General features: G+C 32.8%; 1 pseudogene; it reads right to left on the bottom strand.

Annotated features, from left to right (window-relative positions):
- Positions 1-13,616: 13,616 nt before the first annotated feature.
- On the bottom strand, positions 13,617-43,087 carry LOC100931869 (annotated as a pseudogene).
- Positions 43,088-72,089: the final 29,002 nt, after the last annotated feature.

Raw genomic sequence — 72,089 nt, 5'->3', positions numbered from 1 at the left:
ATGATGCACTATGTTAATGACTGATTTATATCAGTGAGATGAAAAGACAAGAAAAGCTATCACTCCAAATTGCAAGCATGAGAACACTAAAGGACAAACTTGAAGGCTCTAGTTATACTTTAAACCTGACTATCATCCTCTGTAGTAGTCATCTGGCAATGTCTCCACTTGTCAGTTTCAAGTACATAAACTATTCTGAAGTTTCCATGCAATAATCATTTCTAAAATGCTTCAAAAGTTTACATGTAGCACTTTTAGATTCTGAGCTTCTTTAGCCTAAACCTCATATGCACTCCAATTTGAGTTCCCACAGCAAGGCTATAATATAGTTCCTTTTGGGGCTTGGGGAGTAGCCCAAAAGTATTAGAGATATCATTTTAATGCTGTTAACACATAATGCCTGACTAGTATACTTCCATTATTTAATATAAATTAATATTAATTTGTCAGCCAAGTCCATTCAGCTTTTAGAAAAGGGTATTTTACATAAGTGGAAAAGAATAACTGGTACAAAACATTACTCCAAAAATTTCTGACATATTATTTTAGAAGTACACAAAAAGTGAGCTCTCATTTTGAAATTATGTATGACAGAAAACCAGCAGCTACTTCCTGTTCTCTTTTGTCTGTCTATCTATCTAATCTTTCTATCTGTCTATCTGTATATCTATCTATCTATACCTATATATGTGATAGGCAAATAAAAAATAAAAAATTCTCTGGATACTTCAAAACTCTCATAGTATATACTATATTCAGAGATAGGGCAGATGAGCTTTGAGTCCAAAGTACTTTCTCTCCCATATGTCAGATGTTTTTTCCTCAAATTTTTTGGATAGATTGTTCTTTCCTGGCTCTCTGCTTTTATACTAATTAAATTCATGGTTTTATACATGCTCCAGAAGCTATAACCACTTGCCTTAACTTAGAAACTGTTACACTTGTCGATGTATCAGGACTTTTTCATCACTAAACAACTGAAATACGTCCTTATTTGATAAACATTTTAAGACTAAGTTAAGTGGAGTAATTTCAACCCTATTTTTACATAAACACAATTTATTTTTGGTATAATGGAGACAATATTGTTTTAGAAGTTATTGAATCTGGATTCAAATTCTACATTTTATACTTGTTACATGTATGAACTTACAAAAATACTTAATATCCCTGGTTAGACATCAATTTCTTCATCTTAAAAAAAAAAAAGATTAGATTAGATGGCCACTGTGATTACACATACATAAACACATGCATATATGTGTACATACACTCTATACATACATATTTGTATATTGATCGATATGTGTGTGTATATATATATATATATATGTATATATATATATATATATATATATATATATAGGTAGAGGGGTATACACATATACATACATATGTGTGTGTGTGTGTGTGTATATATATATATGTATATATTTATATATACATATATATATATATATATCACGAAGTCTAAACAAAAAATAGTATCATAAGATTGGGTGTGTATGTCTGTGTGGTGTGTGTTCGTGATAAAGCTCATTCTTCATCCCCATTTCATTTGTCCCACGTGACAAAGAAGCCACAGAACATAGAATTAAGGGATTTCAGAATGTCTTATATCAAGGATGAAAAATTGTTTGTTTGTTTCTTTTCTCTGTGTGGTCTTTACTAACATTGAAAAACTGGGGCAGTTTATTTAGCACATTTTATATGAAAGTTTATATTGTTAAATTTCCAAAGATTCTTAAAATAAGGAAAAAGCCTTTTAAACCCAATAAAAGTGTATTATCTTTGACAAGTTCAGGATCATTTAAAATATGCTTTTAACATAATATTGATAAATGGGTCAGTGAGTAAATGAATGAATGGAGCCTGTATGCTTTCTAGAAATCTAGCATTTTTTAAAGGTCCACCTTTTTAAATAATGATTTTAAGACTAGTAGTAAAGAGGTAGTATGTGACTTTACTTGAATCTTGGGAAGATAATTTCCTTCATCACTCCAATGATCCTTCATAGCAACCAATTCTTTTCTGTTAAATACAATGAAACCAGGAATGGGCCTCTTCAAGCCAAAGCACACAAAAGAGACTATTAACCAATGCTGTAGAATATCACTCAATTCAATAGGAAAGTGACAATCTGTTGGAATAAATGACGAAGCAACTGAGAAAGAATCAGAATGATTTTTTTCCCTCTTGGTAAGGTTTGACAATCATTTGTGATTTTCATTCTGCCTCAACATTTTTAGATCTAACATATGACATGGAAAAAGCTATAATGACAGCTACCCACACATGAACACACAGATGCATAGCAAAATTACTTGTAATTACTGAGAAATATTAGAAATTACAGAAGAAAAATCTGATCTTATCAGGTTTTCCTACCTACCTTCTTCTTTAGGTTTTTTTGGTGATTGTTTTGTTTTTCCCCTAAAAAACACAACTAAGACATCAGATAGATTTGGAAAGACTTATAAAGTTTCCAAGCTTACCTAATATGAACTTCCAACTTTTTGAAATTCCCTCAAACCTAGCAATTACTGTGTCACCCACTGTAACAAGATAATATAGCTCAAGAAGGTTTATTGATTCACTACTGGCTGTCAAAAAGTTCATTAATCATTTTATATAACTCTTGTGTTTACTTCTATTCTTTCAATCCACTTTGGGCAACCCCTGATGCTATGTGGTCATATAGAGCAGTCTTGTACGTTGTTTTCCTGGACTGAGAACTTGAATCAATTTCCTATTACTAGAAATCATAATCTCTTAAAAATCTTCACCCCAAATCCTTTACTATTCCACTATCAAAAATATAAAGCCCCAATTCTTTTCAATCACACCAAGGAATAAAAGAATATAGTCTACTCAATTCATGCTGATATTGGAAAAGCAAATATTAAGCAATAAAGTTAGAAAGCCCAAGCCAATTTTGTAACACAACCTCTTAAAAGAATTGGTAGATTTTCAATTAGAAAGGATCTGTTTTCCTTATTTAGAGTTGAGGAGACTGAGATCCAAGGACATTTAATGATTTGCTCAAGTTCACATAGGTCATAAGTGGTACTTCTAAGATTTGAATGTAGGACTTCTGCCTTTAAATGTAGCACTCCTTCTAGGCAACAAAACACAAAATAAACAAATAAGAAATTAGTTCTTTGGAATAACAAGCATTAGGATAGCAAGAAAACATCAATTAAAAAACAGCATAAAACACATTAAACCAAATCATATGTCAAAGCTTCTCCCCCTATCTCTGAATATAATATACTTTGTGAGTTTTGATATAGCAGAAAGCTATACTATTTTAGCCTGTCGAAATTTATCAGCTTTCAAAAAAGAAAAAAAAAAGGTTGATGTCACCCAAACTGTCAAGGGTTTTACTACACTTCTAGTCACCCAGGCCCAAAACACTAGGTGTCATCCTTGACTCCTCACTTATACACATCACATATATGTAATCTATTGACAAATCTTGTCCTGTCTATCTCTACAACAAATCCATATATGGCTCTTTCCCCATACTCATAGAACTGCCACTACTCTGGTTTAAGATCTCATCACCTCATACCTATTGCAATAAGTTTCTAGTCATTTTCCCTGACTCAAATTTCTCCTCATTCAAGTCCATCTCTGCTCATTTGCCAAAGTAATCAACACTTTCTTATTAAGCCTCATTTAGAACACAGGTAGAATCATGTAATTCCCTAATAAATTTACTCGGGTGACTCCCTATTACCTGTAAGATCAAATATAAAACAGTCTATTTGGGTTTTTCTTTCTTTAAATAATATTTTATTTTTCTTCAATTGCATATTCTTTTTTAAAAATATCTTGCGTTTTAAGTTTTGAATTTCAAATTCTATTTCTCCCTCTCCCCCACTTTCTGATATGATAAGCAATCTGATATAGATTACAACATGTGCAATATTATAAAACACTTCCACATTATCCATTTTGTATAAGAAGATGAAACAAAAAAGAAAGAAAGTAAAAAATAGTATGCTTTGTGGAGTAGTCAAAATTTCTCTGGACACATAATGCATTTTTTATCATGTATCTTTAGGATTGTTGTATTTCTGAGAATACCTAAAATCATTTACAATTCTTCATCATAAGATGCTGTTGTTGCTGTATACAATGCTCTTTTTGTTCTGCTTACTTCATTTTTTATTAATTCATGTAAGTGTTTCCAGGATTTTTCTTAAATCATTCTTCTAGTCATTTCTTGTAGCACAATAATATCATATCAAAGTTATACACCACAACTTGTTCAACCATTCCCCAACTGATAGGGTATTTAGATATTTTTTAATCATTAAAGCTTTTAGTTTCAAAACACATGCATAATTTCCAACAGTTATCCTTGCAAAATCTTGTGTTCCAATTATTTTTCCCTCTTTTCCCCAAACCCTTCCCCTAGAAAGCAAATAATCCAATATATGTTAAACATGCAATTCTTCTATACATATTTCCACAATTATCATACTGCAAAAGAAAAATAAAATCAAAAAGGGAAAAATTAGAAAGAAAACAAAATGCAAACAATAACAAAAAGTGAAAGTACTCAGTCACCACAATCCTCTCTTTTGATGAAGATCGCTCATATAAGTCTCTCCGGGCCTCTCTGATTGTGTGTGTGTGTGTGTGTGTGTGTGTGTGTGTGTGTAGGCAAGTTGGGTTAAGTGATTTGCCCAGGCTCACACAGCTAGGAAGTGTTAAGTGTCTGAGACCAGGTTTGAACTCAGGTCCTCCTGACTTCAGAGCTGGTGCTCCACCCACTGCACCACCTAGCTTCCCCCGATGATAATTTTTTATACAACAATAATATTCCATAACATTCATGACTTATTCAGACATTCTCCGACTAATGGGGATCCTTTGAGCTTCCAGTTCCTTTCCATTACAAAAAGGGCTACTACAAACATTTTTGCACATATGGGTACTTTTCCATTTTTAATGATTTCTTTGGGATATAAACTCTGTACAGATACCACTGGATCAAAGAGTATGCACAGTGTGATAGCCCTTTAGACATAGTTCCAAATTGTTCTCCAGAATTGTTAGCTCTCTTCACAACTCAACCAACAAAGTATTAGTATGCCAGTTTTCCCATTCCACCTACAACATTTATTATTATTTTTCCTGTCATCTTAGTAAATCTAAAAGATATGAAGTGGTCCCTCAGAGTTGTTTTAATATGTATTTCTCTGATCAATAGTGATTTAGAGCATTTTTTCACATGACTAGAAATAGTTTTAATTTTTTGATCTGAAAATTGTATGTTCATATTCTTTCATGATTTAGAGATTGGAGAATGACTTGTATTCTTGTAAATTTGAGTCTCTATATTTTTTTTAGAAATGATGCCTTTAACCCTTGTATCTGAAGATTTTTTCCAGTTTATAACTTCTCTTATAATCTTGTCTGAATTGGTTGGTTGGTTTGCATAAAGACTTTTATTTTTAATTATTAAAGCTTTTTATTTTCAAAACATTTTCATAAATAGTTTTCAATATTTATCTTGAAAAAACCTTGTATTCCAAATTTTTTCTCCCTCTCTTTATCTTGTCTTATTTTGATCCTCCCTCAATCTTGTCTGCATTGGTTTTGTTTATACAAAAAATTTTAACTCAACATAATCAAAATTATTCATTCTGCCTTCCATAATGTACTCAGTATGTATCCCTCTGCTTTGTGTGTTTTTTTAAATAAAATATTGTAAGATTCTGGTTTTTAATCCAATCTGTTATCTGTTTCCATTTTATGGGAGTTCATCCCATTCACATTCACAGTTAAAATTACAAACTCTTATGGTATATGAATGTTATAGAATATTATTGTTCTGTAAGAAATGATGAGCAGAGTGACTTCAGAGAGGCCTGAAGAGACTTACATGAACTGATGCTAAGGGAAGTGAATAAAAAACAAAAGAACACTGTACACAGCAACAAAATAATATGATGATCAATTCTGATAGACCTGGCTTTTTTCATCAGTGAAGTGATTCAGGTTAGTTTCAATGGTCTGTTAATGAAGAAACCCATCTGCCCCCAGAGAGAGGACTGTGGTAATTGAATGTGGATCACAACATAATATTTTCAGTTTTTGTTGTTGTTTGCTTGTATAATAGTTTCTTCCTCATTTTTTTTCCTTTTTGATCTGATTTTTCTTGAGCAACATGATAATTGTGGAAATATGTATATAAGAATTACAAACATTTAAACATATATTGGATTACTTGCCATCTAGGGGAAGGGGTGGTAAGAAGGGATGGGAAAAATTGGAACAAAAAGTTTTGCAAGGATAAATATTGAAAATTATCTATGCATATGTCTTGAAAATAAAAAGCTTTAATAAAAAATAAAATTAATTACTAACTCTGTATTTCCTGCCATCTTATTTTCCCCAAGTTATACTTTTCTCTTTCCTTTCACCCTTTTCCTCATCCCCAGTATTTTGCTTCTGACCTCCCTCAAATAGCCCTCCCTTTACAACTCTTTCCCCTTTCTACTTCTGTTCTGCCTTCTATTAGCCTCCCCCTTTCCTTTTCCCTTTTCTCTCCTACTTCCCTACAAGGTGAGACAGGTTTCTCTGTGAAGCTAAATATGGCTGATATTCTCTCTTTAAGTCAAATCTGATGAAAGTAAGATTCATATAATGCTCATCATCTTCCCTTCTTTCCCTCAATTAGGCCAATTCTAATAGGTCTTTTTTGCCTCTTTATGAGATGTAATGAGAGCTCATTTTACCTCCCCTTTCCTCTTCTTTCAATACAATCCCTTTATCACCACTACTTTCTTTTTTATATCATCACAATAAAATCAAATTATATCAACAGCCACTGAGTATTCCATAACAAAGAAACAGTTCTCAAGAGTTAAACACATCATCTTCCCATATAGGAATATAAACTTTTTAACTTTTAAAAGAGACAGTTTTTTTTTTTCTTTACTTTTTGCCTTTTTATGCTTTTCTTGAATTCTGTATTTGAAGATGAAATTTTCTGTTCAGCCCTTATCTTTTCATCAGAAATGAATGAAATTAACCAGTTTTATTGAATGACCATCTTTCCTCATGAAAGAATATGCTTAATTTTGCTTTATAGTTGATTCTTGGTTGTAATTCAAGTTCCTTTGCCTTTCAGGAATATCATATTCCAGGCCCTCCAATCCTTTAAAGTGGAAGCTATTAGGTCCTGGATAATCCTGATTGTGGCTCCTTCATATTTAAATTATTTCTGATTTCTTGCAATATTTTCTCCTTGATCTGATAATTCTGAAATTTAGCTACTATATTCTTTGGAGTTTTCATTTTGAAGTCTTTTTCAGGAGGTTATTAATAGATTCTTTCAATAGCTATTTTACTCTCTGGTTCTAGGCTATCATAGAAGTTTTCCTTGATAAATTGCTGCAAAATTTTGTGTTTTTTCATTGTACTTTTCAGGTAGTGAAATAATTCTTAGATCATCTCTTCTGGGTCTATTTTCTGGGTCAGTAGTGTTTTAAAGGAGTTATTTTACATTTTGTTCTATTTTTTTCCTTTTTTTTTGTTTTATTTGATTGATTCTTAAAGTCTCATTGAGTCATTCACTTCCTTTTGTTAAATTCTAATTTTCTAGTCAATTATTTTCTTCAATTAGCTTCTTTATCTCCTTTTGCATTTGACCAACTGAACTTTTAAATAAGTTTTTTTGTTTATTGGATTTTTTTTCCATTTAACAAATTCTGTTTTTCAAAGGAGTTTTTATCTTTTTCTGTTTCATCCAATCTATGTTTAAGGAGTTATATGATTTTTCTATTTTGCTAAATCTATTTTTTACAAAGTTTTCTTCAGATAATTTCTGTTTCCTTTTGCAAACTTTTCTGAAAAATTCTCATTTCCTTTCCTCATTTTTCTCCTAACTGTCTTTTAAGATTTTTTTCTCATTCTTTCAAAGAGCCTTGTGAGATAGGGACCAGCTCATATTAACATTTGGGGCTTCATCTGCAAATGATTTGTCTTTAGTGCCTTCAGGGCTTGATGTAAAGGAATCTACAATCAGAGTTCTTTTTGCTTTTTTGCTCGTTTTTTAAAGGTTGAGGTCTTTAGAGCAAAGGGAATATTGTCCCAAGCATCTTCTAGAGGCAACAGTGGGTTTATGCTGCCCTGGGCCAGTACTGCTGACTTCCCTCCAGTGCTAGGCAGGATTAGCCAAATCCCACATTATTCGATGGTTCAGAGGTTCACTGTTTGCCTTTTGTATTTGTATTGGGTATCTCCCAGCTGTCTGCATCCATTAGCTTCTGAACAAGTACAGAGTAGCCAATCCTAATATATTTCTGCTAAGAACCTCGAGGTAGATTCCCGGTGAATGAATGCTATACCATCCTGGGTCCTTGGGGTAGGATACCTCCCCATCCCCACTCCACCCCAATCCCATTGAAACAGTTTTTTTTCTGTAGTTCTTCCTGAAAAATCTTCTGCTGAAAATTTATTACATCTTATTTTCCTATGTCATAAATTTTTGCTTCTGACCACCATCTCCTTCAAACTGCCCTCCCCATTTCTTATCTTTTTCCCCTTCTATTTCTGTTCTCCTTTCTATTACCTTTCTGGGGTTTTTTTCGCCTTTCTCCTCCTACTTCTCTATAGGGTGAGAAAAGTTTCTCTGTGAAGCTAAATTTGTCTGATATTCTCTCTTTGAGCCAAATTTGGTGATATTAAGATTCCTACAATGCTCATTCCCCTTCCTTCTTTCCCTGAACTATAATAAGTCTTTTTAGCCACTATATGTGATGTACTTTATCCCATTTTACCTCCCCTTCCCTCTTCTTCCAAAACAATCCCTTTTCCTAACATAGCTTCTTTTTCTATATCATCACAGTAAAGTCAAATTACACCATAACATCTAAGTATATTCCTCAACAAAGATACAGTTCTCAAGAGTTAAAATTTGTCATCTTCCCATATGGCAACATAAACGTTTTAACCTTTAAAAATTAATTATAGGGGTTTTTCTTCCCTTTTTACCTTTTTATGCTTCTCTTGAGTTTTGTATCCAAAAATCAAAATTTCTGTTCAATTCTAGTCTTTTCATCAAAAATAAATGAAAATTCTTTATTTCATTGAATACCAATCTTTCCTCCTGAAGGACAATGCTTAATTTTGCTGGATAGCTGATTCTTGGCTACAATGCAAGGTTTTGTTGACCAGAATATCATTTCCAGGCCCTTTGATCCTTTCGAGTGAAAGGTGCTAGATCCTGGGTAATCCTGATTTTGGTTACTCGATATTTGAATTGTTTATTTCTGACTGCTTGCAGTATTTTCTCCCTGATCAGATAATTCTGGAATTTAGCTATGATATTCCTTAGAATTTTTATTTTGGGATCTTTTTCAGGAGGTGATTGGTAAATGATTTCAATGACTATTTTACCCTCTGGTTCTAGGACATCAGGGCTGTTTTCCTTGATGATTTCTTGAAAGATGTTGTCTAGACTCTTTTTTTTCTTTGTGGTTTCCAATAATTATTCAACCCTCTCTCCTGGATCTATTTTACAAGTCAGTTATTTTTTTCAATGAATTATTTAATATTTTTTTCTATTTTTCATTTTTTGGGTTTTGTTTGACTGATTCTTGATATCTCATTGAGTCATTTGTTTCCATTTCTTCAATTCTAATTTTTAGTTAATTATTTTCTTCAATTAATTTTTTTAATCTCTTTTTTCATTTGACCAATTTAACTTTTAAGTGATTTGGTTTGTTAATTGGAATTTTTTCCATTTTAGATATTCTATTTTTCTAGGAGATGCTTTTCTTTTTCAATTTTACCAAAACTATTCTTTAAGGAGTGATTTTCTTAAGATAATTTTCTTGTTTCCTTTTCCAGCACTTTCATTTACTTTCCTTATTTGTCTTTTAACTCTCTTTTAGATCCTTTTTGAATTCTTTCAAGAGAGCCTTGTGAGATGGATTCCAATTAATATCACTCTTTGAGACTTCATCTTGAAATATTTTGAATTTAATGTCCCCAGGGTTTGAAGTCTGTTGTTCTCTGAATTCATAAAATCTTTATCTGGTCAGAGTTCTTTTTGCTTTTTTGTTCAAGATTAAGGTGCGCTCTTAGACAAAGGAGAGATTGTTGCAAGCTTCCATTATAAGTGATAGGGCTGCCCTGGTGATGGTGCTGCTGACTTTCTTCCTAATTACCATGACCATACAAAAAATAGGAATCAGTTTCATAGGAAATAGCTCCTTGATTCTGTCCTATTACTTCAGTCATGAAGGAAAATTAGCAGGTAACAACCAGCAATAATATTTTAAAACTTAATCATTTAAGTTTAAAAAAAGTCATTCAGGACAAATCTCTTCTTTTATTGCTTTCCTATAGAAGATTCCAAAAAGGTAAAAGGCCAAGGGCAAAAAGAACCATAACTATTAACAATAAAAATATCTATGCACAATTGTTTGAATGTCATAACCCTCAAAACCTGGTGAGCTCCTCAAGAGCAAGGACCATATTTTCACTATTGTAGCAGCATTGCTTTATTGAGAGTTCCAGGCCGATAGTAAATGCTTATCAGTTGCTTTTTGCCTAGCTGAATTCATAATAGATGATTAATAAATACATTTTTGATTTATTAACATCTCTAGGGCTCCACAATTATAATAATTAATATACCTTTGTGACTGAGTTGCCACATAAAACCCAAAATCTTCCTACGACAGGAAAGAAGGCAAAGCACATCTTTTCAAAAGAGAAAGGTTGCCCATGATGAATGGCAATATCATTAAAATCCTCAGCCTTTGATGGAATATAGTCAGGGAACTCTCTTGCCCTTAAGTCATTCTTCTTTCTCCTCTTTCCTTCCTGTTCTGTCTTACTTCTAAGAACAATTCTTTTTTTTTTTTTTTTTTTTTTATTTAATAGCCTTTAATTTACAGGATATATATACATGGGTAACTTTACAGCATTAACAATTGCCAAACCTCTTGCTCCAATTTTTCACCTCTTACCCCCCCCCACCCCCTCCCCTAAATGGCAGGATGACCAGTAGATGTTAAATATATTAAAATATAACTTAGATACACAATAAGTATACATGACCACAACATTATTTTGCTGTACAAAAAGAATCAGACTCTGAATTATTGTACAATTAGCTTGTGAAGGAAATCAAAGATGCAGGTGTGCATAAATATAGGGACTGGGAATTCAATGTAGTGGTTTTTAGTCATCTCCCAGAGTTCTTTTTCTGGGTATAGCTATTTCAGTTCATTACTGCTCCATTAGAAATGATTTGGTTGATCTCGTTGCTGAGGATGGCCTGATCCATCAGGACTGGTCATCATCTAGTATTGTTGTTGAAGTATATAATGATCTCCTGGTCCTGCTCATTTCACTTAGCATCAGTTCGTGTAAGTCTCTCCAGGCCTTTCTGAAATCATCCTGTTGGTCATTTCTTACAGAACAGTAATATTCCATAATTTTCATATACCACAATTTATTCAGCCATTCTCCAACTGATGGACATCCATTCAGTTTCCAGTTTCTAGCCACTACAAAAAGGGCTGCCACAAACATTCGTGCACATACAGGTCCCTTTCCCTTCTTTATAATCTCTTTGGGATATAATCCCAGTAGTAACACTGCTTGGATCAAAGGGTATGCACAGTTTGATAACTTTTTGAGCATAGTTCCAAACTACTCTCCAAAATGGTTGGATTTCGTTCACAACTCCACCAACAATGAATCAATGTCCCAGTTTTCCCACATCCCCTCCAACAATCATCATTATTTTTTCCTGTCATCTTAGCCAATCTGACAGGTGTGTAGTGGTATCTCTAAGAACAATTCTTATAATCCAAATTATATTTATGTGTCAAATGTTGCACTATTTCACAGAGATCAGGTCATATTACATATATTCTAGAGAACAAGAAAGTAAATTGTTTTAAAGTAAAAAAAAAATTGGAATCTGTGAAGGACTAGTTAATGAAGTTCAAAGGCAATAAAGTGGTACAATGATTAAATAACTGTACTTGGGATTAGGAAGAACTGAGTTCAAATCTCACACACTTATTATTGTGTCTCAATTTCATTGACTATAAAATGGGAATTAAAAATAGCACCTACTTCCCAGCGTTGTTGTGAAGGTAAAATGGGACAATTTTTGCAAAATGCTTAGCACAGCATCTGACAATGTGTGGTACGCATAGTAAATGCATAATAAATAATTGTTTTCTTTCTTATGTAATTGGGAGTTAGAGAAGTCTCAGAAGTTATTTAATAACTACTTTAAATTATAGAAAACATTGTAAAAAAAAAGAAGTTATGATTGAAAAAATGAAAAACCAAATAGTTATGAGTTCACTTTTGTTCTAGTTTCACTTATCTGTTCCAACTTTCCTTTATCTTTCTTAAAATGCAGCATAAGAAGGCTCTAACAAGCTCTGAACTCTTTCTTGCAAAGTCTTAACCAATGGGCTAAGTGTGTTATACCCAATGGGAAACACAGGAAGAACACTTTGAGGCTTTCTCTAGCTCCTTCTAAGCTCTTTCCTCCATATGAAATAATGCTTGAAACATGACACAATCCTCAAATAGATGTTTCATAAAGCATAACATTATACATTTTTTCTGGGTTTAAAAAAATCCAAATTCTTAAGATCATAATTCACAAAAAGACATAAAGATGGCATTTGTGGCTTTCCCAAGAAAATAAGCTTTATAAATTGAGCTGCACTTCAGAATTATTTATTTATATAGAGACTTTCTCTTGAAAATAAATCATGGATCTCAAAGGAAACTGCAAAACTGAGCTCTTCTCTGAGAAATGGCCATGTTTCTAAAAGTTATAGTTGAAAAGACCTTGAACAAAATATAGCCCAAGGGATCATTTCTGTTACTGGTACTATGGATAATACATAGTCAGTGTACTGGCCTGACACAAAGGATTAGAAATAAAGTATGACCTGCTTAAATCTGAACCTTTCTCAATCTATCTGTAGACACTATGACCTTGTTCATCTATAATTTAGAAAAATGTCCCCAAATTATTTTTGTGATATGTTTGACAGACCAAAAATAAGCAAAAGGGGAAGACTCTGTCCAAATACTTACAGAAATAGAATGAACTTTTAATAACAATATAAAATACTGTTTGTGTCTGTAATGCCCTCTTCTTCAGAATTTAAAGACATTGGCTCATAGAACATTGGGAAAGATGCTGCATTCAGACACTTGTCTTCTCACAGGGAAAAGGAAGGGAATAGTACCCACTACTTGTCAGGTATTGTGCTAAGCACTTTACAATTATCTTATTTAATCTCTCAGGTAGTCTGTGTTATATAACAACAACAAAAAAACAAAAAACCCTGAATGAAATTGAGAACTCATGGATCATCTAATGACCAGATGCTGAAATCCTTTGTTTTATATTTCAGGAATCCAAGAAATAAGGAGGTTAAATGATCTGTACAAGGTCACATAGTTAAGTGGTACAAAGAGGACTTGAAAACAGATCCTCTCAAGTCACATATGAAATTTCAGTAACCAAACTGGTTTGACTGGTATGAATTATTTTTTAATTTAAATTTTTATTTTTATGTAGGGAAAAATCAAACATACATTTAACTCAATTTGGTTGCAAGTTTCTTAATTTTTTTTTTTACCTTTTCCACCTTGGTAATAGGAGTCACTGATTTCAGACCCAGAGCATTGCCATCCCAATGATGACAGATCTCATTATATCTGTCATTGTAATTCATTTCAATGGCTTCTACCTAGTTGACTAGATTCCTTTATCTTCAGGGTGAACCTGTGTGAAGATAATGTTTGTAGAGGTCTTTCTGTGAACCAAAGTGACTGAGTCTGACTTTTCCTTTGATAATACAGTAAGTGACCCCCATTTTTTATAAGGCATGTAAAAAGATCACTATCTCAAAGGGGCCCATGTCATAATCCCTACCAACTGTGCTTTCTTGTTTCTCACTAGGATACCAGTGGTAACATCTGCTCTGAGTGCAGGTAATCTATTAGTGAGGATATCTCCCTTGATTGCAGATTTTTATTCAGCCCAAGACAGCAGCCTTTGTTTCTTTTCTTGCTTTATCTCAAGTCTATACTTTTGAATCCCTTTAAGCAATTGAGTAGTTGTCTAATAATCCAAAGCCTGGGTGAACTAATTAGCTAGCAGTACTTTCAAACATTTATTAAAAAAAAAAAAAAGATACACTTTTGACTTTACAATCTGATATATCTAGTCCATTTGAGAAACTGAGTAAGTTCCCTTGGGGGCTAGATGCCCAATTGGACCTAATTTGGACCAATGTCAAAGTTCTTGGGCTGATTCTCAAACAAAGGACTATTCACTTTCATGCCTCCTGATTCTTTATAATAGGAGAGGCCTGAGACACTTTCTTCCCTTTGGCCTGCTTCTCTTTTGATAGCTTTGCTGGCAAAACAAGAAAGGAAGAGACTTATCTTGAGTGACTTTTTAAAACTGAAATGATTAGTTTTTAAAATATTATTATTTGGTTATTACCTCCTAATTTTGCTTCATGACCTGAAGTAATAGGTAAGCATCAAGGAATTTCTTCCTAGGGAAGTGATTCTTATTTTCTGTGGTATCATGTTTTTCTTTAGCACCTGTAGCTTATAGATTCCTGCTAACAATAGTGGTTTATAGATTACATTCAAATTACAAAGATGCTAAATTTCAATTGAAAGTTAGTAAAAATGAAAATATATCTCTATATTCATATATGTGTGTTTATGTAGATGTATGTGTAAGATATACAACACACAAATATATATATATATATATATATATATGTACATATGTGTGTTTAAATATATGTGTGTGTGTTTGCCTGTTCAAATCCATGGTCTTTCTGAAATCTAATACAGACCCATGAACCTCAGATTAAAAAGTTCTATCATTATTTATTTAAAATCTTTTTGGATTACAAGTGAATGGTAAACAAAAATATTCAGATAGAATAGACCCTATTGCAATAGATTTCAGTTCAATATAATCACAAGTTGAAATGTGTTATGGGCCAGAACTCTGGATTTAAAACAAGGATTCTTACAAGGTGTTAACTCAGTAGAATTGGTAAAGACAATGGTAATCTAGTTTACCATGGTGATTAATAGTTCTCTAAATTCAGTATGATTCATTTAATTTACAACAAATAATGGTTTCCTAGTGATATAATGATTGGTTTATGCTCAGTGTAGAGCATATAAGCTGAGACAAACTCAGCCAGGAGGGGACTGAGAGCCAGATTCATTCAGAGACAGATTCATTCCATCATCCACCTTTGTGGTGGCTGGAGATTGAAGCATAAGTCCTTGGACTCAGAGAGATTCATTTATCCCATCTCATACCACCATGGTGGCAGGGCTCTTTTTTTTAGCTTCTCCGCTGAAATGAAGACTCCAGAAGGCCTCTACAAAAGCTAGCCTAGGTCCAGGCAAGGAAACTAGATTGTGAAGGAGCTAATAAAGTATTTGGACTTTAACACCTGGCTATTCTTGTGGTGATTATTGAACTGAAAGGAAGGCTGCTCCAAGATCTCCAGAAAATCAACAAGAACATTACAGAAATGACTTCTAGCTTATTCCCCTCTGCTGTGAACTTTTGAATCAGTGGTTAAGAGACAAGTTTCTGATTGCCATGGAATTCTTTAGTGGCTATTGGACACCATGTGGTCATTGAGACTATCAATCCAAGATACCCACTGTTCTTAATTAGCTTTAATTACCTTGGATCATTCAGTTCCTTCTGTCTCCTTGTATCTTGGGGGAATAAGGGCAAGCCACAATTAAGACTCTCCACAAACCCACAAACCACAACATTAGCACATGCATTATATACTTTCAATTAGTGAAAATTGTGATGTCAGTCATTTCCTATCAGTTTCTAACTGGCACATGAGATAATTTCTTTTCACTAGAATTTTTTTTAATATTCCACCTTCATTTTTAAAAGTGTTAAATGATCTCTCACTTCCTTCCAACATTGAGAAACCAAAAAAAAAAAAATTATTACCTCTACAAACATATAGAGATAAACACAGCATATTCTCTCACATTACCTATGTCAAATATATTTATACACATATATACACATACAAGTATATATTTACATATAAACCTATATAAATGCCTCATTCTACACTTTGAAGCAATCAACATTTTTTTAAATGGATAATATGTCTCACCATAATTCCCCTGAAATTGTGGTTTGCCATTGTTCCACTGGAATTCTTCAAATCGAAACTGAACAATCACTTGTTAGGAATGTTATGTGTAATGCTCAATGAGTAGATCTTCCACCTGAAAAGCCAGCATGTTTGTTTTTCTCATTGTACATAAAAGGAAACTGAAGCTGCAGAAACTGATGTTTATAGTGATTATTACATGACTTTTCCTCAATCATAAAGACAATGCTAGATTTGGGGATTCCTCACATTTTTATCTCAGACAGACAACTTCATATAATCAAAGATCTAGGAATGCAAGGGATCACAAGAAGCCAATTAATCCAATCTCTTTATTTTAGAGATAAAGAATCTTATGCCCAGGGAATTTAATGGCACCTCCAATGTCATATAGCTAATTAGAGTAAGATAGACTAAGGGCAAGTGAAGCCTCTTTTTTGTAATGTCTTATATGTTTTACAATTGCATACTTTTCCCCAACTTCTTTTTTTCTAGTGAGTTTAAATATGTGATCTTAGGATAGTTTATTGATCATCCAGAAGCATTCATGGAATTTGGTCTAGGGGTACAGAAGAAATCTTTTTTAAAAGAAGTCAAGATATATTGCTATCTTAACAAGTATACTCTGTTAAAGAATGTTGAGGTGTCCCTTAAACATTTTTTGCAGTTTACATATTTGGGAGTGAAGGTAAGGCTAATCAGTCTGCAGCATACTGAGAAAGTGCTTGTATATTTAGGACCCTTGTAGATAAGCAGACCCTTCCATCTTCATTGTCCCTCAGTTCACAACAAAAAAAAATGCTGCTTTTGCCATTGCCTTGTTCCTCCCTGAAGGGAGGATTTTGTCCTTTTCCCACATTTACTGTACCTTTCCCCTTCCCAGACTACTCCCTTTTAGGATATTTCTATTTTATCCACCTGCTTTTGTTTTATTATCATTGATAGCTGTATGGATTATGAACTCTTTGTTCTGGTTTTGGATTGCACATACATGATCATTTCTTGTAATAAGTCTAGTTGCAACACAATGTCTCATGGATTTGTGATATTGTTTTTAGTTAATTCCAATTGTAAGTGATTCTAGAAAACCTCAGTTTCATAATCATCAAGCTTTTTGAGTTTGCTGTAGTTGTTCTTGTGGCGTCCTCACACTGCAGGGGTGCTGGTCAGGAGAGTAAGACTCTAGTCATGATACTGTTCCTGTGGGTGCCTAAGGTAGTTTTATTGCAGTTCCAAAATTTCATTATTGAATTTCCATTTGGTCTTATATCTTTTGTTTGTGGTCCCTGAACCAAATAATATTTTCAGCACATTATTATCTGTAAAGAATATATTGTCTATTTCTTCTTTTTTGCATTTGTTTGCAAGATCTCTATGCTCTAGGATATGGTCACCTTTTATAAAAGTATATGGTGCTGAAATATTTCATTATTCTTGAGAAGATTCCATGAGTTTTTAATTCTAGTTTCTCAAGCAATTTATTCAGTTCTATATTTTCCCTTTTCAATCTGTCAGATTTATCTAAAATGTATACATGCATATTGAAATTTTTGATCACTTTTGTGTTTCTGTCTATGTCATCTTGAAACTCCCAAAGTATTTTCTTTTTTGGATTCTAAAGCATTTGGAGGATACAAGTTTATTATTTATATTGGCTTGTGGTTTATGGTTCCTTTCAGTGTAATATAATTTTTTTTTGTTTATGCTTTTCTAATTTTTTGAATATTTGTTTTTCCTCTGCCTAGATTGCAATTCCTCTTTGTTTTTAGTATTTATTTGATACATAGTTCTTTTTTCCCAACCCCTCAGTTTTATTTGTATGTCTTTATTTTTTATGCATTTCTTATAGGCAACACAATATAGGTTTTGTTTTCTTATCCAATCTATCCCTCTTTTTTTTCTTTTTATTGAATAACAATTCATTCACATATAAAGTTATGATAATTAGACTTATATTTTGTTCCATCTGTCTCTAATATTGGGTGCTATTTTTTATCCAAGTTTAATTTTCCCTCTTCTTAGGGAAACATAGTGTTATGTTACTTCAGTGACTTCACCTTAATATTTTTTATGTAATCCTATCTTTATCTTTCCCTTACCCTGATACATTAGTCATATTTATTATTCTTCCCCATTTTAGATTTTGTTCTTTTATTCTGTTTTCTCTTCTGTCTTTATCTAATTATATGTCCTTTTTAATTCTCAGTTTAATTTCCCCTTCCTATAATCACTTTCAACTAGTTGTGCTCATAAGTATTTTAAATCAATTTTTTGCACCCCTTTCCAAAAAGGATTTTTTCTATCTTTTTATTACCCTTTCTATCTACTATAGACTTTCATTCTTTGAGTAAGAATTTCTACAATGGTCTGTCTTCTCTTTACTCTTTATTACTTATGCAATTATTGTTTCCAAGATTCTAGACTCTCTTCTCTAGTCAATTGTTGCTGCTGTCTTTAGTACTCATCAGTCACATTGTAAGCAAAATTCTGCAGTTTCAAGCATGGATCTCTGTAGCAATGTAAAGACAAAATGGAGTTTGGGGTTAAGGGGTAGTTTTTGACATTAACATGTGTCTCATCCTCATTTTTGCTAGTGCAGTCTTGTTACTAGTAGTAAAAATGTTTTAAAAAGGGATACTGAATGATAAGTCCCAGAGATTGTTAGGTCTTGGGTTTTGAGGGGTTTTAAATCCTCTTTAGGATCTTGGGTGCTCTCAATCTTTAGGATCTTGGGTGCTCTCAATCATGAGAGAGATGTAGTTACTTTATTTTTGGTACATAACTGCTGTTTCAGAAAGATTTGAGAGGTCACTGGACTCCAAGAAATTGTGTAGTCCTCCATCATGTTGCTCACATGAGTCAGATAACTCACTTTTAAAAGTTTGAGGATTTTAGTAAGCTACAAGCTTAATGTGGTTCAGTAATATGGTATGTCCAAAAGAATTAATATCATCTTAAACTCTATTAATATTGTTATGCTATCTAAATGAATGGATTTAGAACATGTATGGGTTGTACCCAATTCAGGAAACTTTTTAGGAAAGATTTTGTCAAACTGGGATGTGTCCTGAAGAGGGCATAAAGGAAATGTAAGAGCTTCAAAATCACATATGCAGTGTCATAGATATAAATTCCAAAAATTCCATTCCCTCCTTTCCCAGAAAGACTGTCTCATAAACCCAAAATCCCCATGGAGTGCCCCTTCATAATCTCAGCACATGTCATCTCTGGCTTAACCTTTAGATGGAGCCAGAAAAGACACTAAAACTATTACATGTTAATGAGTTTCTCCTTACTAGAAATCTTCAAATAGAAATTGGATCACTACTTGTCTAGAATGTTGCTAAATGTATTTTTTCTTGATGATATTTGTACTAAATAAGCTCTGAGGTTCCACCCAACTGCAAGATTATGTGATTTCCTGATTGATATAATTTGCCAGAGGGCAGTTTTTTTTTTTTTTTTTTTTTTTTTTTTTTGTGAGAATGAGAAAGGTTAAGTATTCGGAATACTCCCCATCTTTATGTCACAGTAAGAAAATGATATTCAACTATAGGCTGTCATACTTCCACATCTTGTCCTAGTTCTCATATCAGTATTTGGATTGATATAAGAGAATAGATGAGTTCTAAATAAATGGAAAATGGAAGGAAACATGCTCTCTTTTTTTTTTTCACCAGAAAATGATGATTTGGATGATGAAAGACAAAAATAAAATCAAAGTTTCATAAAAGTTTGCATAATACAAGAAGAGGGACTAGGAAAAGACCAAAGATCATCTGTGTAATGATTTTGACAAGATTACAAGTGGCTAACTACATCCCAATGGAATAAACCTAAGAGTGGAGCAGAGATAGAAATAGTGCTGGTTTTGTAATGCTGGAAAAACTGAGCAAGATAGCAATTAGAGAACAATTTAATAATTTATTTAAAAGGGAGAGATTTACTGGGACCAAATGGATCCATGGTTGGTCCCAGGACTGAATGAGACTATTGTCTCAAAGAATCCAGCAGTGAATCTCAGATACAAGATTCTTTTATAGGATAACAAGAACAATGACATAATGGGGGACACACCTAGGATGACATAATGGGAGGTACTGGAGAGGCTCCTAGTATTCTAATGACATCTAAAGTGCATAAAGACCTTTATCCCATCAAACATTAAGAGGGAATGATTATAGCCTGAAGTCTAAGATATAAGACCTTTATCCTATCAAACATTAAGAGAGAATGATTATAACCTGAGGCAGAGTAACTGAATAGGACAATTAGGGAAACTGGGTCAGGACATTAAAAGAGAACTGTGACACAACAGTTTAATAGTTCTTCAATGATGTTGTGAAAGTCAAAGAACTCACATGAATGAAATCACTAGTTGTTAACTTTCTGAAGTATCCTTCTCTTTCCTAACACATCTGTCTTGGGTTTTTCTAACTGATCTTTGGAAGATATAGAGAAGATATGTTATGAGAGATATCAATAGTATATATCATTTCGCTTCCACTTCATAGTGTGCCCTTCCATTTTCATTTAATAGAATTGTGAAGACATTCTTGACATTTTTCTAAGCTAAGTGATTGAACTTGAGAAAGAAGTTAGAAGTGTTAATAGCTAGATGGTATAGTGAATAGAGCACTGGTCCTGAATTCAGGACAACCTGGGTTCAAAGTCAGCCTTGGACCCAACACTTCCTAGCTGTGTGCCCCTGGGTAAGTCACAACTCCAATTGACTCAAAATAATAATAAAATTAATAAATAGACTTAGAAATGCTTTTGTAACCACTAAATTGTTGGGTTTACAAACAATTATTAACATGGAGCCTATTATACTGGATGATAGTAAACACCAAGTAACATTTTTAGTTTCCTAATGCAAATAAAGTATGGTTTGATTATTTAATCTTTTTTTTCCAACTATGTAATTCTTTATGATTCATATTTCTGGAGCAATCACTTCACTTTTGTGACTGGGTGAGGCACCAAATTCTATGTAGTCAGTGAGAACTTCTTTTTATAAGAAAATGAACAAAGATTATGCAAATTAATTGTCCATTTGACTATTTTTTTACTGGGGTTATGTCAGAGATTAAATACAAATTGACTGTACATTTGCAAAGGTAGAATGCTCCTTGAAGTGGATATTAAGATTATTATGTGTGATTTTTTTTTATTAGACTTTGGTCTTTTACCCTCCTCCCTAGAATACATCTCTGAAATTAGATTGAAATTCAATGAAAAATGTGATTTTCCTGGCTGCAGTCATTATTCTAAGCACAATTATTCAGCAACACATTATACATAAAGTGAGATCAATTCTAATGGTTTCAGTTATCTATTTTAAGAATAAAGATCTGGATTAATCTGGATAACCCCTCCATTCTATGAGGCTTAAATAACCTCCAAAGAAGAAACTTGATATTATTCCTGCTTTATTGTACACTAAAGGTTTGTCATTCAGAAGACTCTCCCCTATATGCAATTGGCAATTCAAAAGGTCACATGCTTATTTTCAATACCTTGTTCATTATTGTGAATCTAATTTGTTTAGAACTTTTTAAATGCAAATGTCCCTTTCTAAACCCATTATGCTCCCAAAGAAGTCATAGAACATTTTTTTGGAAAAGAGAGCTGACTTTGAATTGAACAAATTCCAGGCAATGCCATGCTGATTTGGCTTGACAGCTCAATGATTGTTCTAAACTCAAGCTTAAAACAGCAGAGACAAAGGCTAGAAGTTATATATTTTTCTTGAGAAGTTCACTACCTCCATCTGCTGGAAGAAAGTGTTTCAAAGGTTTAAAATGAAAAGATGATTCTAAGATAAACTTTATCTTCCTAGATTTTAACTCAAACAAATCCCTACAAGGAAGCAATTTATATTTAAGATAACTGAATCTATAAGGGAAAAGTACTTTTGAAATCACATTGTTTGGATTGTTTTCTATTTCTAATTGCAGCAGGTTTTTTTAAAATAGTATCTTATTTTTCCCAATTATATGTGCATGCAATTTTTAACATTTTTTAGAAATTTTGGAATTCCAAATTCTATCCTTCTTTCCCTCAATTTTCCCCTCCCCAAAATAGTATCAATCCAATATAGGTAATACATGATTATAGCAGATTTTATAAGAAAATAAAAAATATTCACTGTTTTCAAAATAAATTTTTCTAAAATAATAAAATGAATATTTTACCTTAAAATTTTGCACAGTTTTGAAGCTCTTTGCCAAGTAACCTCCTGTTTCTGGACTTTAATTTTTCCATTTGTATAAAATAAGTTTTATTAAATGATCTTTGAAGTTTTATCTAATTTATAGTTAGGTTTAGTGAAGGAGAAAAACATGGATTCTGAAGCCAGAGGAGCTAGGTTTAAATTTTAGTTCTAATATGTACTAAACAACTCATCTTAAACAAATTATTTAAACTTGTACCCCAATTAACTCAGTTATAAATGCAGAAATTGGATAAGTTGGTATATGGAGGTCCTTTTCAATTCTAGAGCCTTGTTCCTATGATTTTTTCCCTTTAATCTCTAAACAATAGAGTAAATAAAATGAAATATTTCTAAATTCCCTTTTGAACATTGTAAAATGGTTTTGTAATAAGATGGAAATACTATAGAGTAATGAAAACCAATGGTTGGGAACATTAACATATGTCACTTTCAAGGGCAAAAAAACAACACTTAAAAGTGATATAAAAGGGCAAGGGTCTTATCCAGTAGACTTAACATCTACCTCTTTTGCTAAAAATGTTTCATGCACCAGTAAATAATCATATCATAAACCAGATTCATAAAATATCTTAATGGGATAGTGTGATTATGAGGATCAAGAGGAGATGGTAGCTGACTACATAGGAGAAATTGTAGAAATCAGATGAACAGTCTTGAACCAAGGAATATGTATTTTGAACTTAATTCAAATGAAGACTGAATTGAAAGTACAACTGTTTCCAGTGTCCAAAATTCATATCCACCAAGATATCTGTTTGGGGCTCAGTGAGCTGTCTCTCATTCCTTCAGTTAACAAATATGTTTAAATTTCTACTGTACATGATCATTATGCTGTGTTCTATATCCTACCTCTCCAAACTGAAAGTTATTTAAAATACTAATTATTTTTAAAGACTTCTTATTTTAGGGATGGGACTACCTCTTCACTAAGACAGATTGCACTATTTTAACCTTGTTATTATACTCCTTTCATCTTTCTCAAATGTGTTGAGATACAAATGGTCCTAGTTCAATTTGCTGTCCCATTATATAATTGTGTTCTACTTGTTATGTGCTTTCTGTAGATGACTAGAAATATTAGCATACAATTTCATCTTCTTTTGGCTCACCAAAAATATCCTCAGTAGAACTCCAGTATCAAATAGGACAACAGAATGTTTACCTCATGTTGTTCTCACATGATTTTGATCTTCTTGCCAAGTTTTATGTATTAAAAGTTTTCTGTTCTATGTAGTTTAGGAAATATATAGATATTTTGAATGATATCATAATTATACCAGATCTCATTTGTATAGTTCTTTTAATTTATGCAAATGTTTATACATATTTTTTATCTGATCCTTACAACAACACTCTACTGTTTTTTTTAAGATGAGCAACCAGAAGCAGAGAGAGATTTAAGTAGTATATTCAAGATCACATATAGCTAGGAAGTATTTAAGGACAGATTTTTATGTCAGATTTATCTGGTTTCAAGTCTTTAAAATACTATCCACTCTACCGCCTACCTGCCTTTTTTTAAAAAAATAAGTTCTTATGAATAACTATTATATCCAAGTGATTGTGAATGATAGTTTGGTTTTGGATGACAGTGTAGATATAGTAAGGATCATTATATTCCCCAGAGTGTTACGTGGAGTATATTTGTACACTTAGGAATTATCTATCAATCCACAAAGGACAGCAAGCTGCTACTGAATTATGATATTGGTCCTATATTTTGATAATGGGCAGTACTGTATTACATAATTGCACTATCTACATTGATCATCAAGTTCAGATTCTTTAAAAATAACTCTTCTATAATATCTTGTGGCAATTGCTGGTCTTGAATTGCCATCATTAGGCTTTCCATTTTCAGAAAAAAAGTATGCATCATTCTGATATTAGTTCAATGTTGTTAGTTTTTTCTTTTTAAACATGTTTAAATGTATTCATGTGAAAGTTGCTTCAGAAGGTTTTTTTAATCCCAACTTTGGATCTTATTTGACTCTTTTTTGAGGCAAGTCCTTTTAGATGGTATTAAAGAAATTCAGTGGCATGTACCCAAAATAGATATCATTGCTTAGTGAAGTGACTTAAACTTGTTTGAAGAGTATTTCTATTGATTATCTATTTGTAATATTCTCTAAGAATGTCTATCAATTCCTTTTCTCCATTTTTGGAATGGAAGTATTAATCTTTCTATACCTAATAGAGTGAGAGATTGTTGATAGTCTACCATTTCTACCATATTCAGCTTTTTGTGACTTCATTTGAGAGGTTTTTTTTGGCAAACATAGCAGAATGTTTTGCCATTTCCTTCTACAGAAAAGGAAATTGAAGCAAACAGGATTAAGTGACCTACCCAAAGTCACACATCAAGTAAATATCTGAGGCCTGATTTGAACTCACAAATGTAAGTCTTTCTGATTCTAAACATTATGGGACCCATTTTTATTAGATTTTGTTAAGATACTTTTTTTCAAATTACTTATGATTCATTTAATAATTCAAAATTATATATTAAGAATGTTACTATGTAGCTTTAAAATGCAACAACTCTTTTTAAAACTTCTTTAAATTTTTATTTTTTTAGATTATAAATGTAAAGGAAAAACAAATGTACATATTTCCATATGAGTCATGTCAGGAGAGAAAAAATATAGAACAAAAGGAAACACCATAAGAAAAAAAAAAGATAAACATAGTATGAGTTGATCTACATTCAGTCTCCATAGTTCTCTATCTGGATATAAATGGCATTTTCCATCCCAAGTTTATTAAGATGATCTTGAATCACTGAATTGCTGAAAAGAACTAAGTCTGTCATAGTTGAGCATTGCACAATCTTGTTGCTATGTACAATGTTTTCTTGGTTCTGCTTGCTTCATTCACCATCAGTTCATGTAAATCTTTCCAGGCTTTTCTAAATAAACCCATTTATTTTTTTAATAGAACAATAATATCCCATTAATTTTATATACCATAACTTATTCAGCCATTCCCCAATTGATGGAAATCTACTCAGTTTTCAGTTCTTTGCCACTATGAGAAGAGGTGCTACAAACTGTTTTGTACATGCAGGTCCCTTTCCCTCTTTTACGATTTCTTTGTGATACAAACACAGTTGTGGCACTACTGGAACAAAGGGTAAGTGAAATTTTAGAACATTTTGGATATAGTTCCAAACTGTTCTTAACAACAGTTGGATCAATTCACAACTCCACCAACAATGCATGTGTCCCAATTTTCCCACATTCCCTTCAACATTCGTCATTATCTTTTCCTGTCACATTAAGCAATCTGATAGATATGAGTTGGTATCTCAGAGTTGTCTAAATTTGTATTCCTCTAATCAATAGTGACTTAGAGCATTTTTATATGATTACAGATGGCTTTAATTTCTTAATCTGATAATTGTTCATATTTTTTGACCATATATCAACTGGATATTGACTTGTACCCTTATAAATTTGATTCAGTTCTCCATATATTTTGGAAATGAGGTTTTTATTAAAAACATTAGGTTTGAAATTTTTTCCCTAGCTTTCTTCTTCTCTTTTAATCTTGATTGCATTGGTTTTGTATGTGAAAAACTTAATTTAATGTAATCAAAATTATCCATTTTCCATTTCATAATATTCTCTAGTTCTTCTTTAGCCATAGTTTCCTCTCTTCTCCAGATTTGATACGTAAACTATCCTTTGCTCTCTTAATTTGCTTACAGTATCACCCTTTATGCCTAGGGCTCATGTACCCATTTTGACCTTACTTATGGTATAGGATGTGAGATGTAAGTATATGCTAATTTCTGACACATTATTTTCCAATGTTTCCTGTAATTTTCATCAAATACTGAGTTTTTATCCCAGAAGCTGGAGTTTTGCGGTTTATCAACCACATTATATAATTGTCCCATTATATAATTGTGTTCTACTTGTTATGTGCTTTCTGTAGATGACTAGAAATATTAGCATACAATTTCATCTTCTTTTGGCTCACCAAAAATATCCTCAGTAGAACTCCAGTATCAAATAGGACAACAGAATGTTTACCTCATGTTGTTCTCACATGATTTTGATCTTCTTGCCAAGTTTTATGTATTAAAAGCTTTCTGTTCTATGTAGTTTAGGAAATATATAGATATTTTGAATGATATCATAATTATACCAGATCTCATTTGTCATCATAGTCATTGATTATTTTGAAGAGGCTAAAGCTTCAGCTTCCTTTATGTTGGATCCAATATTTATTTTGTATTAGAGTTCTTCAAACTAAGTGAATGAATGACCAGAAATTTTCCACAACCTTTTTCTTTTTCTTTCTTCCTTTCTTTCTGTTTTTTAAAATTCTGTCTTGTCTCTGATTTCTTTGTTTTCTTCAGCCTCTGTAATAAGGTTTGAAACTAAAAATCAGTTATGTTGTTATTATTATGAACTACTCTGACTCCTTGTATTGCCTTAATATTTGAACTTTTGTTTTGAATTGCTAATTACCAGAATCTATACTTTCTGAAGTGATTTTCCCCCAGACTTCTTTTCCAAAGTTTTGTCATTGTTGTTGACTTTAAATGGAAATATCTATCAAGTATTTTATTGCATCTATTAATTAAATTGTGATGAAATCTTCCAGGGCTTTTCCATTGCCTTCAAAATCTGTATTATCATTTCTGCCAAAGTAGCATTTGATACCTTTTCTTGTGGGTATTTCTTGAAAATGCCAGCATTCTTTTTACAGTTGAAACTATAGCAATGGCGGTCACATTTTCTGTACTATTTTGCTATGCTTCAAATTGTTTTATTCTATTTAATTTTATTATTATATATATCTTAAATATCTTAATATGTATTACATAATATTATATATTGCTATTATATTTATACTATTATCCTATCATGATACATATTATATATAAAATGGGTTCTAATATCGTTCATTTATTTGTATGTATTTCACCTTTTAGTGGCATTAGAATATAAAGGAGTATGGTTTGTTCTGCTAATCTGAGAAAGTAGGTCATTTTGAGCTACAAGTATGAAAATCTAGCTTTATTTTCCACAGAGGAAGTATCATTGAATCACCCAGGATGCTTAACCACACAGTGTTATCACAGGTTACCATAACAAGTTTCCTTTCTAGCCTTCATAGTGGTTTCAAGACACACAAAATCCCTATGGATATCAATTTACCTATTATTTATTAATATGCCATTGTCTTATTCCCCAACATGAGTTATAATTGTTATTTTAGTTATCCTCATTCTCATCCTTCCCCTTACCATCTTCCTCCTCTCCTCCCTTTACAGATTATTTTACCAGTATTTGCTTTTATATAGCAATTTAAGGTTTATAAAGTATATTTTTTCCAATCACTTATTAGAAAAAAATTTCTTCCCCACTGGAGGTTTTCAAGCAAAGATTGGATAATCAGTTTTTGCTGGTATTGTGTAAAGAATTCTTGATCCTTTATATTGGAATAGTTGGTCTTTGGGGTCTTGAGAGGTTCTAAATAAAAGTTTATTGAAAGATGGATGGAGCTGAGTAGAGACAAAAACAATCCTATTCCATATGACACTTTTTATTCAGGAATTTTAAAATATTTTAACTGTGCTAATGGAAACATTAATATAATATAGGTGTTCTGTCTCTATAGCATACATTTGATTTAACCACAGAATTCTGTCCAAGCTTTAAGAAAAGACTTTTAACTATCTCTATAATGTTTTCTATGTTGTAGCTTACAAATCATTACTTATATTTGCTAATGCAAATAGAAATAAACAAGTTTCTCATATCATTGTAGAACCTCTATACATGCAATTCATATGGGATATAGCAGTACTAATTTGTCAGTTAGTATCCTAAGTGTTTTGTGTATATTCTAGGACCATGTATCTCAATCTATTTTCATTTAAAATCAGTGTGTAAAGATGATAGATCAATGCAAAAACAACATCAATTATTGATTCAGATTTATTATACAATGGCATTTAGAGATGCTGAAATCATTGCTTGAGACACATTTAATGATGCACAATAAACTGTCTGAGAAAGGTCAAGTTAAAGAATATTACAATGGTAGGACATAAACATTTTCCATTAAACATGGAAAGACATCTGCTCCCCTTTAATCATGTATAAATTTCAGTTTATTAGGTACAGAGTGACTTTATAAACACAGCCCTTTGCAATAAAATACATGATTGCATTTCATTTCATGTGCCTAAGCACCAGGACATATGGTCCGGGCTATGTCAAGGCTTGTTTCTTCTCCTAGCACATTAAAGTCATTGGGGTTTTACATGTTTGCCCCCTTTCTTTAGCAGTATTAGGTTGCATTTGGCAATTTCAAATGCTACTCCTTTTTAGTGGAGCTCTATCAGTCCACAATATGAACTATCATAGAAGAGAAGACCTAATAAGAAGATGGGATGTTGCTCCTTACTTTTGTTATCATGTGTTACCTAGAAGGGTTTACCAAACAAAGAGGGGACAGCACAAAGTTCGTGTCTTTGGGAATTTATGTTAAATTAAAAGGCACAAAATAAATCTGAGAAATATTATAGCAACCTAGACACCCAAACTAAATAGTTTAGGTCCTAAAAACACATAGAAGGAAAAAGCCACATTTCATCTATCATTTTGCTATTAAAAAGATTTCAAAACACTTAAAATTGAACAATAATGTACAGTTATCCTGATAATGATGATGCAAAGAATAATTATTTTATTTTAGTGAGTACATTAAGGGAAGAGTATTTTTACCTGTATGCATATATAAGGAACTCTGGGTGTGGAATTTTGTCCATAGATAAAGATGAACAACTCATCTATAGCATCCAAAGAGTTTTAGGAGACTTTCCTTGATCATTGGTAAATTTAATGAATTGCCCATAGTCACTTTGCTGATATATATATAAGAGTTATGATAAGAACTAAAACCACATTTTACTGGTTTCAAGATTGACCCTCAAGCTATATGCCAAGCCACTAGCAGTATCTTCAGTATTATTATTTTTATATATTAATACTTATCCTATGCAGTTATTTGTTATTGTTATGTTCATAGACTGAAATGATTTATAGTTTTTGATTTATTCAAAAATGGGTGTTTTTCTTCATCAAGAAAAAAAAATAGATGCTAGAGTATTGTATTCAGTACTATACAAATAATTTCCTTTCAAAAGAATTAGATTTATACTTCTATTGTTTTCTCTAAAGAAAACCTAGCTGATATATAAAAATGTAGTGCAAAGTAGTAGAAAGAATATTAGAATGACAGTTAAGAATACATGCTTTTATAGTTCAAAATCATCATGGTCCAGAGTAAGCAACTTAACCTTCTAAGCCTCAGTTTTGTCATTCATAACATGAGGTTAGTTATTTTTACTTACTAATTAGGGATTGTTGTAAAGAAAATGATTTTTCAAGTTTTCCCAAATATAAATTATTTTGGAGAAATAATATGGCTATATAAGAAATAATAAAACTAGGAAATAACATTTCTGATTATACTGAAAGTAGAATCACATAATTTTCCAGACATAGGTTAATGTGTCTTGTCTCTGCCTAGCTCATTTCCAATCTGTTCATTAGATGTTTTCTTAAAAAGAAATCTGTATAACTCTTTTTAATTGGAAAAAAGTTACACTCCAATGTCTACTCATGTTATCAAGGCAACCTTAGGTTTTCAATGACTATGCCAATTGAGCACAAACTACCAGGCTGACTCTACCAGACTTCAAAGGCTTGGATTATTATCTTAGCAATAGACTATGTTTGTGAGGACCAGATGAGTTAAGTAAGCAAGTGAGTGTCATACTACAAATAGGTGGTGAATTTTTTGACCATAGTAGCATCTGAGACAAAAAACAAATGAAACAAACAAAAAAAAAAATGACATACATCTGGGTGGTATTTTTCTGTCTCTGTAGAATGATGGCAAATGGAGCAGAGGGTAAGTAACACACAATTTTTAGATAATCTATAAACATTAATGTTATTTTGAGTTCTCAAAATGTGAATTTCTTATTGATTGACCAGTGAAATGACCCATTACTGGATGAGATGAAAAAATATCAATATAGATATTCTGGCTATAAAAGAATTCAGAAATGAAACAGAAGGAAGTTTCAGTCAAGTGAAAGGATTACTCATTGCTTCTTCTTAGAAAGACATGCAAAAGTTATTTTCACTGCCTACCCAGAGAATATCATTTTGTGAGATATTTGTTCATCTTCCCTTGAAGTACTTATGATAAATGTGTGTAAAAGGTCATCATCAAGAAAATTGTAGTTCATGTGATGAAAGAGAATTCACCAATAAAGAAATTTCATGGAAAAACTTGACAAACTTCTCTAGACCAGACAATATAGATATGTAGGCTGAACAGATTAACTGTAAAGACAGACAAAAGACAATGGGGAAAAAAAACGTTGAAAAAATATAATTCAAGATTAATATATGAAATAGTCCAGTGATCCAGGAATGAACTGAGACATCTCATTACTGAATATCATTTTTTCTCTTATAAGAATAATGATGGATTGGACATGGTAAGGGCCAAAGAAGACTATAAGACAACACACACTCACACATATACTCACACATGAATTAGGTGTCTTTCAAGATAAGAAATGCCTTATTACAGATGTAGGAATCATTTCTAAATCACATGTCTGTGTGCTATCAACTTGGTTAGAGCAAAAGTTAAGAGAAATGCTAATTATAACAAAGGGCAAATAAGAATATGCCAACCCATGAGCAAGAATAACATCTCTGATATGATTTACTTTAAAAAAATAATTATTTTGAAAGTAAAGAAATAGACAAAATAAATCAATAATAACATTTTCTAAGAAAGTTTGAAGCAATATTGTTAAAGCTACAAGACAGCCAAGATACATCAAAAAGTGTTTCAACTAACAAGCATTTAGTTTTTTTCAAGAGGAAAGAAATGACAGATGCCTCTTCTCCATCTCTTGTACAGCAGCTACTCTAGTTCAGGTCCCCATCTCCATCCCCTCTTACCTGGACTATTATAATTATTCTCCCTATTTTGTCTACATATCATAACATTTTGCACCCTTTAACACATCTTTCACAAAACCACCAAAAATGATTTTTTCCCCTAAATCAGAGTTTTAACCCTGGGTTAATCAGTAAACTCTGGCTTCTGCTTATTATTTCTAAAGTAAAATATAAAAGCTTCTGTTTGGCACAGAAAGCTCAGTAAAAGTTTTCAGTATTTTCTACTGAAAAATGAGGCAAGCTTTTCTGCAAGGAGAACTGGGGGATCATATAAGATAGCATTGAAGGATTAAGAAGGAATCAAAAGGGTGGGGCAGCTAGGTGATGCAGTGGATAAAACACCAGCCCTAAAGTCAGGAGGACTTGAGTTCAAATCTGGCCTCAGACACTTAATGCTTCCTAGTTGTGTGATCCTGGGCAAGTCACTTAACCCCAATTGCCTCAGGGGGAAAAAGAGAATCAAAAAGCTTGAATGAACTCTTTATTAAGTGGGGTAGTGATTGAGTGTCCAATTGGTGTTATGGAACACAAATATGTAGTAGACCCAATCAACATGTGGTATGGTGGTAGTCAATTCTTGTGTGTCCAACCCATTTTGACCCACTTTGACCCATTTGATCCTGGTTTTTCTTGATGAAGATACAAGAATGATTTGTCATTTCCTTCTCTAGCTCATTTTGCAAGTAGAGAAATTGAATCAACAGATTTAAGTGACTTTCCCAGTGTCACATAGCTATTAAGTGTCTGAGGTCACATTTGAACTCGGGTTTTCCTGACTCCAGATCCAGCATTCTAATCCCCTATGCTACTTAGCCACCCTCTTTTTCTCCAGCTTTGTTCAGCAGCATGGGAAGAAAAATGAAAGAAGTAGATGGTATGAATAACACAGGGTTGATTTTGGCAAGACATTACTAGAGGAAGGGAGTCTCATGTAGAGGTTAATGCAAAGCTGAACTGCAAGATACAATAAAGCTATGATACATCATTGCAATGATTAAAATTCATAAATCTTTCAAATTTGGCTTTCTTTACTATACTGTTATTGCATAAATTGTTCTCCTATTTCTAATTCAGCATCAGTTTGTGCATGTGCCCCAGATTTCTCTGAATCTGTTCCTTCATTATTTCCTGTAACAATATAATATTCTATTATATTCATAAATCATAATTGGTTCAGTCACTCTCCCACTGAGGAATCTTCCTTAATTCCCAGTTCTCTGATGTAATCAAAAAAGTCACTATAAATATTTTTGGACAATCTTTCTTCAATCATTTCAAGATGTAGACTTAGTGGTGATACCAATGGTGCAATGGATATGCATAATTTAATGACCTTCATGTATACTCATTGTGTATCTAATTTATATTTTAATGTACTTAACATCTACTGGTCATCCTGCCATCTGGGGGAGGGGGTGGGGGGTAAGAGGTGAAAAATTGGAACAAGAGGTTTGGCAATTGTTAATGCTATAAAGTTAGCCATGCATATATCCTGTAAATAAAAGGCTATAAAAAAATAATTTAGTGACCTTTTTGGCCTTGTTTTGAATAACTTTCCAAAATTGTTGTACCAATTCACAATTCCAACAGCACAGTATTATGCAAAGGCATATTTTCTTTCTTCTCCAAAATCTTTATGGTAACTCCTTGTACAAAAGCAAGACTTTTAGGTCTAATAGATCTTTTTGGCAATCTAGTGAAGCTTCTGTCCCTCTTCTTAGAATAACAATTTTAAGAAAGGAAGCCAGTTACATGGCCATATGATTATCAAAGTATTTTCTAAAAAGTAACCAGATACTGGATTGCAAGCACATCTTTTGTCCTTGTGTTATTTCAAACCTATCTAGTTCTCATGTCTCCATTTGGGCTTTTCTTCCCCAAAGGTGCTAGTTTGCAATTCTCTTCTTTTGCTCATTTTACAGATGAGTAAACTGAGGCAAACAAACCTAAGTGACTTACTCAAAATTACACAACTGAAAATGTCTAAGGCCTAATTTGAACTCATTTAGATAAATGCTCCTGATTCTAAGTCCAGTGAAATGGAATTCTCTATAAATAATTGATAATAATAATAATAACCACTAACATTTGAATAAAATTTAAAATTATGTTTTACAGATATTTTCTCATTTATGTACTCAAAAGCAACCCTAGATACTAATGATTATATAAAAATATGAGAAGAGGAAAAATAAGACCTTTGCAAATTGTTTGCACTTTTACAGTCACAAGATTGACTCAAAAAGTAGAAAAAATACAAAACATTAGACCCATGTAGTTTGTTAATTGTAAACAATAACTTTGAGCAAAGATAGGACTTAAAAGCTCTTCTGAAACAAGATATGAAATATATGTGTTTTAAAATCATGCAAGGTTTCTTGATAAATATAATTGCATTAACAAAATTGTTGCAAACTCCATTAATAGAATTTACAGGAAGTCAAGAAATCTCATTGGTTTAAAAAGAGGTTAACTGATTGTGATCTGTACTGTTGGCGAAAGTGACCACATTAATGAAATTACATATCCTTTGAAGTATTGCAATATGTTACTTTTTGTCTCAATGATCTAATCATGTCAAATTCTCTGATTTTACAAGTTATGTTTTACCTTAAGGTGGAGCAGAACAGCCATCTAGTGGACAAAAGGATAATTGCTGATGTTTTAGGAGGAACAAACTTTTTAAATGTCATGACCCTGCAAATGGGCTTCAGTGGTGGTGCAATAAGGGAAATGATCCATACTCTTTGTTCTATTGTACACTTTTGTTCCTAGGAATAATATTCTATCTAGAAAAGAAGGATCTATTTGGAAAATGTCATTAGGTACTGGGCAAAGAAGATAGTGTTAATGAGTTTCTCATAATGCAATAATTATTTCACAGATTTTCCTCATTGATATTCCTTCAAGTCTGAAGTCACATAGAAGAGATGGACTATAACTACAATCTCTGAACCATGTCTGAATATTAATTCATTTCCTTTTAGCACAACTTTCCCAAAATTGCAAGAGGAAACTGGTTCATTATTTGAATTGGATAAAATATTTAGATTTTTTTGATAATCTCATATAATATTATTTAGACTGAATTCTATAATGTGATTTTTGTTTTGACTATTTTCACTCCTTTTTTCCCCCAGAGCTACTTATACATCCCCACCTAAATAGAATGTGCTCTTTTCTCTTCTGTGCAGCTTGCTTCCCACTATCAAGAAATAATAAACCACCCCCCTTTCCCCCCAAAAAAATCTCTCCCTCATTTTTCTGGGACTGAGACCAAGGAATTTAGACTTCCTGTCAGTTGCGTGAAACAATATTTCTTAGACCTTTACTGTGAAAATTATTACTCTTTTTGGCAGCTCCTCATCTGGTATTAAGATTGTACTAACTTGAATTCTTCTTATGTCAACTTTTTCTAAACAGCTTTATAATGCAAAGATTTCTTAATTTGAGTTATCACTGTAAAGATATATTTGAAAAGGTTAAAGTTCACCCACTTTCTTAGGTAAAATATTTATAAGTTAGTTATTTTTTACAAGAAGATTGAAATAAAAGAAAAAATGAAAGAAGTGGAAAAATAGCATGTTTCAGTCTACATTCAAACAATATCGATATACCATAATATGTTCAGCTTTTTCCCAATTTATCATCATACTCACAGTTTCAATTTTTGCCATCTCAAAAAGCTATAAATATTAATGTAAATTTTTAGCATTTGTTTTGCTAAAGATCAGTTTTTCCTTTAGCCTGCCCTCCATATAATTCTTCTTTTTCCTTTTTTCCTCATATTTCCAAATTCAATGAACTATATCTACATACCAACTTTTTGTGTGTGTATGTATACCTACATTCATATATGTATGTATTCTTCCCCTCTCAACTTCAAGTGAAAATGACTTGCAAGTATCAACTGCTTTTCTGTATCCTCTTCTCCTTGATAGTACATACCTCTATTTCTATGTCCTGATTATGTGAGAATTTTCCTTAATCTTCCCTCTTGCTCATTCATCCCCATGGAAGAAGATTGGGGGGAAAGGGGGAGAAGAATAGTATATTCTGTCTTCCTTATATTTGTCTCTTAAGATCAAGATATAACAAAACCACTTCCTAGTTATATATAATTAAACTTCCTCTATGAATTTGATACTGTTAAGTGGGGAGACATATATCATCTCCCAACATCTGAATTTAAGCAACTCATTCTTGTTTAATTCTTATTATTTTTGATTTGTGTCTTACCCTTTCTCTTAATTCCTATACTTTAACTGCAAAATTTGTATACAACTCTGACCTTTTAAATTTGTATTATACTCAATTTTGCTGAGAAATTACTATTCTAAGTTTTCTTCTCCTTTGTATTCATAGCTGCTGATTTGCATATGATGCTGATTGTAATTCTCTGGTACTTGAATTCTTTTTTCCCCTGGCTTTTTTCAATGTGATAGTTCATTTATTTTATCTATATTTTTTTTCCAAAAAATTAAATTTAAAGCCAAAGTATCCCTTAAAATTCTTCATTACTAACATTTTGCTACAAACTTTACTAATTCCTATGGCTGGTATTTGATGGCAAGGACTGTTATGTTTTCATCTGGTGCAGGCCAATCTTTTTCTGAGTTTTGTGAAAGTTTTACAAGCATTACAGTTATGTTCTCCAAATTCCATTTCAAGAATGGTACCTTTTAAAATATTTTAAAGAAAGCAACAATAATATCAACTAAGTCCAATTCTAAACGTGATCATAGCTAATGATTTTGCATCCAAGTCCCAACCCCCAACCCACTGAAATACTGCACACACACACACGCACACACATGCACACACACATGCACACACACATGCACACACAGACATGTGTTTAAAATCATAGAATTGGTGAATGGGAATTTGCTCTACAACTGTCAGAGCAATTTTTATTCGAAGACTTCCAATGAAGGGGACCCATTCCCTACCTCTTAGGCAATCCAATTCATACTGAATATTTCTAATTATTAGGGTATTTATCAAGCTTGTTTGCCTTTTTTTCTGGTTCTACTTTCTATAACCAGACTGAACACTCAATTCTCTCTTTCATGTAACAACCATAAAAACTCAAGAATTCTGCTCTCCCATTTTCTCCTCTCCCATTCCTCTATCTCTCCTTCAATCTTTTATTCAAGCTAAATATTATTTATTTCTTTAACCAATTTTGGTATGACAGTATTTTGTTATCCTTCAGGATACTGATTACCTAATAAAATGTACTTTTCAGCTTGTATCTTTCCTAAAAATTTGTATCTAGAATTGACCACAGTATTACAGATGTAGTCTGAATAAGACAACATACAAGAGACCTACCCTACTACTGGATACTCTGCTTTTCTTGATTCAATTTAAGATTATATCAGCCCTCTTGGCTGCCAGATCACATTGTTAACTACAATCTAACTTGTTATTCATTTAAAATTTCAAGATTTTCTTTCATGCAAACTGCCATCTATTCTTTAAACTGTTATCTAATCTTTTAATTTAAAGGAATTCAATCAATCATTTCATTTTTTTAAGTTGAAAGATCTAATTCTAGTCAGTCAATGTTCCAGAGATATCCCTTTTAAGTGTAATTTAGTGACCATTAACAGCAATTGGAAATTAGCAATATTAAGATAAGGTGATAAGGAGCATAGACTGTAGGATCTGAATCATTTTTTAAAATTAATTCTCACTTTGCTGAAAGAGAAGAGCTTATATATACTTGTCTATATTCTGTCATAATTTACCAGGCTCTGCTTCCTTTCAATTCCTACCAAGCAAGATAGTGGATGCTAGAGAGCATCATGTAGAACAGGTCATTACAATAGGAACCCCTCTTTTGTCCCCGTCCTATTTGGATACTTGAGAGGAAAAAAATTGCATGTTTTTCCTTCCCAAATCATCACCTGCCCATATCTTACCAGGTTGTCCCGTTTCCCACCTGTCTCTAAATTTCATTCAAATATTACCTTCCTGTGGCTTAGCTGTACCAGATCTAAAATTATATTATAGAGCAGCAGTTACCAAAACTATTTGGTATTAACTAAGGAATAGATTAGTTGATCAGTGGAATAGATTAGGTTCAAGGGATAAAACAGTCAACAAATATAGCAACCTAGTCTTTGACAAACCCAAAGATCCCAGCTTTTGGGATAAGAACGTACTGTTTGATAAAAATTGCTGGGAAAATTGGAAACTAATATGGCAGAAACTAGGCATTGATCCATACTTAACACCGTACACCAAGATAAGGTCAAAATGGGTTCATGACCTAGGTATAAAGAATGAAATTATTAATAAATTAGAGGAACACAGGATAGTTTACCTCTCAGACCTGTGGAAGGGGAAGGTCTTTATGACCAAAGAAGAACTAGAGATCATTACTGATCACAAAATAGAAAATTTCAATTATACCAAACTGAAAAGTTTTTGTACAAACAAAACTAATGCAGACAAGATTAGAAGGGAAGCAATAAACTGGGAAAATATTTTTACAGTCAAAGGTTCTGCTAAAGGGCTCATTTCCAAAATATATAGAGAATTAACTCTAATTTATAAAAAATCAAGCCATTCTCCAATTGAAAAATGGTCAAAGGATATGAACAGACAATTCTCAGATGAAGAAATTGAAACTATTTCTAGTCATATGAAAAGATGCTCCAAGTCATTATTAATAAGAGAAATGCAAATTAAGACAACTCTAAGATAACACTACACACCTGTCAGATTGGCTAAGATGACAGGAAAAAATAATGATGATTGTTGGAGGGGATGCGGGAAAACTGGGACATTGATGCATTGTTGGTGGAGTTGTGAACGAATCCAACCATTTTGGAGAGTAGTTTGGAACTATGCTCAAAAAGTTATCAAACTGTGCATACCCTTTGATCCAGCAGTGTTACTACTGGGATTATATCCCAAAGAGATTATAAAGAAGGGAAAGGGACCTCTATGTGCACGAATGTTTGTGGCAGCCCTTTTTGTAGTGGCTAGAAACTGGAAACTGAATGGATGTCCATCAGTTGGAGAATGGCTGAATAAATTGTGGTATATGAAAATTATGGAATATTACTGTTCTGTAAGAAATGACCAACAGGATGATTTCAGAAAGGCCTGGAGAGACTTACACGAACTGATGCTGAGTGAAATGAGCAGGACCAGGAGATCATTATATACTTCAACAACAATACTATATGATGACCAGTTCTGATGGACCTGACCATCCTCAGCAAAGAGATCAACCAAATCATTTCCAATGGAGCAGTAATGAACTGAACCAGCTATGCCCAGAGAAAGAACTCTGGGTGATGACTAAAAACCATTACATTGAATTCCCAATCCCTATATTTATGCACACCTGCATTTTTCATTTCCTTCACAAGCTAATTCTACAATATTTCAGAGTCTGATTCTTTTTGTACAGCAAAATAACGTTTTGGTCATGTATACTTATTGTGTATCTAATTTATATTTTAATATATTTAACATCTACTGGTCATCCTGCCATCTAGGGGAGGGGGTGGGGGGGTAAGAGGTAAAAAATTGGAACAAGAGGTTTGGCAATTGTTAATGCTGTAAAGTTACCCATGCATATATCCTGTAAATAAAAGGCTATTAAAAAAAAAAAAAAAACAAATATTACCTTCCTTTTTCTACTTCCAGAAGGAAAGTAACCAGGAAATTTTCTTTTAACTCGTCTTAAGAGAAATTCTAGTACAATCATTCCATTCCAAACCTCAAATCCATTATCCTTTTGCCAAAATTTGTGTGTACTTGACTAGGTAATCCCTCATGTGGGTAAATGATATAGTGACTCACATTGCCTGGATGAGCAAAGAATCATCAACCATACTCCTACCGATAAAATAGTGGACCATGGAGCCATACTATTTAGTCAACTGCTAGATCATAACTTTTACTATTTTTCCTTTTGAATCACCCTAAACAATAACAAGCTTTTTTCATCAGCTTAAAACTCATTACACATGTTCTTTTGCAGTATTAGAATGTGTTTCTTGAGAGCAGATACTGTTTTACTTTTGTATTTGTATCCTCAATGCTTACCTCCATGCTTGTTATTTAAGAAATAAATTCATTGATTCTATTTAATTTAGAAGAGAATGTTTATAGAAGGGGAGGTTAATAGGAAGAAGTTGGTGTTTATTTTAAAACAGTAATAGGAGCTATGTTTGTGATATCAATAACATAAACAATTCACAGGTTGGGAAATTCCCTCTACCAATTTAGGCAGGCACCTTTACTGAAATTTATAGTCTTAGAAAGTTGTCCAGTGTGCTAAAAGATAAATAATTTGCCCAATATCACACAGGCCTCATGTGGCAGGGGTAGGATTTAAACTTCTATCTTCTTGACTTAGAGGCCAGTTCTATTTTCAGTAACACACTGACACTTGAAATTTTAAAAATATAAACAGGTAACAATTAAAATATTGTTAAAATATGTTAATCATAAATTGGTATATTCATCTATCAATCTGTTTCTTCATCTTTATATTTATATCTATTCTTATCGTTGAAAGCTGGAAGTGACTTCAGCAACTACTTAGCACAATTTTTCATATTGAAAAAGATATATTTCAGATACAGAAAGATTTAGCAATATGCTTAAGATAAGTGACTATTTTGACCTTTTGGAAAGATTAACCCTTCATTCTTTCTTTAATAGGTGAACAAATAACTATAATACAAATTTAAAAATTATAAATGCATGTGATTAATATTCAAACTAAAGTCCAATTCCAATATGGAAAACTTCCTTTGCATATAGTTTTTCAGGAATGTAGGACTCTGAAAAATCCTTTAATCACTGCAGAGCATTTTAATGAGTGTAAGGGTTAAAAAGCCTCTGGGAGCAAGGAATGTGACTCAAGGCCTGTGGGAGGACCTGAGGGATGAGAGGTTCTGAGGCACAGGCTAGTCCTATGTGAAGGTAGGGCATAGCCCCAGGAGGCAGTGTCTGACCCCAGGTACTACGTCTCCCTCCTTAGTGCTCTCAAAGCCTAGCATGCCTCCCTCCTTCTTCTTGGGCCAATCCTGTTATGACCTGCCTGTCCTGGTTCCTAGAGGACCTCCTCTTCCCCCCGGATCCTCAAGGGGGTATAAATATATGTTATCTAAGAATAAAGTTCTCTTTCGCTTCATCCCTACCTCCTGGTGGTCTGTCTCTATGGGATCCGGGTTGTTGCCTGAAGACAAGTAAGTGTGGCCTAGCCGTGCAGTTGACGAACGGGTATTAAGAGTAGCTCAAAGAGGAGCTATCAGGTTAGAGTAGTCCATAGGGGTGTAACAAATGAGTATAACTAATATCTTTTTTAAAAGCATTTCCAGGAAGATCAAGGTGTTTTCTACCTGAAACTACTACTTCATACAGTCTGATGTTTCCTTTTCCTTTTTTTTTTTTTTTTTTTAGGACCTATTGGTTCTTTTTTTCAATAAACATTTTTTTTAAATTTCCTCCATAGTTTTGTTTGGATTATGTAATTATAAAAGATGACTTTAAGATTATAAGAAATGAAAAAATCTATTTCATATAGGTCAGGAGGCCTCTGACTTTACTTTTTCCATTTCCTTTCTGTACCTCAAGAATATATTGGATGGAAGCAAAGCTACCAAAGGAGAACTTCAAGAGGAAGAAAAGATCCATGGACAGAAGAAAATCCTATTTGCTCATGAGACTCAGTTCCCATTTACAAATGGAAGTGTTTTCACCCATTATGAACAGATTAAATACAATTAAATGTAGTCTATAACTCTGCTCTATATGAGTCTCCTGTACATGTTTTTTGAATTGTGATTTTTTTTTAGATTTTTATTTTTAAAATATATGAGTAGTTTTCAACATTCAAAACATTGTGTTCCAAAATTTTCTCTCCTTTCCCCCATTCCTCCCTTAGACAGCAAGTCATCTATCTCAAGCATGTGTAATTCTTATATATATATATATATATATATATATATATATATATAATATGTACATATTATATATATATATATATATTTCTATAATTAACATGCTGCACAAAAAAAATCACATCAAAAGGGAGAAAATGAGAAAAAAAAGCAGAAAAAACAAGCAAACAAAAACAAAAAGGTAAAAAATACTATGTTGTGAACCACACTCAGTCCCCACAATCTTCTTTTTGGATGTAGATGGTTCTCTCCATCACAAGTCTACTGGAAATGGCCTGAATCACTTCATTGTTCAAAAGAGCCACATCCATTAGAGTTGATCATCATATAATCTTGTTGCTGTGTACAATTTTCTTTTGGTTCTATTCACTTTGCTTAGTATCAATTCATCTAAGTCTCTTCAGGCCTTTCTAAAATCATCCTGTTGATCACTTCGTATAAAATAATAATACTCCATTACATTCATATACTACTGTAGAGGACCACAGATATTGGGGAGCTCTGAGAAAAGTATACTTGAAGATACAACAGGGTGTTTGCTCAGTGTGACTGATGAGATAATGGTTCTCTAGTTCACATATACTTAGTGTGATGTAATGATTACATCATGATTACAACATCTAGTTGGCATATACTTAGTATGATATGGTGATGTAATGGTCCTACAGTTGGCACATGCTCAGTGTGTAGTAATGTAATTGTACTAAGGTATTTAAGGGCTGAGAGGACTGGAGACACAAATGTGTGCTCTAGCTTGATCTCAGACTCAGAGACTTGAGACTCCAGACTCCATCCTTGACCATCCTCATAGTGGCTTTCCTACCTTCATCACTTCTCCACCTAAGACCAAGGCTCATCATGAGATCCTCCAGAAAATGAGTCCAGACAATACATTTTAATGAATAATGTGGGGACCTAGGCATGAGGCTCTAGACGTAAGGACCTACACTCAGCAGTTTGACTGAAGCAGTTGTGAGCTCAGTGGAGAAGTCTCTGTGACCCGGAAATAGGGTGAGTACAAAAATAGACAAGAGGGAAACTTTGGTAAAAGCTAAACTAGTCACTTTTGTTTTTAGCTGAAATGGGGCAAATACTAAGAAAAGAGCTTCCCCCACTCCAGGGGAAGTATGTAGCATGCATAGTTAGGTTAATAAAGAAGCAAGGTTTGTTGGTAACTAAGACACTAGACTCTTAAATATCTTAGAGTGCATGTTTCCTTGATTCTCTAAGGAAGAAAAATTAGAGCTAGATATGTGGAAAATAGTGGGAGAGCAACTAATTGAATATTATGAAGCTAAGGGTCATGATTCAATTCCTGAGGAAACATTCCTCATATATAATATAATACAATTGGCTTTAAAGAAATCCATAAGTTCTGAAAAAAAGGAAAAAATTTAATGTGGACATCTAGACAAGGAAGTGTGAGGAGAAAGAGCAGGAGTGGCATGATATTGACAAAGCAGCTGAAAGGCATGGAGAGTTGGACAAGAAAAAAGTTAAGGACAGTGCTCATGAGCTTAAAGAGTGTGGTGCTTCTCACTTTCCCAGCTTAGTTTCACCTCTGCCCACACTGGAGCAGGTGCCCTTAGGGTATTCCCCATCTCCTAATCCTCCTTTCTCAATTTTGCCTTCATGGATGGAGGAAAAGGGAGTGGGAAGGGCAGTGACACCAACTGCACCAGTCATGCAGCAGCTTTGCTCATCCCCTATGAGACAATTGAAAAAGGCCTTAGTTAAAACTAACAAAGGACAGGATACATCTGATTTGAGGATAGAAGCATATTCTCTGATTGAAGAATTTGACTCTTCAGGTCAAGGCAGGAGAAGATACACTCCTTTTAATCTAGAAATTATCAAAGATCTGAAAAAGGCTTGCACTACATCACTTCATGTTAAGATGGTATTAGAGAATTTGGAAGAGCAGGAGCAACTTAAACAAGGATACTTATAACCTTCTCTAAGTCCTTGGAATTCCCCTGTATTTGTTGTACAAAAGAAATCTGGAAAATGGAAGATGTTGACTGATCTAACAAAAGTAAATGAACAAATGGAAACTATGGGGACTCTTCAACCTGGACTTCCATCTTCTACTCAATTGCCTAGAGAATGTCCTCTTTGGGTTATAGACATTAAGGATTGTTTCTATTCTATCCCTCTAGATAAGGAGGATATGAAAAGATTTGCCTTTTCAGTGCCCAGCGTTAATTTAGCTGAGCCTTATAAAAGATATGAATGGACAGTTTTGCCACAGGGAATGAAAAATAGCCCAGTTATGTGTCAAATGTATGTGGCTGCTGCTCTTAATCTAGTAAGAAAGCATTTCCAAAAGTTATGCTGTTACATTACATGGAAGATATCTTGGGGTGTGCACCTGAGGAGCAAATGTTATAAGCATGTCTACAAAAGCCCATAGAAACACTAAGGAACTACAAATTGCATAAAGCTTTAGAAAAAAATCAGGCATTGATTCTTTTTGTACAGCAAAATAACGTTTTGGTCATGTATACTTATTGTGTATCTAATTTATATTTTAATGTATTTAACATCTACTGGTCATCCTGCCATCTAGGGGAGGGGGTGGGGGAGTAAGAGGTGAAAAATTGGAACAAGAGGTTTGGCAATTGTTAATGCTGTAAAGTTACCCATGCATATAACCTGTAAATAAAAGGCTATTAAATTTAAAAAAAAGAAAAAAATCAGACATGCTCCTTTTCAATATTTAGGATATGAAGTATACTCTAAGGCGCTTACAGTACAAAAGCTTTCTTTAAGAACAGAGAAGTTGAACACCTTAAATGACTTTCAGAAATTGATAGGAGATATCCAATGAATGTGTCCAGTGTTAGGCTTAACTATCAATTGCAACCATTATATGACATTTTAAGGGAAGACACTGCTTTAAACTCACCACATAAGCTTAGAAAAGAAGCTCAAGAAACTTTGAGAAAAGTTGAACTGTCTTTATCCAATATTGAAAGAATTACTCAAAAACTCTAGCACATATCAATTTTTGCTACAAAAGAGGCACCCACAGCAGCCCTTCATCAAGGTGACAATGTGATAGAGTGGGTGAACCTCCCAGCACAACCAGAACAAAGCCTTAGTCCTTACACAGTGCTTGTGGTTAGAATTTTATTAAAGCCCATTAAGCGAGTGGAATCATTATCTGGGATAAGACCTGACAAGATAGATACCTTTTATACCAATGCACAAATTAATGTATGCTGTGAAACCATTCCAGAATGGCAAATTTTATTGGTCTCCAGTAAAGATAACCCGGCTATTACATAATTGGCAATGGATTTTTGAAGAAAAAGTTTCTAAGGTTCCTCTTAAAGGACCACCTATGTTTACAGATGCATCCAAACACAACATTTGTGCTGTATACTCTCATGACTTAACTATAAAGAGAGTAATTAGAATTTCTTTTCTGTCCACTCAGCAGAATGAATTTTATGTAATCATACTAAGCTCTTCCTTGTTATCTAGGAGATATAAATATAATATCTGATTCAGCCTATTCAGGAGGTATGATAGAAAGAATTGCCACAGCCTAAATAAAATTTGTAGCTTCTAATATACATCAACTTTTTAAGGAACTTCAAGAACAAGTGAGAAAGCATTGAGGTAAGATTTATAACTTGCATGTCCAGTCTCATAGTGGATTTCCAGGTCCTATTTTTTATGGAAATTCAAAGGCAGATTGCCTTCTAACCATGTTAGCCAATACTCCTTTATCTCAGGTAGCCCAAGAATCTCATTCTAAATATCATCAGGCTGCTCAAACTTTACATCTGCAATTTGGGATAACAAGAGAGGAAACTAGAAGCATAGTAAAAAGCTGTACAGCTTACCTTCCTTTCCATGCTCCTAAGATCCCTCCAGGAAAGAACCCTTATGGTTTGAGACCCAATGAAATTTGGTGAACAGATGTGACCCATTAAGAATCTTTTGGTCGTCTGTCTTATTCATGTCGTAGTTGTCAGGATTTACTTTTGTAATATCAGTGAAAGAGACAACCTGAGTGATCACTGCATTCCTTAGGCAAACATTTGCAATCATGGTGTGTACCACAAGCAATAAAAACAGATAATGTACCTGCATATACTTCTAAACATTTTGCACATTTTTGTGCAGTTATCAGGTTTTACACACCATTGGCATACTTTTTAATCTTCAAGGACAGGCAATAGTACAGAGGAGAAACAGATATCAAGACCCTTCTCCAAAAATAAAAGAAAGGGGGGAGTCACAGGTAACCCTAGAGAACTTTTAAATTTTGCTCTCTACACTATTGATTTTTTGATTTTTGATAAAGATGTACTGGCTTTGGCAGGTTTTATAACCCGCTGGAAGGGCAATGTCCAGTGCGAGCAGTTCCACTATCTTTAGATAATCGACAGGTGATATGGAGAGATCCAGAAAGTGGTGAATAGAAGGGGCCAGATAGGTTAACTGCTTGGGGGAGAGGGTTTGCTTGTATCTCTTCAGATGGAGAAGGAATCAGATGGGTGCCAATGAGCCATATTCGCCTTGTTTATCAGAGAGAGATGGAGCAGACCCTTGAAACAAAGAAAAAGACCTAAGAAACAACACATGGTTCCATCTCACTACACATGCCACTGAAAAAGCATGACTGTTAACCATGTGACTGACTATTGACTCTTGCACATAAAAAATTGTTAATGAGACTGCTGCAAGATTTCAAAATCTGCAGGAATGATTGGATTCCGTGACACATGAAGTAATAGACAATACATAGGGTTTTGTTTGTTTGTTTGTTTGTTTGTTTTTGGATTATCTCTTGGCTGCTGATGGAGGTGTATGTGTGATTGTTATTTATATACCCTCCTTCTAGGACTTATGGATGTGTTTATTCATATTGTTTATTATATCACTACTAACCTGTGTTATATTACTATGTGCTTGTGTGATACCTCCCATGCTGATGGATTTATATATACCTGTTTTAAATAAGATCCTTCAGTTCAGAGGAAACCTGCTAACAATATCTAGTTTGGCTTCCCATTTCCCTTCAGTGCCCACCTCCCTTCCTGAGAAGTCAGGGAGAGTCAGTGACCACCTGTGTTCTAAAACAAAAGAAAAGGGGAGTTGTAGAGGACCTCAGATATTGGGGAACTCTGAGAAAGGTATACTTGAAGATACTTAAGATAGGGTGTTTACTCAGTGTGAGTGATGAGATAATGGTTCTCTAATTCACATATACTTGTGTGATGTAATGATGTAATCACCCTAGTTGGCATATACTTAGTGTGATATGGTGATGTAATGGTCCTACAGTTGGCACATGCTCAGTGTGCTGTAGTGATGTAATTGTACTAAGGTATTTAAAGGCTGAGAGGACTGGAAATGAGAATGTGTGCTTGAGCTCAATCTCAGACTCAAAGACTCCAACCTTGACCATCTTCGTGGTAGCTTTGCTGCCTTCATTATTTCTCCACCTAAAACCAAGGACCATCCAGAGATCTTCCAGAAAGTGAGTCCAGACATTACATATACTATAACTTGTTCAGTCATTCTCCAAATGATAGACATCTATTCAGTTTTCAGTTCCTTATACTTAAAAAAAGGTCTAATACAAACATTTTTGCACATGTAGGTATTTTTCCCTTTTTAATGATCTCTGCTGGATCAAATGATATGCACTTTTGATAGCTCTTTTGGCATACTTCCATATTGCTCTCCAGAATGGTTGGATTAGTTTATATAACTCCACTATCAGTGTATTAGTGTTCCATTTTTCCATAACCCCCAAAATTTATCATTGTTTTTCTTACCATCTTATTCAATCTGAGAGATGTCTAATTGTACCTCACAGTTGTCTTAATTTGCATTTCTTTGATCAATAATGATTTAGAAATTGATTTCATATGAGTATGAATGGTTTTAATTTCTTCATCTGAAAATTATCTGTTCACATCCTTTGATCATTTATGAATTGGAGAATGGCTTGAATTCTTATAAATTTGAGCCAATTCTATATATTTAAGAAGTGAGGCCTTAGTTTCAATCCTTAGTGGTGATGAAGAGAGCCATCTATACTCAGAGAGAGTACTGTAGGAACTGATTTTGGATCATAGTATTTTCACTTTTTTTGTTGTTATTTGTTTGCATTTTATTTTTTCTCTTTTTTTTTCCTTTTTGATTTGAATTTTCTTGCACAGCAAGATAATTGTATAAATATGTATGCATATATTGGATTTAACATATATTTTTGCCATGCTTAAATATATTGGATAACTTGCCATCTAGGGGTGGGGGTAGTGGGAAGAGGGGAAAACTGGAACATCAGGTTTTGCAAGGGTCAATGTTGAAAAATTATCCATGCATATGTTTTGGAAATAAAAAGCTTTAATAAAAAATAACAAAAGAAGTAAGGTCTTTATCAGAACCATTGGATATAAAGATTTTTTCCCAATTTATTGCTTCCCATCTAAACTTGTTTGCATTGGTTTTGCTTATACAAAAGCTTTTTTATATAATCAAAATTATCCACTTTGCATTCCATAATATACTCTAGTTCTTCTTTGGCCAAAAATTCCTCCCTTCTCCACACATCTAAGAGGTAGACTAAACTTTGTTCTTCTTATTTGCTCACATAATATCTCTTTATGTCAAATCATCAACCTATTTCAATCTTATCTGACTATAGGGTATTAGGTGTGGGTCAATGACTAATTTCTGTCATACTGATTTCCAATTTTCCAAACAATTCTTGTCAAATAGTTCTTTTGGGATAATCCCAATCCCAAAAGCTGGGGTTTTTTGGGTTTATCAACCACCAAATTACTACAGGTATTGACTATTGTGTCTTGCGGAACTAACCTATTCCACTAATTGAATGCTTTATTTCTTAACTAGTTCCAAATGGTTTTGATGATCACTGCTTCATAATATAGTTTTAGGACTAGTACAGATAGGCCACCTTTATTTGCTTTCTTTCTTTCTTTTCATTAATTCCCTGGAAGTTCTTGACCTATTGTTCTTCCAGATGAACTTTATTATTATTTTTTTCTAACTCAGGAAATAATTTCTTGGGAGTTTGATTAGTATGTCACTGAATAAATAGATTAATTTAGATAGTATTGTCATTTTTATTATATTCACTTGGCCTACCCATGAGTGCCTGATATTTCTCCAATTGATTAGATAAGACTATTTGTGAGGAAAGTGTTTTGTAACTGGATTCATATAGTTCCTGACTTTGCCTTGGCAGGTACATTCCCAAATATTTTATATTATCTACAGCTATTTAAATGGAATTTCCCTTTGTGTCACTTGTTGCTCATCTTTGGTGGTAACATAAAATTACTAATAATTTATGTGGATTTATCCTGAAACTTTTACTAAAATTGTGAATTATTTCTATTAATTTTTAGTTGATTCTCTAGGATTCTCTAAGTATATCATCATATCATCTGCAAAGAGTGATAATTTGGTTTCCTCATTAACTACTCTAATTCCTTTAATTTCTTTTTATTCTTATATTGTTAAAGCTAAAATTTCTAGTACAATATTGAATACTAATGGTGATAGTGACCAAACTTTTTTCATCCCTGGTCTTACTGGGAATGATTTTACTTTATCTCCATTACATATGATGCTTGCTGGTGGTTTTAAATAGATGTTACTGATCATTTTAAGAAAACTCCATTTATTCCCAAACTTTCTGGTATTTTCAATAGGAATGGGTGTTGGGTTTTGTCTAATGCTTTCTTTGCATATATTGAGATAATCATATGATTTTTGGAAGTTTGGTTATAGATATAGTCAATTACACTAATAATTTTCCTAATATTGAGTCAGCCCTGTATTCCTGGTATACATCCTACTTAGTCATGCTGTATTACTCTGGTTATGACTTGCTGTAATCTCTCTTTTTTTTTTTAATTTAATAGCCTTTTATTTACAGGATATATACATGGGTAACTTTACAGCATTAACAATTGCCAAACCTCTTGTTCCAATTTTTCACCTCTTACCCCCCACCCCTCCCTAGATGGCAGGATGACCAGTAGATGATAAATATATTAAAATATAAATTAGATACACAATAAGTATACCTGACCAAAACGTTATTTTGCTGTAGAAAAAGAATCAGACTCTGAAATATTGTACAATTAGCTTGTGAAGGAAATCAAAAATGCAGGTGTGCATAAATATAGGGATTGAATTCAATGTAATGGTTTTTAGTCATCTCCCAGAGTTCTTTTTCTGGGCATAGCTAGTTCAGTTCATTACTGCTCCATTAGAAATGATTTGGTTGATCTCGTTGCTGAGGATGGCCTGGTCCATCAGAACTGGTCATCATATAGTATTGTTGTTGAAGTATATAATGATCTCCTGGTCCTGCTCATTTCACTCAGCATCAGTTCATGTAAGTCTCTCCAGGCCTTTCTGAAATTATCCTGTTGGTCATTTCTTACAGAACAGTAATATTCCATAATTTTCATATACCACAATTTATTCAACCATTCTCCAACTGATGGACATCCATTCAGTTTCCAGTTTTAGCCACTACAAAAGGGCTGCCACAAACATTCGTGCACATACAGGTCCCTTTCCCTTCTTTATAATCTCTTTGGGATATAATCCCAGTAGTAACACTGCTGGATCAAAGGGTATGCACAGTTTGATAACTTTTTGAGCATAGTTCCAAACTACTCTCCAGAATGGTTGGATTCGTTCACAACTCCACCAACAATGCATCAATGTCCCAGTTTTCCCGCATCCCTCCAATAATCATCATTATTTTTTCCTGTCATCTTAGCCAATCTGACAGGTGTGTATTGGTATCTTAGAGTTGTCTTAATTTGCATTTCTCTGATTAATAATGACTTGGAGCATCTTTTCATATGACTAGAAATAGTTTCAATTTCTTCATCTGAGAAGTCTGTTCATATCTTTTGACCATTTTTCAATTGGAGAATGGCTTGATTTTTTTTATAAATTAGAGTTAATTCTCTATATATTTTGGAAATGAGGCCTTTATCAGAACCTTTGACTGTAAAAATATTTTCCCAGTTTATTGCTTCACTTCTAATCTTGTCTGCATTAGTTTTGTTTGTACAAAACTTTTCAATTTGGTATAATCGAAATTTTCTATTTTGTGATCAGTAATGATCTCTAGTTCTTCTTTGGTCATAAAGTCCTTTCCCTTCCACAGGTCTGAGAGGTAAACTATCCTGTGTTCCTCTAATTTATTAATAATTTCATTCTTTATGCCTAGGTCATGAACCCATTTTGACCTTATCTTGGTGTACGGTCAATGATTCTTTATAAGCTAAGCAAAGTATATATATATATATATATATTTTTTTTTTACTTTTTTTTATTATAGTAACTTTTTTTTATTGACAGAATCCATGCCATGGTAATTTTTTTTTACAAAATTATCCCTTGTACTCACTTCTGTTCTGATTTTTCCCTCCCACCCTCCACCCTCTCCCCTAGATGGCAAGCAGTCCTATATATGTTGAATATGTCCTAGTATATCCTAGATACAATGTATGTGTGCAGATCCAAACAGTTTTCTTGTTGCACAAGGAGAATTGGATTCAGTAGGTAGAAATAACCCGGGAAGAAAAACAAAAATGCAAACAGTTTACATTCATTTCCCAGTGTTTTTTTCTTTGGGTATAGCTGCTTCTGTCCATCATTGATCAATTGAAACTGAATTAGGTCTCTTTGTCAAAGAAATCCACTTCCATCAGATTACATCTTCATACAGTATCGTTGTTGACGTATATAATGATCTCTTGGTTCTGCTCATTTCACTTAGCATCAGTTCATGTAATTCTCTCCAAGCTTCTCTGTATTCATCTTGCTGGTCATTTCTTACAGAACAATAATATTCCATAACATTCATATACCACAATTTATCCAACCATTCTCCAATTGATGGGCATCCACTCAGTTTCCAGCTTCTGGCCACTACAAACAGGGCTGCCACAAACATTTTGGCACATACAGGTCCCTTTCCCTTCTTTAGTATCTCCTTGGGGTATAAGCCCAGTAGAAACACTGCTGGATCAAAGGGTATGCACAGTTTGATAACTTTTTGGGCATAATTCCAGATTGCTCTCCAGAATGGTTGGATTCATTCACAGCTCCACCAACAATATATCAGTATCCCAGTTTTCCCACATCCCCTCCAACACTCATCATTATTTTTTCCTGTCATCTTAGCCAATCTGACAGGTGTGTAGTGGTATCTCAGAGTTGTCTTAATTTGCATTTCTCTGATTAATAATGATTTGGAACACTTTCATATGAGTGGTAATGATTTCAATTTCATCATCTGAAAATTGTCTGTTCATATCCTTTGACCATTTATCAATTGGAGAATGGCTTGGTTTCTTATAAATTAGAGTCAGCTCTCTATATATTTTGGAAATGAGGCCTTTATCAGAACCTTTAACTGTGAAGATGTTTTCCCAGTTTGTTGCTTCCCTTCCAATCTTGTTTACATTAGTTTTGTTTGTACAGAAGCTTTTTAATTTGATGTAATCAAAATTTTCTATTTTGTGATCAATAATGGTCTCTAGTTCATCTTTAGTCACAAATTTCTTCCTCTTCCACAAGTCTGAGAGATAAACTATCCTATGTTCCTCCAATTTGTTTATAATCTCGTTCTTTATGTCTAAATCATGGACCCATTTTGATCTTATCTTGGTATATGGTGTTAAGTGTGGGTCCATGCCCAAAGTATATTTTTGAATAAGTGAACAGGCAGCAAGCAACTTAAACATCCTGTGCTAATACAAAAAAGCAATTAATTTGCCAGATTTATGCAATTTGCTCCCAAGAGGCCCTGCTAATAGCTTTTCCTTACTGAAGGACTCTAACTCTAAATATAAAAGAAACATTACATAGCACTATTTATTTTATCTTCTGTGGACTAGTATAATTATTCTACAAGCATTCTTCTGTTAGATCTTACCTGCCATCTATGTTCATCAAATATTAGTACCTTTTATTCCCTATACCATTGCAAGTTTGCATGAATTGTTGGAAACCACCTAACCTAAGCTTGTACTAATAAAATAAACTGAAATGGAAATAAAAAGATTATTATTTTGCTGTAACTCCTTATGATGACATAACATACTACAGTCAAAGATCAAAAAAACAAACAATTGGAGTCCAGCAGAAATGCAATTGAAGAGAGAAATGAAAGATCCTTTTGAATATTACTTGTCCTAAAACATAAAATGAAATAAATCACCCTATTTTCAGAGGCATCAAAATATCACATTCCTAAGACTTCCTAATTAGTAGGCTTTTTTTTGTACTATTGTTCAGTAATCTGGTTACTCAGACACAACCACATTTCCTTTACAAAAGAAAGGAAATAAAAACTCCTTGATTTTTGATGTTTTCATGAAAAGATAGGGAGGAATGGAATATTGTAGAGATATTCTTGGAGTTATTAAGGACCTATGCAAAGTAGGGGGTGTTTAATAATCCCATGATGATGCTATTCAATTTTATGCCAAGTTTCTTTACTTTTTTAATGATAAAATATATTTTTAGTTGAAAAATATTTGTCAGAATGAAAAAGTTAGTGCTATATATTCTGAGCCTTATGTAACACAAAGATGGATTTAAAATTTAGTCTTATTTTTCTAATTATATTCAATGAAAAGAGATTATGTTTCTTTTTATTTTGAGATGACTGACAAATGGACTTAAATAAAATAAAGCAAGCGACATGATTTTTTAGAAAAAAAGTTTTCAAAATTTAAAAAAAAATTCACTTAATTCCAAGAAAAAAAATAAAACAAAGCATAATAAACTTTTCAGCTGTCAAGGAAATTATAATTATACAAAGGAGATGGACATTAATTTTACTATAAATTCACTCATTTATCACATATGTATTTATGATATCCAAAAAGACTCAATTTCCATAGAATCAGAATGATATAGTTTTAGTGTTGAATAAATGAAAAAAGTATCTATTAATCACTAATTACATACCAGCCACTGTACTAAATTCTGGGGAGACAAATACAACTAATCAGAGTTCTTTAAGGAACTTACATTGTAATGAAGGGGGAAAAATCATAAAAGAGATTTAGTATGTGTACAGTGTATGGTATATGACCACATTGATTTGATAATATTTGGCCAAGATAGGATAAAATTTGATCACTAGAATTCCATGTACATAACCATTTTTTCCTACAAAAAAATAATGACCACCAGAGCTCAAGGACCAAAGCATCAAATCTGGGTTGTGGTAGAAGGGAATTAAAGAAGGTCACTGGAGTATTAGTGGCATGGTTTGAAAATGATAAAAATTGATATGGAGACTTTATTCTGAGTTAGAAAAGGTCAACCCATCCTTGAGCAAGAATTTTATTTTTAATTTTATCAGCAATGTGATTATCTAGACTCCATTTAAAGAAATCTGGTGAGAAAGAGCACACTATTTCCCATCAAAACCAATTGCCCTTTTGGAAAATTCTAATCTTTAGAAATTTACATAAAGTTAAAAGTTATCCAATATCTAACCACTTATTCTGCTTCTAGTTGTAATCTATGTGAATAGGGAAAACAACAAGATTTTCTGTTTTATGAGATACTATTTTAAAGACTTTGAAATAGTTATTGATAAATGTACTTCTTTAAGTCTTTTTTTTTTTCTGTAGGATAAATATCTTGGTCCTTCAACAGTTTTAATATATAGGTCAAATGAAATAAATAGTCACAACACTCATCAGCAAATAAATTATTTTTCTTCAGATTTGTATGTTCTCAATAATGTATAGTCATGCACTAGGTAGGACTTCCATTAGATTGTGTTTTTCTTTTCCTTAATTATTCCTTCTATTATTGTTCTATAAGAAACGATCAGATTTCAGAGAGGCCAATACATAAACTGATGCTGAGCAAAATAAGCAGAACCAGGAGATTATTATACACAGCAACTGCAAGATTATACAATGACCAATTCTGATGGATGGGGCTCTCTTCAACAATGAGATGATTCAAACCATTTCCAATGACCTTATGATGATGAAAGCCATCTAAATTCAGAGAGAGGACTGTGAGAACTGAGTGCTGATCACAACATAATATTTTCACTTCTTTTGTTGTTGTTTGCTTGAAATTTATTTTCTTTCTCATTTTGATCTGATTTTTCTTGTGTAGCAAGATAATTGTAAACATATGAGCTCTATATCAGATTTACATATATATTTTTTACCATGTTTGACATATATTGAATTGCTTGTTATCTGAGATAGGGGGTGGGGGAAGGGGAGGAAATTGGAACACAGGGTTTTGCAAGGGTCAATGGTGAAGAATTATCCCTGCAAAAAAGCTTCAATAAAAAAAGTCCTCAAGCAGGAAAGCAGTCATGGTAGCCTAGCTTCTGTTCTCACCCCCTTGTCCCTCCCCTTAATCCCTTCATAACAACAGCATACACTTTTAAATTCACTAGTCAGAACAAAATGAATAAACAAACAAATGAAATGAATATAATGAAACAAATACATGAATAAATAAAAGTTGCTTTAAAAAGTTATTACAATAAAAAGTATTTTAAAATTTAAAAAAAGTTCTTCCTTGTAGTATATTTCCCTACTATAATTCTAAATAATGAGTTTCCACAATTGATATTCCCAGTTGCCATACTTCTTTTAGTTCTTTATATGTTCTGTAATATGTTAGTCATTTTTATCCCCGTGCTACAGAAAAATATATTTCTCTTTTAAGCCTTATTCTGAGATCTAGTAATCTCTGTTTTGTCAAGAGGCATAGTTTGCTTCAAATTATAGCACAAAGTGCCCAAAAAGTAGACCTCCATTATGGAACTCTCATTTATGTCTCTGGCAATATCTCATCTAAAAAATGGTACAGAGGCAGGCAGATCTTTTAAACCTAGCAGGTATACATAACTAGGGTTGAGACAGGCTCAAAACTTTATGTCCTGTTAAACTGAGGTGGGCTTTTATCCACCTATGTAATACTCATGGGACTAGGACCTTGATAAAACAACCCAGTTTCCTGCTATTTGTCTGTCAAGTATCTGAATTTATCTATAAGCAACTAGATAGACTTTTTCAAATTATCTAAGGTTGATTCCTATCACTTTTAGAGTAAGGGTAAAGGGTAATAGGAAATGACCATCTCTCAATGATACCACATTTTGGGAGAGATAATGAAGGGGGGAAAAGAAGGAAGAATGTTTATTACACTTTCTTCTCAGTAAAAAAAAATTACAATCTCTGGAAATTAGTTTCTTGATTAAGATTTGTACAAATTGCGTTCTTATCAATTATATGATGTATAGACATGTCATAAACGTGCTTCTAGTAAATTTTAGATTTACATGCTGACTTCATATATTTTACTAAAGTATTGTGGGTTAGATCTCTCCTTGAAGACATTAACATATAGTTTCAAATATCTTGTTTAACATGAAGACAAACTTTTTTTTTTCTAAATAGCTTGTTCTCAAACTCACAGCCTTGATCAAAATGACTCCTGATGAGGAAGTTATGCAATGAAAAATATTTTTCCCTCAACACTTTGGCTATCATGAAAGTCCTAAAATCCAAGGTTTAGTAGACCTGTGTATATTGGATAAAATAACTCACTGTGATATTGCTTATATTTATCCACCATTATATTTCATTTCTAAATCACCTTTATTTTCCAATGTATTATACTCACCATTACCTACATTTCCTCACATATTCTACTTTCTCATTCCTCCTAGATAGACATCCCTTATAATAAAAATAAGAAAGAAAAGGGGAAAAAATAGCTCCACCAATATAGCAGATAATTGAAAAAATCTAACTTCATTATATAAGATCCCACATGTATCATATCTCACATCTGCAAAGTAACAGGGAGTAGTATCTTTTCTCTAGTCTCCTTGTAAATTCAGGAAATCATTGCACACTAGTTCCAATATCTCTTCCTAATGCATTTCAAATAATGAGTTCAAAGTAGCAATATTTTATGTTTAAAACACACAAAAACATGCAAATCTTATAATTCTTTATCCATCAGCTGTTACTTGGGACCGGTTGAATCTGTCCTTCAATACTTCCTGAATTTTCCATTGACCTAGGTACTCAATCATCATGAAGGGATTTCACGAGTGTAGATGTTAAACTTTATGTTCCATTAATTGACTTTGTAAATCTCACATGAAATCATCAATTTTACATTTTTTGTGCCCCAACAAGTTCCAATTAAAAAAAGCATAGTGGTCAAATGGTTATCAACTGTGCATACCTTTCAATCCAGCAGTGTCTCTACTGGGTCTATATCCTGAAGGGAACATTAAAAAGGGAGAACCCATATGCACAAAAATGTTTGCATCAGACCTTTTTGTAGTAGCAAGAAACTGGAAACTGAGTGGTTGCCAATCAGTTGAGGAATGGCTGAATAAATAAGTTATTGTATATAAATGTAAGTGAATATTATTGTTCTATAAGTAAGAATCAGTAGGCTGATTTCAAAAAAACCTAGAGAAACTTACATGTAGTATCATTAAGTGAAATAAGTAGAACCAAGAGCATATTGTACACAGCAACAACAATTTTATACAATAATCAATTCTGATGGACATGGCTCTTTTCAACAACAAAGTAATTCGGGACCATGTCAATAGATTTGTAATAGAGAGAGCCATCTGACTCCAGAAAGAAGACTATGGGTCAACATAGTCCCATGTATTTTTACCTTTTATCTTGTTATTTGCTTGCTTTTATTTTCTTCTCATTTTGTCTCCTTTTTGATCTCATTTTTCTTGTGCATCATGATGAATATGGAAATATGTTTATAAAATTTATAAATGTTTAACCAAATTTGCATTATTTGTTCTTTATGGGAGGGGAGGGAAGGAAAGGGAGGGAGAAAGAATTGGAACACAAATTTTTGCAAGGGTGAATATTGAAAACTAATTTTGCATATATTTTTAAAAAGAAAAAAGCTATTATTTTAAAAAGAAAAAGAAAATAAAAGCTTAGTGTCAATAACTAAGACCATAAATTTTACTCTCCTCTGCCCTTAATACTTCACCTGGGTTCCACAATTTCTGGATAACAGCAATAACCTGGGGAATATACAGAGAAGGACAAGTAGAATGGCGAAGAGACTTGAGATCACATCATATGAGAATTAGTTGATGAACTGGCTGGAAATATTTAACCTAGAGAAAAGTGGAGTGAACATAATAGCTTATCTTCAAATTTTTGAAAGAATGCAATATGGAAGAAGAGTTAAATTTTCCCTCTTTTGACTCCATAGGGCATAACTAGGAATGAAAATTCAGAGAATCAAATTTTGACTTGATTCCAAATGGATAGTACTTCTCAGAAGAAGAAAGGGTTACATCAAGAGGTATTGAGCATCTTCTTGATTTCTTCAAGTAGAAACTGGGAATCCACTTGTTGCATAGGTTGTAAAAGAAGTATAAATTGAAATGGCCATCTTATTATTACTCACATATGTAATGGGCTGAGGCTTGAGTTGATGCACTGAGGTCCCAAGCACGTGAGGCTAACTAGTAATTGGACTATACTCTATTATATACATGCTTGGATAAAGAATGGCCCCCACCCACTCTCTGTGCAAGTCCTGGTGTGTTGTATAGGAAATGACGATTTTGGTGGAGGAGAGAGACAGGAAGAGAGGCAGAGAGAGATTGGGCCTGGGTTCTACTCTGGTGGTGCTGGTCTTGGGGCTTCTGGTCTAGCTAGCTTCTTGACTCAGCTGCACACATTGCTATCGCCAATTCTCTTCCACCTCCGATCTTTCTTCACTGAGAATAAAGACTGACGATTTCCCCCTAACCTGAATTCCTGACTCTGGCTGATTTTAAAATACACGGTCATCACACACATATGACATTACTTCTCTAATCCATGAGTGTATCTCCACAACTGGAACATATTCTATACTCAGGTATTTGGTGGCTGAGAACCCTCTCCTCAGCTTTGATTCTTATAATCCCTAGATTCCTTAGCTCAAATGCTACTTCTCATATGATGCTTTCCCTGATCCTTAATAATATTTTGTGTTTACCTCTGGAATAATTTTGTATACCTTTTATGTATGTTTGCATACCCCCAATAGAACATAAGCTCATTGAGAGCAGATGCTGTCAATTTTTGGTTTTCTCCACTTATCCATCCACTTATCTATCTAATACACATATATATACATATAGGTGTGTATAGATAAATATTCACATATTATATTTATTATATAACATATATATATATATACACATATGCTTGTATAAGTAAAACCATATTTACATATGCATATGTTGTCTTAATAGAACGTTAATTCCTTGAAAGTAGATACTGTTAGATTTTTGTCTTGGTCTCTCCACAACATAGTACAATGTTGGCAAATAGTAAATATTTAATAATACTTATTGACTGATACATGCTTATGATTCCTGACCAGGTATAATTTGAGCTAACTGATCCACAAAGTCCCATCCCACTCTGAGATTTTATAATTTTCAAATAATCACAACTTCTGCCATCACCATGATTATAGTTTTATTTCAAGATATACAGAACCAATTCTTTGATTAATATAACCTTTGCATTCTGGAATATCACATATAACACATAAAACATATGGCATTATTCTGGTTTGACTCTGTAACCAGTTATGTTTTCTCTAGCTTATATGGAATATTGAGATATGACTGGGTGTTTCGTTGGATGTGTTAGTGAGTTGTGTACAGCCACACTTGAAACTTTTTTCTATACACATAGTTTCTTAAGATTTTTTCACTGACAGGTTAAGTATTTGATTAAATGAACAGAAAATTTTCTTTACATTCTCCATGAATGAGTTCACACATGGCAAATGTGATATGCTTCTGATGTCCCAATTACAGGGTGGTTCCAGAATCATCCAGGCTGGAGTCTAACTTTATATTAGGCAACCCTTGGAGTACATCACTTATCCAAAGTCTGAACTGCCTTAGAGGAAGTTCTTATTAAACAATTATATATGATGCATAAGGATTATAGTATTCTAATTTTGCCATTGACCAAAAGTCCTTTTGAAGCCCTTCCTAAAAAAGGAGAGAATTTTGGTGGATCCTCCCTCTCAAAGAGTAACAGAAAAAGGTTAATGTAACAGAAAAAGGTCATAGAGTTCAACTCAACCTTCCTTTAGTGCACCTTAACCTGCCACTCATACATTGAGTATGTATTCATATTGAATATTCATATGTTGAATACATTGAAAACTCTTATTTTTTCTCAGATAATATGAAAATAACTCCAGAATAAAATATCTAATGAACTAATCTACTAATTAATTAATTAAATTGAGATTAATGCTTTAAGAAGAAGCATTTTGGTAAAGGAGATAAATAATACATATCTATATCTTGCCAGAATTGCATTTTACCCTTTGATAAAATTTGACACTCCTGATTATTCACTTTACTTGCATGTAACAAACTCTATCTTTCTCCATTAGCTTAACATCCTGCACTGTCTTCTGGGTTTGGTCTTGAACTTCAATGAAAATGACCACATCAATCCCATCCTTTCTGCCTTTTATATCTTGAAAAACTACTATTTCAAGCCCAGCTTAATTCTGCTTTTTGGATACAGGTCCAAGCTAACATTAGAACGTAAATTTTGAAATATCACTCAACAGAAAACTCAGCAAGATTTTAAAACAATGATTTAAAGTTATTTCCATCATGCATTTACTTCAAGATTGAGCATTAACTTGTAAAAATCTGTCATACAATAAAAATGAAACAAGTTTTTAAAAAAATTCCACTGTAAATCAATGATGACTTAGACATCATTTTTCCTCCATGCCTTCCTATCATTTAGTACTGAGAAAAAAACAGTCTCAGTAAATCAAGAAGATAAGGCAGATAAAAATCAGGTTTGACTATAAGGAAACATAATTGCATTCCATGCTATAAAATGTATTTTTAAGTAGACAAATTTCCCATTATGTACTAAGGAAGATCTTTTTCATTATCTTAAGATAACTAATGCAGTTTGCCACTAGTAGTTGCCATGGAAAATGTACCTCGGCATTAAATAACATACTAAGGCTTTTGCTAAAGTAGTCACCAATAAAAATGCAATTAAAGGTGATTTGGTCTTTAGGATGTAAAAAAGAACTCTCAGAATCAATTTGTATTTTTGTTCTCTGACAGTTTGAAATTTTAATTATTTTTTAAAATTGGAATCTTAAAATATTTGTACCTCTTTTACTTTTCCCTAAATCTCCTTAGGGAGAAATTATCTGAAGTCTTTCCAAGGCAAATCATAACTGATTCCTTTAACTCCTGTTCATTTATCACAACACAATTGAAATGTAAACTTTTTTCTTCCTGACCTTTGCCCATTTTATTTCCTTATTTCTAAAAAATTGATTTTACTTCTTTGTGATAATATTGAAGTTTTTTTTTTTACAAAGTATACTGAAATAATATCTTTATTCCTACCCTCTCCTATTTCCAATAGAAGACAGGAAATGAGTAGAACAGTGGAAAATACACTAATCTTGAAGTCAAGAGATCAAATATTTAAAAATCTAGAGCTGAAAAGGACCAACTAATCATAGTATCATAGATTTAGAGATAGAAGGGACCTCAGAGGCCATCAAGTCCAAGATGCTTACTTTATCGAAATGGAATGATAGGTAGATATATAGATAGATATGAACTCAGATCTGGGAAGTTTAAGTGATTTGTTGATTTGTACAAGGTCACCTAGGAAGTAAGTAGTAAAGCAAAGGTTATACCCCAGGTCATCTCACTCAGGAGCCCTTGAGCCCCTGACTTAAAGTATATTGGCTTAGATTTTTTTTTTTGAAGGAACCTCAATGGACACTTATAGCCCAACATTTAACTTCAGAATCTTCAGCTTTATAACATACCTAAGAAATGATCATCCATTCTTTCATTAGAAACTTCTACTAAAGACAGCCCACATTTTACTGTGGGTTACTTTAGTTGTTCAGAATCAGTCTTGTGCTACACACTTCATACACACTGTAAGGACTAAAGGATTCTGGCTTTAATCCACTCTACTATTTGATTCCATTTTATAAGAGAGTTCATCCCATTCACATTCACAGTTAAAATTGCAAACTCTGTATTTTCCACTACCCAATTTTTCCCAAGTTATGCTTTTCTCTTTTTTCACCCTTTTCCCTCCTCACCAGTGTTGTGATTCTGACTACTACCTCTCTGAATCTGCTGTCCTCCCTTCAATCTTCCCTTCTTATCTTTGTCCCTTTTTACTTCTGCTCTCCCTACTATTACCTTTGAGACAATTTTCTATGCTAAACTAAGTACATTTGTTACTCCATCTCTGAACCAAATCTAATGAGATTAAGGTTCAAACAATGCTCATCCTCTTCCTTTCCCCCCTCAACTACAATAGGTCTTTTGTGCTTCTTCATGTGATGTAATTTACCCCATTTTACTGCTCCTTTTCTCTTCTCCCAAAACAAACCTTTTTCCAACTCAATTTGTTTTTATATCATCATATTAAAGTTACCTTATGCCTACAAGTAACTGTGAATATGCTCCTTCTATCTGCCCTGACAAAGATACAGTTCTCAGGAATTATACATATCATCTTCTATGTAAGAAAATGCATATTTTATCCTTTTAAAAACATAGCTTTTTTTCCCTCTTTCCATTTATATTTTTATTCTTCTCTTGATTTTTTATTTGGAGATCAAATTTCTATTTAGCTCTGTTCTTTTCATCAGAAATGATTGAAAATCTCCCATTTCATTAAACAGTCATATATTCCCCTAAAAGATAATGCTAATTTTACTGGATAATTGATTTTTGGTTGTAGCTCAAGCTCCTTTGCCTTCTATAATATCATATTCTAGCCCCTTTTCTCCTTTAATATTATGGAAGCTGCTGTGTCTTGGGTAATTTTGATTGTGTTTTAAATAATTTGAATTGTTCCATTCTGACTGTTTGCAGTATTTTCTGATAAATTTTGGAATTTAGCTACTGTATTCCTTTTGAGTTTCCATTTTAGGGTCTCTTTCAAAAGGTAATTGGTGAATTCTTTACCTCTGGTTCTAAAATGTCAGGGCAGTTTTCCTTGATGATTTCTTGAAAGATGTAGTCCAAGCTCTTATTTTCATCACAGCTTTCAAGTATTCCAATAATTATTCTTAGATTGTCTCTTCTGGATCAATTTTCCAGGTCATTTCTTTTTCCAATAAAGAATTTTATTTTTCTTCTATTTTTAAAAAAAAAATTTATGACTGATTCTTGATGTCTCATTGAGTCATTCACTTCCATTTTTCCAATTCTAATTTTTAATGAATTATTTTCTTCAGTTTGCTTTTTTTTAACCTCCTTTTGCATTGATCAATTATACTTTTAAAGAATGTGTTTTGCTCAGTGGATTTTTTTTCCTTTCATAAATTCTATTTTTAAGGAGTTTATTTATATATACATATGCATATATATATACATACACACATACACACACACACACACACACACACACACATATATATATATATATATATTCCATTTAAGACTAGTCACCAGGTAATTTGGGTTCTATATAGGAAGGAAAGGAAACATTCAGAGATCATTCAATAGTTAATTTTAAAAATTCCATAATCATATTAGATAGAGAATAGTCTACGAATTTAGGAATTAATAAAATTTTGAGTTGTTTCATCATAGCAAAGTTCCCTTGCCTTAGTTAGCCATTGTGCTTCACAAGTCAAGCATAGGAGTTTATCTGTTGTTCCTAAGGACTGCTTTGTATTCAGCTTCTGAGTCATTTGCATCAAGAATTTGAGCTTTTGATCCCATAAACCAACCAAGTTTCAAATATTTTCCCAAACTTTTTCAATTAATCAAATATGTATTAAGTACCTACTATGTGCTAGGCACTGTGTTAAGTGTTGTGAATACAAAAAGAGGTAAAAGATAGTCATTGGCCTTAAGGAGCTTATAATCTGATGGGAGGGAAACTATTCTAACTTTGATGGATGAAAGGGTTAGTATAATACAATAGAATGTATTTTTAAGAACCAAGACTTAAATCTAGACTTTCCTGATTAAAAAGTTCAGTCCTTTGTCCACTACAACAATGATTTCAAAATTGTTTTTCATTGTGTATCTCTACTTGACAAAATTTTTTGATTATGCAGCTGTGTGTATACACACATAATACACATGCATGTATATGTATGTATACCTATCAAGATGATAAACTTATTGATATATGTATATGAATTATATATATATATATATGTTAATGTAATCCTCTACTGATAATTATGTATGTTCTAAAAATTGTAAATATATATATAATGCAAAACAATAAAATTATATTTGGTACTATAATGTAGCTAAGTAGTGGAGTTTTTTGAGGTGGAGAGTTTATATGGGATTTAGGAAAATTATTTGACAAGCATATAGTGGAAGAAATGAATGAAAAGAGACATGAAATAGGGAGACCAATTAGCAGTCTATTGAAATCATCAAAGTCAAAATTGAAATGGACCCTCAATTTAAGTTTTAGGTACATATGTAAGGGGACAGATGTGAGAGCTGTTGTCTACATAAAAGTACTGAGATTTGACAACTGATTGGGTTTTTGAGATGAGAAACTTGTTTTTAGAGAAACTTGAATCTTGAGAGGCTGGAAGCATAATGATGTGGTTGACAATAAAATGGAAATTTTTAAAGGGTGTGAAAGTGTTATGCAAATCTCTGCCAACTCATTCCAGCTGATCCTATATAATTTGTGGCTATCCAAAATTGGGAGGGGGGAAGATTAAGTTCTTTTTTTACTGGTCCTTGCCCCTGAGTACAAAATGATGATGATGATGATGATACCAAAGTACCACTTATCAGACAGGTGGGTGATGGAGAACTGTAGTAGAGGTGGAATGGGGATCTGATGGAGAAAAAAGAGAAGAATGTGTTATGTTTGAGAAAAGCATTGTAATTGACAATTATGAAGAGGAAGAAAGGCAGTCCTGATACTGGGCTCAGTTCATGGTCCCTACTGTGGATACCATCATATTATGACACTTGACAATGTAGGATAAGATCATAAATGTATAGCACCCTTCACAACTGCTTCTAATTGCTATTATTTATTTATATTAAACAGTTCGAAATTACCAATAAATGTTTTAGTTACACTGATTAATGCAGAGATTTAAAAGAGAACAATGATAGAATAGAATTCATGGCCAGTAATGTTAGGGCTAGGTTTCCTGGAGGTCCTCCAGAAGGGCCTTGGTCTCAGCAGGATAGATACCACAAAAATGAACAAGAATAGAGTCCAAAGTTTTTATTGCCTCTTACACAGTCTGTGTCTATCATAGTCTGACCCAATCTCAGTCTGACCCAGTCTCCTCCAGCAGTCTGACAGAGTGCCAATCTCAACCAATCTGGAGTCTGACTTTGTCCCTAGTTTAAATACACTATTACAATTACATCATTACAGCATACTGATTGTGTGTGAACTAGAGAACCATTACATCACCATACTAAGTACTAAGTATATATGTGGACTACAGAACCATGATCTCATCAATTCCACTGCATTAACACCTTGTTTCAAGTATACTTCTCCAGATTTCCAGCCCTCTACAATGGCTTCTTAATTCTGTTAAAGACCATTTAATTCAACCCGCACCTGAAAAGGAAGTGCCTTTAAAGTATCCAAGGAGAAATTGTTTAATCTCTATTATATGTGAAAATTTCTCAAACATTTAGAAACAATACACTTTCTTCCCTCATGATCTCTTTTCTAGGCTAGACATCAGTAGGATCTTAAACTTATCTTTGTATGCTATGAATGAAGAGATTTCATATGAATGAAGAGATTTCATAATGTCTGCTCTTTCATCCTTCCTAAAAATATCCAGTAGTGTACTCAGTATTCAGAAGTGGTTTTACTAAGGTAGAGGATAATAATCAAAGTTTTAGATACTATGATATTCTTAAATTCTTACTCTTTTCAAGGCACTATACCAAGCTCTGAGGATACATTTTTTATACAATGGCATAATCCTTGCCCTCAAGAGATTTACATTTATTCATATATATTCCTTCATCCAAAAAGTAAATGATACTTGTTTTGAAAACGTCTCTATGACAGTCCCTTAAAGACTCAAAACTCCAAGTTGAAATTGATATAATAATGACTTCATTTTAGATATGTCATTCACCAGGAAGGTCTCTCTCAGATCCCTCATGTCCTATATTCCTCATTTCTTCTTTGTTCATCTTTCACATTGCAGAAGATTAGTTGCCTTTTTCCCCTTATAAAGGGGTTATAGCAATAGAGTATCTGAGTTCCCAGAAATCCCAAAGCCCAGGATAATAGATGGAAGAATCTAGAGAATATAGAAAGGTAAAATGAGGTATATAAATATGCTTTTATAATTAAATTTGTCTTGTGGAGCTGTTCCCCACCCCCCCCACTTCATCCTTGTTTCTTGTTTGCTCTATATGCTCAATGAGTTTTACCTTACTCCTCTAGTGTAAAAAATTCTAACTTCTCAGAAAGTAGAAGGAAGATTCTACCAAGGAGTAGCAAGATAAAAGTCTGTGTAGATATCATTAATTAACTTCATTAAAAATTTGTTGTTTTTTATTCCATCCACTTATTTGCTTGTGAATACTAAATAAACTCATCTTTGAATTCAAATGGACCAGAGAATCTAGTATCCAGAAAAACAGAGTAAAATACTTGGAAATCAGATACAAAGTAAAATAAAACAAGCTAATATAACCATCTAATTTCTCTTGATTAGAAAGTTTGTATGAAATCAACCAAACATGAAAATCAATCAAATATGAAATAAATGAATCTGTAGAGCTTCATTTGAATAAGTATGAATAACATTTTTTTTCTTTTCTGTCACCCATAATATATTGTTTGTATTGCCAAAAATATCATTTAATACTAATGTATATCAAAAGTACAAATTACTTTCCATAAAATTGAAGAAAATAAAAGGAATGGAGTCATATGTTTCTATTATCCCAGAGAATTAAAAGCTTCTTGAAAGCATTGAAGTGATTCAGAAATGGAACAAAGAAGAAAACAAATGTGAATAAAGAGTAGTTTCAGTAATGTAAAGACATTAAAGAATAAAAGAATGTCAGAAAAAAAAAGGACAGGACAAAGAAAACAATTGAATATTTTCAAGCATATCAATATAAGACTCTTCATTTGGGGTAGGGATGTTAAAAGATGGAGATTGCTGTGTAGTGAGGATTAATGGTATGGATACACAAATATCATTATTTCAAGTTCATTCCATAATAAAGGAATAAAATTAAAGTAATAGATAGTAGTGACTTCCTGGTAGCAGCTAGTGAGGCAGAATTTTGTTGAATAGGTATAAATAAAGTGGAGGGTAGCTTCCAAAAATATCATTCTAGAATGTGACCACACACACAAAAAAATAAAACCTTCCAAGAACTGTTAAATCTAGCTACTGTTTACTAATTCTGACAATTCACTTGGGAGAAAAAGAGACCACCAGAAATAATCTAGAAAGCACTGTTCAATATTATAATTATCTAAGAGGAAAAAATGTAAAAAATATTATTTTTACTGAAGTTTACAAAAGGCAGAGAGAGACAGAGACAGAGAAACAGAAAGAGACAGAGATAGAGGGAAAGACGAAGAAAGAGAGGTAGAGAGAAAAAGAGGGAGAGGGAGAAGTGAAAAATGGATGAAAATGGAGTTTGAAGATGTGATTGTTGTTTGGGGAGTCTGTACTTGAAACATAAGAATGCGATTCATGATAGGAGATGTAATACAACTAACAAGTAAAGCCAAAGAAGATATTAAATTGTACTGTTAGAGAGAGTTTCTTCACCTAGGAACTCACTATACAAATAAAATGGACTAATGTTCTTTTTTATCTAACCCTAAGACTTGGGGAGGATGAAAGTTATGGCTGGAATTTGTGGAAAAAAATATTTTCCCAAATAATGAATGATCAAAGGATATAAAGAGGCACTTTTCAGATGGCGAAATTAAATCCATCTGTAGTAATGTGAAAAATGTTCTAAATAACTTTTTTGATTAGGGAAATGCAAATTAAAACAACTCTGATGTACCACCTAATATATATCAGTTGACTAAGATGACAGAAAAAGAAGATGATAAATATTGCAGGGAATGTGGGAAGACTCGGGTAAGAAAGGACTTTTGGTATAGTTGTAAACTGATCTAACTGTTCTGGAGACTAATTTGGAACTATTCTCTAGCAACTGAAGTGTGCAAGCCTTTGATTCAGTAATATCACTACTAGGTCTTTGTCCCAAAGAGATCATTAAAAAAGAAGGGAAAATAAATCACTTGTGCAAATAAAAATTTCATTGCAGCTGTTTTATGATGGTAAAGAACTAGAAATTTAGGGAATGCCATAAGGCACAGCTAAATAAGGTGTGGCATATGAATTGTGATACTATGGTTCTATAAGAAATGAGCAGCCAGATTTCAGAAAAACTAGGAAAATTTATGCCAACTGATATGGAGTGAAGTGAGCAAGACAAGGAAAACATTGTACACAGTAACAACAAAATTGTCTAATAATCAACTTTAGCTCTTCTCAGCAGAAATCCAGAGTAATTCCAAAAGACTTATGATAGGAAACACTGTTCATATGCAGAGAAAAACCTAAGGCTTATATTGGATTGCTTGCAATTTGGGGGAGGAGGGAAGTAAGGGAGGGAGAAAAGATTTGGGACTCAAACTTTTTTTTTTGTTAAAGCTTTTTGTTTTTCAAAACATATGCATGGATAATTCTTCGATATTAACTCTTGCAAAACTTTGTGTTCCAATTCCTCCCCCACCTCCTCCCTTAGATGGCAAGGATTTCAATATATGTTAGACATGGTAGAAATATATGTGAAATCCAATATGTGAATACATATTTATACAATTATCTTGATGCACAAAAAACTGATCAAACTGGAAAAAATGAAAAAGAAAATAAAATGTAAACAAACAACAAAAAGAGTGAAAACGCTATGTTGTGAACCACAATCAGTTCCCATAGTCCTCCCTCTGGGTGTAGATCATTAGAATTGTTCAAAATATTGTTGAAGAGAGCTATCTCCATCAGAATTGATCATCATACAATCTTCTTGTTTCCACATACAATGATCTACTGGGAACTCATAATCTTATAAACCTGTATGTTGAAAACTAATTTTTCATGTAATTGGAAAAAATATAATTAAGGGAGGAAAAAGCAAATACCACAGAAAAAGTACATTATAAACAGGAAATGAATGTGTCAGTATCTGATTTTATTCCAAGATTTGAGAAACTATGTAATGCTCAACAGTAAACACATTTCATTAGTAATTAATTGTGATCATTTGACAATTAAACTTTTTTCTTCCAAAAAAATAAAGTATATTATCCCAAAGAAATAGAAGAAATAAAAAAAAAACCACAGTCAAATAATATTATATATAAATTGTATATCATGGCAACATATAAAACAACATACAAGAAATATTTGGAAAACATTTGGGAGGGGATTAATAGAGGTAAAGGAAAGTTGGTGTTATAAAGCTAACTTATGAAACACATGGGCAGAAGGAGAAATCAGATGAAAAATTTGGTAAACATATTGTAAACTTGGCATGAAGGACAATACAATTCAATATTCCTTTATCAAGTGCCTGTTTCATATAAGGCATTCTGCTATGCCAAGAGATAAAAACACATGCAAATAAACAATAATCACTGCCCTGAAAAAAACTTGTAAAGTACTATTTTAATTAAGGGGAACTTAAAATATCTAAGTATAGATTGACTATCTGTCAAAAGCAAAATATACAATAAATTTATCACTTGTCTTTTTAAAGAAGGAATAAGAGTCAACATATTATTCTGTATGCTTTTGGCATGAGAAGTTTCTAAAGATTTATGATACTAATAGGATATTACAAATATCTAAAAACTCTCTTAGTGCTATCTCTGCCTAAAATAAAAGGGATAATATATTTGTGACTTACCATCCCAAATTGTTCTCACCAATAAGAAAGCACTGTTTGCTCATTTACAAGTAACAATAACCTTGGGTTCTAAAGACATTGTCATAATTAAGTTAGTGATATAAAGAATGAGAACAAAGTCAATCACACTATAACATACTCATACTCATCATATTATAACATACTTGTGCTCATAAAAGAGTTTAAAAGGCAAATAAGAGATGTAGAAGAAAACATGAGAAAAGGAAAAGAGGAAAAAAATTGTCTGAAGAAAACAATTCCTTAAAAAGTAGAAAAAGAAACTATTAATCAATTGACTAAGAAAAAATCTACAGGGCCAGATGGATTTGCATGTGAATTCTACCAAACATTTAAAGAACAATTAATTCCAATACTATACAAACTATTTGAAAAAATAAGGAAAGAAGGATTCCCACCAAATTCCTTTTATGACACAGATATGGTGCTGATACAGAAACCAGGGAGGTCAAACAGAGAAAGAAAATTATAGACCAATTTCCCTAATGAATATTGATGCAAAAATCTTAAATAAAATGTTAGCAAAAAGATTACAGAAAATCATCTCCAGGATAATACACCATGACCAAGTAGGATTTATACCAGGAATGCGGGGCTGGTTCAACATTAGGAAAACTATTAGCATAATTGACTATATCAATGAAAAATTATCCCCAGAATAATATACCACAACCAAGTAGGATTTATACCAGGAATGCGGGGCTGGTTCAACATTAAGAAAACTATTAGCATAATTGACTATATCAATGAAAAATTATCCCCAGAATAATATACCACAACCAAGTAGGATTTATACCAGGAATGCGGGGCTGGTTCAACATTAGGAAAACTATTAGCATAATTGACTATATCTAGAACCAAACTAACAAAAATCATATGATTATCTCAATAGATGCAGAAAAAGCATATGATAAAATCCAACAGCCATTCCTATTAAAACATAGAGAGTAATGAATAAATGGAGTTTTCCTTAAAATTGTTAGTAACATCTATTTAAACCATCATTAAGCATCATATGTAATGAGGGCAAACTAGAACCATTCCTAATAAGATCAGGGATGAAACAAGGTGGCCCACTATCACTATTACTATTCAATATTGTTTTAGAAATGCTAGCTTTGGCAATAAGAGAAGAAAAAGAGAGTAAAGGAATTACAGTAGATAATGAGGAAAACAAATTAACACTCTTTCCAGATGATATGAAAGTATACTTAGAGAACCCAAGAGAATCAGCTAAAAAAACTACTAGAAACAATTCACAACTTTAGCAAAATTTCAGGATGGAAAATGAATCCACATAAATCATCAGCATTTTTATATATTATCAACAAAGTACAGTAGCAAGAAATACAAAGAGAAACTCCATTTAAAATAACTGTCTACAATAAAAAATATTTGGGAGTCTATCTGCCAAGGGAAAGTCAGGGACAATATGAACACAACTACAAAACACCTTCCACATAAATAAAGTCCTATCTAATAAATTTTAAAAATATCAAATGCTCATAGATAGACCAAGAAAATATAATGAAAATGATAATGTTAACTAAATTAATCTACTTATTCAGTGCTATACTAATCAAAATCCCAAGAAATTATTTTACAAATCAAGAAAAAATAGTAACAAAGTTCATTTGGAAGAACAAAAGATCAAGAATTTCAAAGGAATTAATGAAAAAAATGTAAATGAAGGTGACCCAGCTGTGCCAGACCTAAACTGTATTATTAAGCAGTGGTCATCAAAAGCATATGGTACTGGCAAAGAAATAGAGCAGTTGATCAGTAGAATAACTTAGGTTCACAGGACAAATGGTCCATACTACAGTAATCTAGTTTTTGACAAACCCAAAAATCCCACATTTTGAGATTAGAATTCACTACTTGACAAAACTTCTGGAAAAATTGTAAACTAGTATGGCAGTATCTAGGCATTGACTCACGTCTAACATCATATACCAAGAAAAGATTGAAATGGGTTTATGATTTACATATAAAGAATGAAATTATAAGAAATTTGAAAGAACAAAGCATAATTTACCTCTCAGATCTATGGAGAAGGAAGGAATTTGTGGTCAAAGAAATACTGGAGATCATGGTAGAACACAAAAAAGAATTTTGATTATATTAAGCTAAAGAGTTTTTGTACAAACAAAACTGATGCAGATAAGATTAAAATGGAAGCAATAAATTGGGAAAAAATCTTTTTTTATATTTAAGGGTTCTGATAAAGGCCTCATTTATAAAATATATAGAGAATTGACTCAAATTTATAAGCATTCAAGCCATTCTCCAATTGATAAATGGTCAAAGGATGTGAATAGACAATTTTAAGATGAAGAAATTAAAACCATTTCTAGTCATGTGAAAAGGTTATCTAAATCAATATTGATCAGAAAAAGGCAAATTGAGATAATTCTGAGATAACACTACACACATCTCAGATTGGCTAAGATGACAGGAAAAGATAATATTAATATTTGAGGAGATGTGGGAAAATTGGGACACTAATACATTATTGGTGGAGCTGTAAACTGATCCAACCATTCTGGAGAGGAAATTGGAACTTTAGAGGGCATAACTCTGAAAAGGTGTACTTAAAATCTAGGTCAACAAGGT

Source organism: Sarcophilus harrisii, chromosome 5 (assembly GCF_902635505.1).
Source record: "Sarcophilus harrisii chromosome 5, mSarHar1.11, whole genome shotgun sequence".
NCBI classification, from domain to species: Eukaryota; Metazoa; Chordata; class Mammalia; order Dasyuromorphia; family Dasyuridae; genus Sarcophilus; species Sarcophilus harrisii.
The sequence above is the reverse complement of the archived record's forward strand: the minus strand, read 5'-3'. Positions and strand labels throughout refer to the sequence as shown.